Source organism: Gossypium hirsutum, chromosome D09 (genome assembly GCF_007990345.1).
Source record: "Gossypium hirsutum isolate 1008001.06 chromosome D09, Gossypium_hirsutum_v2.1, whole genome shotgun sequence".
NCBI lineage: Eukaryota > Viridiplantae > Streptophyta > Magnoliopsida > Malvales > Malvaceae > Gossypium > Gossypium hirsutum.
Window position 1 is genome coordinate 37,761,459 of NC_053445.1, and position 72,089 is coordinate 37,833,547.

The 72,089-nt window shown below is 31.9% G+C and overlaps 5 protein-coding genes across 16 annotated transcripts in view; 4 read left to right on the top strand and 1 right to left on the bottom strand.

The window, feature by feature from the left end:
• Positions 1-2,427, top strand: part of LOC121220866 (alkaline/neutral invertase E, chloroplastic) — a 3,472-nt gene extending 1,045 nt beyond the window's left edge. The window contains exons 2-7 of the mRNA XM_041100532.1: positions 1-39; positions 159-324; positions 431-642; positions 983-1,476; positions 1,589-1,637; positions 1,853-2,427. The exon at positions 1-39 is cut by the window's left edge and continues 624 nt beyond it. Coding sequence (XP_040956466.1) covers positions 1-39; positions 159-324; positions 431-642; positions 983-1,476; positions 1,589-1,637; positions 1,853-2,179 — 1,287 coding nt within the window. The 3' untranslated portion in view covers positions 2,180-2,427. The remainder of the gene's footprint in view (positions 40-158; positions 325-430; positions 643-982; positions 1,477-1,588; positions 1,638-1,852) is intronic.
• An 8,080-nt stretch (positions 2,428-10,507) lies between these two features.
• LOC121203601 (serine/threonine-protein kinase D6PKL2) lies at positions 10,508-14,585 on the top strand. The gene is made up of 2 exons (XM_041100534.1): positions 10,508-11,810; positions 13,459-14,585. Exons 1-2 carry the CDS (start codon positions 11,236-11,238, stop codon positions 14,252-14,254), a joined length of 1,371 nt encoding a protein of 456 aa, XP_040956468.1. The 5' UTR covers positions 10,508-11,235; the 3' UTR covers positions 14,255-14,585.
• A 3,958-nt stretch (positions 14,586-18,543) lies between these two features.
• On the top strand, positions 18,544-21,402 carry LOC121203602 (ethylene-insensitive protein 2). Of its 8 annotated transcripts, XM_041100538.1 has the most exons (9): positions 18,567-18,745; positions 18,877-18,943; positions 19,123-19,190; positions 19,658-19,702; positions 19,794-19,879; positions 19,998-20,277; positions 20,623-20,709; positions 20,819-20,929; positions 21,008-21,402. In XM_041100538.1, exons 6-9 carry the CDS (start codon positions 20,080-20,082, stop codon positions 21,341-21,343), a joined length of 732 nt encoding a protein of 243 aa, XP_040956472.1. In that variant the 5' UTR covers positions 18,567-18,745; positions 18,877-18,943; positions 19,123-19,190; positions 19,658-19,702; positions 19,794-19,879; positions 19,998-20,079; the 3' UTR covers positions 21,344-21,402. The 8 variants fall into 8 exon arrangements, with proteins under 8 accessions (XP_040956476.1, XP_040956472.1, XP_040956470.1 ...); XM_041100536.1 differs by having other exon boundaries at positions 18,567-18,943; XM_041100539.1 differs by lacking the exon at positions 19,123-19,190 and having other exon boundaries at positions 18,570-18,745; positions 20,006-20,277.
• A 12,904-nt stretch (positions 21,403-34,306) lies between these two features.
• On the top strand, positions 34,307-36,047 carry LOC107891585 (cytochrome P450 94C1). The gene has a single exon (XM_016816430.2). The coding sequence runs from the start codon at positions 34,380-34,382 to the stop codon at positions 35,877-35,879; it is 1,500 nt and encodes a 499-aa protein (XP_016671919.2). The 5' UTR covers positions 34,307-34,379; the 3' UTR covers positions 35,880-36,047.
• An 8,549-nt stretch (positions 36,048-44,596) lies between these two features.
• On the bottom strand, positions 44,597-49,851 carry LOC107891584 (probable fatty acyl-CoA reductase 5). 5 transcript variants are annotated; one of them, XM_016816428.2, is made up of 11 exons: positions 49,721-49,851; positions 48,059-48,145; positions 47,865-47,968; positions 47,317-47,519; positions 46,979-47,079; positions 46,686-46,866; positions 46,362-46,523; positions 45,921-46,002; positions 45,530-45,805; positions 45,297-45,424; positions 44,597-44,874 (listed from the first exon to the last, which is right to left on the bottom strand). In XM_016816428.2, exons 2-11 carry the CDS (start codon positions 48,135-48,137, stop codon positions 44,721-44,723), a joined length of 1,470 nt encoding a protein of 489 aa, XP_016671917.1. In that variant the 5' UTR covers positions 48,138-48,145; positions 49,721-49,851; the 3' UTR covers positions 44,597-44,720. The 5 variants fall into 5 exon arrangements, with proteins under 5 accessions (XP_016671917.1, XP_040956479.1, XP_016671918.1 ...); XM_041100545.1 differs by lacking the exon at positions 45,297-45,424 and having other exon boundaries at positions 45,733-45,805; XM_016816429.2 differs by lacking the exon at positions 45,297-45,424.
• Positions 49,852-72,089: the final 22,238 nt, after the last annotated feature.

Genomic DNA, 72,089 nt, shown 5'->3' on the forward strand with positions numbered 1-72,089 from the left:
ATTGTTCGGAATTTCATTCTGCACACTCTTCAGTTGCAGGTAATATAATGCCCATCTTATTTCTCTGATCAAGCATTACAATTGGATTACTAGTTTGGAGCATGAATTGACGCGTTTCAATTGATTTACTGTTTTTCTTTTTAATTCTTTATTGACAGAGCTGGGAGAAAACCATGGATTGTCATAGTCCTGGTCAAGGGCTGATGCCTGCCAGTTTCAAAGTGCGTACTGTTCCACTTGATGGTGACAATTCTGTGACTGAAGATGTATTAGACCCTGATTTTGGTGAAGCTGCAATCGGCCGTGTTGCTCCGGTTGATTCTGGTAAGAGAATGTTGCGTTGTATTCTCTCTCTGGCATACATCTTGGTATACATCAATTTGTAGTTAACCCAAGAGATTAATGATTCAAATTTTTATCTCACGTCCAGGACTATGGTGGATTATACTTTTACGAGCTTATGGAAAATGCACCGGAGATCTTTCAGTGCAAGAGAGGGTTGATGTGCAAACTGGGATTAAAATGATCTTAAAGCTCTGTCTCGCTGATGGCTTTGACATGTTTCCAACTTTGTTAGTGACAGATGGTTCTTGCATGATAGATCGTCGCATGGGAATTCATGGTCATCCTCTGGAAATTCAGGTTTAGTACTTTTTAAAATGTTTGATGTGGACCTTTGATTAAGTTGCTCTTTTGAGGAATATGTTCTTGGTAGCTTCAAAATTGCCAAGAGGCAAATCTGTACCCTCTATGTAGTGCAACATTGTTAATCTTGAGGCAACATTGTTTTAAACCGGGGACCTCCTCCTCTCCTCCTTTAAGTGAGAAGAAACATCTTTATCCTTTAGTGCTCTATAATATTTTTCAGGTTTATAGTTGCTTTTATCTTATAGAAACTGAAGTTTAATGATTGTTGGCATGTTCATTGTTAAGTAGAGATATAAAGGTATCCATTTGCATAAAATGATTTGTGTTCTTGCAGGCACTCTTTTATTCGGCATTACTCTGTGCACGTGAGATGCTTGCTCCTGAAGATGGTTCAGCTGACCTTATAAGAGCTCTTAACAATCGTTTAGTTGCATTATCATTTCACATCAGAGAATATTACTGGATTGACATGAAAAAGCTTAATGAAATTTACCGTTACAAGACAGAGGAGTATTCATATGATGCAGTTAATAAGTTCAACATCTACCCTGATCAAATCCCTTCCTGGTTAGTGGAATTTATGCCTTCTAGGGGAGGTTATTTGATTGGAAACCTGCAGCCAGCTCACATGGATTTCCGTTTCTTTTCACTTGGAAACTTATGGTCTATTGTTGGCGGCCTTGCAACGGTTGATCAATCACATGCCATATTGGATCTTGTTGAAGAAAAATGGTCGGAGTTGGTGGCTGATATTCCATTGAAAATATGTTATCCTGCTCTTGAGGGCCAGGAATGGCGAATTATCACAGGAAGTGACCCCAAGAACACGTATTGCCTTCAACCATATGATTACGCTTTTTCTTGCTTCTCAGTAATCAACTATGGCAATACGTTCCTAGTTCTTCCAGCCATACTTAAAGATTATTCTTTTTTATTGCAGTGCCTGGTCATACCACAATGGAGGTTCTTGGCCAACTTTGCTTTGGCAGGTTAGTTTATTCTTTCCTAACTAAGAAAACTTTACTAGCTGATTAAACAGCTCGACACATTTACTGATTTACGTTCATATCTTTCATTGTACTTTCATCTTGAGTTGTGAAAAGTTTAACACCCATACAGTTGCGAATTGATTGAGATGCCTTCCGATCTTAATTCTCCATTAGAGTTGTTTCTTGTAATTAACATAACCATGGTGCTGTTCCAGCTCACTGTGGCATGCATGAAGATGAACAGACCAGAGATTGCTGAAAAAGCTGTAATGCTTGCTGAGAGACGCTTATCTAGAGACAAGTGGCCAGAATACTATGACACTAGAAGAGCGAGGTTTATCGGAAAGCAGTCACGGTTGTTTCAAACATGGTCTATTGCTGGATACCTTGTGGCAAAGCTTCTCCTTGCTAACCCTAGTGCAGCAAAGGTTCTTATAACTGAGGAGGACTCTGAACTTGTAAATGCGTTTTCTTGCATGCTCAGCGCCAACCCAAGGAGGAAACGCGGCCGTAAAGGGTTTAAACAGCCCTTCATCATATGAGCTAAGCTTATATTAAAGATTCTACAAAGGTTCCTATGAAGTATTCAGCTTTTTGCATGTGTTGAAAGAAAACCGAGTACGACCACAGGGTTGCTGTTTTGGCACTACCTAGCAAGCTATGTTCATACCTTGGATTATATACTATATAGTCACTATACGTAACATAGCTGTGTTTTGGCAGCTAGGTCTGCTGTCAGCTTGTTATATCCGCTTTCTAGTTTAATACATACAAACTCCAATTATATCTATATTGATATATATTTCCATTGAGAAAAAATGATGTATATATTTTCAACCCTTGGAAGAGAGAGTAGAAAAGTGAAAATAAAATAAAATTTGAGTGTGTTTGATAGAAAAGATCAAATAGAGGAAAGACAACACTCTTTTCAAATTGGAATAATAATAGTAGAGAAAACAGGAGAGTTATAAGTAAATTCAAATCATGTATCTTTGAAGATTTTATTTTCTTTCCTCTTATTTTTTAAACTCTACCAAAGAATGAATGGAAAGATAATTCTTTTTTTTCTTTCAATTTTTCCATCTATCTATTATGCACATCAATGAAAAGAAAACATATATTTTCGATCTTTCTATTTTTGTTCTTTCAATTTTTTACCCTTCCAATTTTATTTTCATCCTACCAAACAAAAATAAGAATAAATTAGATTTTTTTTACAAATAAAGGCAAACTAGATTTTTCATCTTTTTAAATAAATAGTTACTTATATTTTTATATAAATAGGTAAAAGTTAGACCTATCAAGCAAATTAGACCTTTCATTTTCCTTTAAAATAAATAGTTATTTTCATTTTTATATAATACTTTTTTATTATATATTTAATTTAATATCTAAATCTAAAATGCTATTAAATTATATTTTACTTTGTATCAGTTCTTAGTTCGTAGTTCGTGATGGTATAATTTGATTCGACTGTGTAATTATTTGGATAATCCATTTGTTAAATAAATGCAATTTGGAAACATGTGAATAGTGAACATTGAAATTGAGGGAAACCATGTTTGTGGGGAAGTAATTCAGTGGTGGAAACCATAAAAGGCGATTCAGGAACATGTCAATGGTTAACATTGAAATCAAAGAAAATTCTGTTTATGGGGAAGTAACACAACTGTAGAAACAATAGAAAGGCAATTCAGGAACATATCAATGGTGAACATTAAAACTGAGGGGAAACATGTTTGTGGGTTAACTCAGTTGATGAGTTACATTATCCATGTTTTAAAACTAATTTTAAATACAATGTTAAACTAAAAAGCTTAAAAATAGATTAAAATTTTAATTATGTATTAAAACCACATTTTCCTATAACAATATATAAAGATACATAGGAGGATAAGGACTGCGATTGTATGTTAGATGGGCATTTTTTAAGGTATGGTATAAACTATATATATATTTATCTTGTATGTGTATATATATAATGATTTAATTTCAATATTTTAATTAATAAATAAAAAGAAGAAAGAAGTTAAAATTGCATAGAAAAGGGGAAGGGACAGACTTGCATGAAAAGCAATTACAATAATATGGTGAAATTAATTAGTGAAGTTAAGAAAGCTACCCAACTTTTGCTACATTAATTGTTGATTGATACAATAATCATATGCCAGCTGGTTGCTGGCATTTGGGTAACATTCACCTTCTCATACTTAATGTTTTCACCCAACAACAACAAATATTAATGTATCAGGATACATATTTGTAAATAATAAGGGAAGCTCTATTCCTGCTAATCAAACCATTCAAGCTTTTCAACTCCCAAACTTGATGGGCATGTCCCCAAGGGTCCCACTATCTATTTGTGTGCCCTACATATATATATACACAAGTGTGGGCCAGCAACTTTTCCTATGGTGAAAAGTGTGTTGCAAGTCAAAAGAGAAAGACATCACGGCAAATTACACATAAAAGTCTTATTTTTTTTTAAAATTTATCGATTGGAATGGGCCCATTTTCTCGAAAGTGCGTCCACGTTAGCACGATGTCAAGGTACGTGATAGGAAAACGCTCCCTCAGGGACGCGTTTTGTCTGTTTTTGAGTTTTAAGGTTTAGGGTTTAGGGTTAAAAATTAAATAAATAAGGGATTAGAGTTTAGGGTAGAGGTGTTCATGGGCCAGGCTCAAAAAATTTTTGGACCGCTTCTTAGGCCCGGGGCCGACCTAGCCTGAAATATGGGTCTAAAATTTTGTCCAGGCCTGACGTGGGAAAAAAATTCTAAGCTCGAGCCCGGCCCGCCCCGACCCATTTTTTAATAAACACCAAAAAAATATTTTAAAAATAAAAAGAATAAAAAAAGTATTTTAAAAATATTTTAAAATTAAAGAATAAAAATATTTATTTATTATATATTCGGTTGGGCCGTGCCGGGCTCGAGCCAAAAAAGTAGTGCCCGAAGCCCGGCCCGTTTTCTAAACGGGCCTCGCTTTTTTGCCCAAACCCATATTTCGAGCCTATATTTTTACCCGAACCCTCCCATATTTTTTGCTCGGCCCATGAACACCTCTAGTTTAGGGTTTGTCAATTAAATTATTTAAAATCTTTTCAAAATTGGATTAGTTTTCATGTTTATTATTTTTTAAGAAAAAATCAATTAAATTAGAGTTTAAGATTACTTGAATAATTTAATTAAAAAAATTTAAAAATCAGATTAGGGTTAGGGTTTTTGTTAGGGTTTTGGTATTTTTAAGTTAAGGGTTTTTAAGGAAAAATTAAATAAGTTAGGGTTTAGAGTTTAGGGTTTGTCAATTAAATTATTTAAAAAATTTTCAAAATTGGATTAGTTTTCGTGTTTATTATTTTTAAGAAAAAATCAATTAAATTAAGGTTTAGGGATACTTGAGTAATTTAATTAAAAAAATTTTAAAAATCAGATTAGGGTTAGGGTTAGGGTTTTTGTTAGGGTTTTTAAGGAAAAACCAACATATTGCCTTATTTAAAAGAATTTCTATTATATTAAAACTGTAAAAGTAAATTTCTATTTTAGTACATGAAATAATATAGAAGAATTTCTATTTTATTACATCAAATAATATCAAAATATTCAAAATGTTTGTACAAATATATTAAAATAAAAATTAATCTCTGTGCCCGCCGGATTCAATGCCACATGGCGGCCGTCGACGGTTACGCGCTGGATTCCTCATTTGTCAAGCTTCCGGCAGGGGTTGTGGTTGCTCCGGCGGAGATTCTGGTTCCTCCGGTAGGGTATCTGGTTGTCGGTGTTATGACGATGAGCCACCTTGATAGAATAGTGACTATGGAGGTGTTTGCATCACCAACGGCGAAGCTGTTTGAAACCCATACGATGATGGGGATTGGTAAAAAGAAGAGCTCCCCGACGGCCCCTCTTGTGATCCCTCGTGCGATGCTGGCCTATACATCGATGGTTCACTCGGCGTAATAGAAAATAGAGATGAACCGGGCCTGTGTCATGGATACGCACAGGTGAAAAGGAAACATATAAGAGCTAAGATACATAAAGGGCTAGGATATGCACCTGGCATCATCTGAAAAGGCTGTGTCGTGGGTATCGTCGGTTGAATTGCTGGGTCGGGTGACTGTGTCAGTGTTCTCGTTGGGCCTGGTGATTGAATGGCTGCTGATGATGGGCCGGGTGAATGTCTAGGCCTCGTTGATGGGCCTGCATCGTCGTCCCTTCATCTTGGATTTAAAAGCCCACGTCGTTCCTTTTGGACACGTAATTGCCGCTGCCTCTCCTCTGCCGACAGTAAATACGACTTGCCATAGATCCTAAACCATAGCATGTATTCCGGCACGCACGCTAACTCCGAAACGATAATCGATTCTCGAGTAGGTATATAATCATACCGATCTTCCCACATTTGGATGTAGTACGACCAGAATCTCGGCCAATCCGTATGCAATTGCCGTAGGTCAATTTTGTGCTGATCATCAAACACCTCAGGTGCCACGGGAATCGGTTGTCTATATCCAAATTGCCGTAATACTCTGTCTGACTGGTGCATCTCCACGGTCGCATAGTTGACCAATGGTACTTTCGCATGACAAGCGTTCGGATTTTGGAGGTACTCATCCGGAATTACTGCCCGAATTGCCGGATCCTCGTATGGTGTCCATTGAAACTATATGAACATGTGGAAATATTAGTTATATACAAAATACATAATAATAAATACTAAATACCAATCGACTAGCTCAACAAATAAATATCAATTTTATATAATACTTACTTGTGCTTCTGACTGTTGGTCTAATAGAAGCTGCATATCTTCAAAAGAGGTAGGTAATCGAGCATAACTTGCCGAATGGTTCCACCTAATTAAATAAAATTTTAGCATACTATTATTTTTAAAATCTACGTAATAATTGTAAAATCTAATATAAAATTTACATCGTTATGAGTGGGAATGTATATGGGTGGTCCACTCGAGGACGTAAAAATGGAAAGCGAAATTGTGCTCATGACTGCAGTAGTGACAGGCAACCTCCGGTTTTCGCTTTACTCAGTCACGTCGCCCCCCACATCTCCCGATATAATGTTGCCAACACGGCAGACCCTCAACTCAATTCACCAGCTACTTTAAAATCAACGAGTTTCAGCAGTCATCTTAGATGTACGAGGTTCCGTGACAAGTCTGACATTAGATAACCTCCAATTATTTGAAGAATGTATGCCCGAGCATATCAGATTCTTTCTACTTCGGTTGAATCATCATCCAGATTCGGGAATGTGTCTCATAACCAGCCCATCTCGATCTGACATCCGTTAATTTTCTCCGGAATAGCGCCCAAAAGCTCGTAGTATACCACTCCCCAATCGTCAGATTGAACAGACCCGGTGACTGGGTACCTGTCCACCGGCAATCCCAATTGCAGATTGACATCTTCCAAAGTAATAGTGCACTCTCCACATGGAAGATGCAATGTGTGCGTCTCGAGTCTCCACCTCTCAATCAACGCACTGATAAGTTTCGAGTCCAACTTGCATCCCCTACCTACCATCGCCACGTGCCAAAAATCAGCTTCCCGCATGTAATTCTCTACCAACGGTGATGGAGGACCATGCATATTACGGATATAGCATTCCAATATCCGATCTACAGACTTTTATAACAAATTATAAATTAATAATTATTTAAAAATGCATAAATAAAAAAATCTTAAATAATATTTAAAAAATAAATTCAACACTTACCATTTTCATTTGTTCTAGGGATATGTGCTTGTTATCAAGACGAATCAAATCTCCGGCCATTGCTAAATTCGTACAAATTTTTACGATTTAAAAAAAAATTCAAAAATTTTTTAAAAATAATTAAAAAATAGGGATTTAAGAGAAATTTGAGAGGAAATTGAGAGTAAATTGTGATTAAATAGGGATTTGAGAGAAATTTGGAAGGAAATTAAGAGCAAATTGAGAGGAAATTGAGAGAATAATAGAAAAAGGATTAATTTGTGAAAAAAATGAAGGGGTGGGGGGTTTTTATAGTTTTTTTTACCGTTGGGGGCTTCACCAGCGGTCAAAAAATAGTCGTTGCACTGTTCACGCGCGGGGAAAACGCATCCCTAGGGACGCACTGATGTGGCAAGAAAACGCGTCCACGTCAGTGCGCTTTCTATCCACGTGGACAAAGAGCGCCCTTGAGGACGCGTTTTCCTGTCACGTACTCTGACATCACGCTAACGTGGACGCGCTTTTTCGATATGGGCCCATTTCGGTAAATAATTATTTATCGGGCCCATTTCGGTAAGTTTTTTTAAAAAAGGGCTTTTTTATGTAATTTTCCCAAGAGATGATATATATATATTTATATTTACATTGATAAGTTTTTCGTATTTTCTTGGATAGGGGTTCATTTGGTGTTCAACGGAGTTGATTTTTAACGGTATATAGTAGATTTGAAATTTTTTTAATGTGTACAGTTTGATTTACGTTTCGGGTACTGTAGGTTTGAGTTTTCGATTTTTAAAGTTATCCCCTTTTTAGTGATATTCTCAACTTAAAGTTTGTTTGAGATTACTTGGAGATAGCTCTGTTTGAGTTTTATACTCTTTATTATGGTTTGTTTGTGATCTTGTAGCAAGACTTTGATTTTTTTGTGGACTTTCAAAGTCCCAAGATTTTTACCCTTTACTTTAAAAGGGCTTTCCAAGTAAAAATTGTGTTTCGATTTATTATTTTTCTTTGTGATATTGTGGTTTGATTTGCATCGATTGTTGATTTATTTTATTATTGGGTTTGCCATAATTACTGAATTGATTTATTGGGATTGAAATTGTGCAGCTTGGTTCTCGTGTTCAATAATCATGAAAATTATCAATTTTGGCGGAACAAGATGAAAGATCTTCTATTTGTGAAGGCTTTACACCTACTTGTTTTTGCTACTAAAAAACCCAAGTCGAAAACTAATGAAGAGTGGGAATTTGAGCATCAGCAAATGTGCGATTTTATTCGGCAATTTGTTGAATAGAATGTTTATAACCACATTGATCAAGAGACACATGCGGGTAAATTGTGGAACAAGCTTGAAAACTTGTATGTTTCAAAGTTCGACAATAACAAGTTGTTAATGCTTAAGAGAATGATGACATTGAGTTACAAGGAAGGGACTTCTATAGCCGAACATTTGAATGAGTTTCAAGTTTTTTTACTAAACTACTTGGTATGAGAATTAAATTTGATGATGAGTAAAACACACCATACCTAACTCGATTACCTGGTCCGAGCTATAAGGTGTCGCATTCGTTGCCGAAGCAACTACGATCAAATTAAATACGATTTATATCATTAATCATGCCAACATAAGAGTTATAAGCAAACAATACAATAAATAATCATTTCTGGGTCCTATATGAGCTTACGAAAGCTCTAAAGTTAACCTGAGATCAAACCAGGACTAAATTGTAAAAGTTTTAAAAAATAGGGTTGATGTCATGACATTGTCTTTTGCACATCGTGACGTTTCCAAATAGTTTGTCACATCACGACATCAGGTCACTCGACGTCGTGACGTTATTGTATTGGACTCATCGAGACGACGGGGTTCGTCATATCGCCGTGTCATTATAGGTCATTTCTTGTCACAACGTGGTACGTCTGACGTCGCGACGTCATATATTATTTCTGTAATTTCTCCTTATTTAACAACCTGTAATTTTCCAAATTAATTCTAAACACATTCATATTATGTTCAACCAATAAATCCAACAAATAACATCAATTTATACACACCAAAACCTCAACCAAAAACTAAGCTAACACCTTATCAACTATAAGCTAACTACTTGCCAAATCATGCACATTTCTAGCTATTTCATCAAGATCATTAGCATTATAACATATCACACCAATTCAACTAGATTTGAAACCAAATCTAATTCTCTTTACAAGCCATATTCAATTAACCAGACTTATATATTAATCTTTTAAACCATAAGTACATATAAACATAGTTAAATACCAAAATGACTCAATTTAAGTACATGCCAAACTTGGGAACATAATAGAAATTGTATGAACTTTGATGAGTCGGGGATTGTTGCTTGGATGTTGAACCTATTGCTAGCACTCTCACAAGTCAACTATAACTGTGCACGGAGAAAATAAATTGTACGCTGAGTGAAGTCGTTGAATAATAAATCCATGAATTAAAACATAATAACATATGCATTAGTAATTGTCACGAGGTATATAACGTCAATGATAAATCAGTTCAACTTATTTATTAACTATCTTTAAATCATTTACAAGACTCTTTCGTAATCGTTCAGCCCTTAGGGCTTGTTATCAACTAATTCATATGGAAGTTTGTTCATCTTATCTATCGTAACACACATACAAACACAATATACCAATTCATCAATTCCTTATCATCGTATACTTTTCTTGTCATCCCAAGTAACTCGATAATAATGACTTTCATTACCTATATTCACTATACCATCCCGAGTGGCTCGGCAACGATAATTTACTCTATTTCAATGCTCTACCATCCTGGATGACCCGACAACGATGGTTTTTCAATCCAAAATTCTATCATCCCAAATGCCCCAACAACAATGACTTTCATTATTCTTACAATTTTACTATCCCGAGTGACTTGACAACTATGATTCTCAACTTAAGGCATGCCAACTAATTTGACGATATTCAGAATTGTTATTAGGGTAACATCAAGTTAATATACATTATAACCATGTATCACATTTCAATCTCATCATCAATACATTTCAGCATACCATTCACTGTATTCAACATAGTCCTATAACCAATGCTCCTGCCCAACAACCTAATCACCAGCGTGTTGGCCATATTGCGACCAATCTATTCGTGCATCTTCTCAGAAAAGTTGATTGATGGGTATCGAGCCTCGTAAGATATTTTGTAATCTCCTTCCTGTATCACAATATCCACTTCCTCAAAATCGGTTCTTGACCTTACGCCACTCCTCCATCCTCATTAACACTTGTCTAAAGTTTTCTGTTTTTCCGATTCTCCGGTTTCCATCAATTCGGAATCTGAGAGGTCACCTTGCTCCCTGTTTCTCACCTTCTTCGTAGCTCTCTCCAACTCCAGTGAGATAGGAGACCCTGGCCGTTCATGGCTTTAAAATTAAATTAAATTCTTTCTACCCAGTTTTAATATCCTGTGAAGTTTTATTTATTTATTTATTTAAATTTTTGTGCAACAAATAATACCGCAATAGAACGTTTTGCTTGTTAAATTGTTCATTCTTTAATATAATTTCCCTGAAGCAAACTAAAAATTATTTTATAACTATATATATAATAACCCATTAATTAGGGGAAAAAATAGAAAATGCCATTTTTCTTTGCTTAATTTCTAATTCACGAACAAATCTATAAAATCATAGAATGGACTTTGACCAATTCCTTGATTTAATCCGTAACGCAAAATCCAATTCATCTGGGGCCCGACCCGACCCGACCCATCTACCCTTTTATCAAACATTCAAACGCAGCTCTCTCTTCCCCTCTGCCCCTTTATCTCCTGCCCTCCCTCCATCTCTTTTTTGCTTCTCACCGTAAAAAGCAATGGAGCCGTGGCTCGACGACTTAGCCGACGATCTCCAAAGCGTAAGCTTCACCTCATGTTCCAGCGCCACTGTAAACCGCAGCACCAGCTCAGGCTCCGCCTCCAACTCCGGTTCTTCCTCTCTCGCTCCCTCCGCTCACGGTTCATTCTCTTCCAAGTCCCTACGCTCATGCACGCTCTCCCTCGCCGACCTCCGCTTCTCCCTTCGCCTCGGGTCCGGCGATATCGGCTCTGTCTACTTAGCCGAACTCAAGTCTCATGCACCACCTTCCAGCTCCAATGCCGCTGACACAAACAAAAACAACAGCAACAGTAAAAGCAGCAGCAAGACCGAAGTCCTTTTTGCAGCAAAGGTGATGGACAAGAAAGAGCTAGCGTCCAGGAGTAAAGAAGGGCGAGCAAGGACTGAGGTGGAAATACTCAAATTGTTGGACCATCCTTTCTTACCCTCGCTTTACGCCGCTATCGATTCCCCTAAATGGCTCTGTTTGTTAACAGAGTTTTGTCCAGGCGGCGACCTTCACGTCCTCCGCCAACATCAACCTCTCAAACGTTTCCCAGAATCCGCCGTCAGGTATATCCTCCCTGCCAACCGTTAACGTCTCTTTTTTTTTTAACTCTGCTTTATATTTGACGTGATGTATCGAGAGAAAGGCTCAGAATCTGGTAGGATTGTCAGGGCGGGGAGGGCCCAGTAGACTATTTCTCGCTGTAAATCAGGTCATATATAGCGATGATAAAGTTTGGTCCGGTTTAAGGAAAATTACGGTTTTGATTTTTTTAATATACATAATAGAATTTAACTCAATTTTGATAATTACTATGATTTTTAATCCATCGACCAAGAATTAAAACAAAACTAAAATTAATCACAGCGTCACGGTTGACATCAATTTCAAATTTTTTTTATCATTTCGTAAATTTGTTTGATGGAGGGGTAGATCCGCTATTGTGGTCAGAACGTAGTAGAGATTTGACCTCTTTAGCAGCTATGTGCCTAAGGCTTTATTTATCTTTCAACGATTTGATTTTAACTGAAAGCTTTTGAAAGTTACTTTTTCTATTTTCTCCATTAAACCTTTCCTCTTATAACATCGTGTTTTGAAATTGATATATATATTTTTTAAAGTATCTTTTCAAAATCACTTTTTCAAATTTGCCTTAAAATATTGCATCAATGCTCGCCACACCCTTTTAGTTTTTGGGTACAAGAGCCACTAAATGCACTTCTTGTTCCTTTCTTTTTGTTATTTAATGAATTCCACTGCTCATTGGTGGACTTTTTAAAGAGTTGGAAGTACTTGAGATTCTGATTACCCAGCAGAGGAGTGGAATGATGATGATCCCATCATATGATGCATTCTCAAGCTTGTACTACTACTACCACTACTACCACCACTACCACGGATCCACTATTATCTTTCTAGACTTTGACTTAATTCCCTTTTAACAATGTACTAATCACATTTTCTTTTATTTTACTGCAAAACTTAATCAAATGATTCGAATGGGCATATCGCTAAGTTTTAAGGAAAAATGGTTGCATGAATGATAATGCCATGTTGGGTCTGAGAAATTAATGAGAATAAAATCACCACTAGAGCAAGTTGCGCATCTTATACTAGTATTATACGTCTTTTTATATGATCTTCATGATCAAAAGTTCCACTTTCGGCAGATACGATACTGGTAGTGATTACTGAGTAGTTAGGCTCTATATGTTTGTCATCAGTAGTGAACAAAGGGGAAGGTTTGTTTTTTTTTTCTTCTCTTTGGTTTGAATCCGTAAAAATCTGAATTCTATGTTTAAGCTGTGATGATGGTAGACCCTGTTTTCTTTTTTTTTTTTTTGCTTCTTTTTAGGTCTCTCTCCTTGTTACTTGATATTTATCGGCTATATTTTTACTAGTATTCCACTGTAAACGCATCAGATACAGATATGTTTCATACTTTTTTTTTTAAAAAAAATTATCTCCATCTAAGACAACCAGGGAACATCTAGGTGCATGATAAGATTCTGAGGGGAGCTAGAAAATGAGACACGCTGGCCTCTTATACATAGCATGCATAATGTTGGAGAGGTGGAAGCAAGGTAGTTGGGACCCTTGCTTGAGATTGTAGTGTTAGGAGATAATGATGAAGCTGATTAAATTATAAGTAGTTGATTGCTTCGTTGGTTGGTTGTTGATCTTAATACAAGCTTTTATTATTGGTGTCTGCAGGTTCTATGCATCAGAAATGGTGGTAGCGTTAGAGTACCTTCATATGTTAGGGATTGTTTATCGCGATCTAAAGCCTGAAAATGTGCTTGTTCGATCAGATGGTCACATTATGCTCACGGACTTTGACCTCTCATTAAAGTGCGATGAATCTACGTCAACACCCCAGATTATTTCTAATAAAAAACCACTGCTTCCAGCTCCCCAAAACGTCTATCCTATACATCAACTTCCTTTTATATCCTCTTCATGCATTATACCTAATTGCATAGTATCTGCAGTGTCATGTTTCCACCCAAAACGCAAACGCAAAAAGAAGTCTAGCCACCGTGGTGGGCCTGAGTTTGTGGCTGAACCAATGGATGTCCGTTCCATGTCTTTTGTTGGGACTCATGAGTATTTGGCACCAGAAATTGTATCCGGGGAGGGCCATGGTAGCCCTGTGGACTGGTGGACACTGGGGATTTTTATGTATGAACTGTTTTATGGGGTAACACCATTTAAGGGCGTCGATCATGAGCTAACCCTAGCTAATATTGTGGCTCGAGCCCTTGAGTTCCCCAAAGAACCAACAATTCCCACGGCGGCTAAGGATCTAATTCACCAGCTACTGGTCAAGGATCCTGCAAGGCGGTTAGGGTCCACAATGGGTGCATCAGCCATCAAGCACCATCCGTTCTTCCACGGGGTCAATTGGGCATTGCTAAGATGCACAACCCCACCATATGTACCTCCACCATTTCGTAGACAAGTTGTAGCAGATGGAAGCTGTCCGGAGACCCCAGTGGAGTATTATTAAGGGAAGTAAAAAAATAACAAGTAAACAAGAAAATTCCAAGATTCCGCAGCAGCTCATGCCGCCATTTGGGGCATGCCCATATTTTAGAGCTCAATGCATTTGTATATGCGCTTTAATTATACGAGATTCTACTAACATGCAAGATGTTGTTGGCTAGGGTACAATTGAGGTTTTCGAGATTTGTTGTCTTGACGATGATCCTAATATATCGGCTAAAAACATTATGCATTAATTACTGAATCGAGTGTATATTTTTTATAGAGTTCATGACAGTAAATGTAGATGTATACATACAAGTATTATGCGTTCAATGTAAATCCATTTTACGTTATATAAGTTTTAGGTCAATGCCAGAGCATTGGGTCCCGACAATCCATAATATTGACTTGAGGTTGAGGGCGGTGAAGTCTTGTGGCGTGTGATAAGCTGTCAACCGATCAAGGAGGGGCCGGAAGGAGGGCTAACCACCAGGGTGGGACTTGCACCTTTCTGTAAGTTTGGTTGGGAAGGATCGTGTTCATGCCAGAGAGTGAGGCTCACATGATCCCTGCTTACTAGTTACTACTATTATGATCGGTTTAATTTTTGCTTTTTTATTTATTTTTCTGTTCGCATTTAGTGCAACCCATCCCATCCCAGGTAGACCTGTCCATGGGTCGGGCCGGGCCGGGTTTGGGCCGGGCTCACAAAAAATTCAGCCTATTTACTAGGCTCGGGTCCGGCCCAAAATATGGGCTTGAGATTTTGCCCAAGCCCGGACCAAAGAAAAAATATGAGGCCCGAGCCCGGCCCGGCCCGGCCCGTTTTTAATTAAAATTAAAATTAAAATTATTTTTTTAATAAAATTAAAACTAATTGTTATTAAAATTAATTGTTAGTAAAATTATCAAATTATTAATTGTTAATTGTATTAATTGTTGTAATAAAATCTAACATTTGATTAGTAAATTTATCAAATTATTAATTGTATTAATTGTTGTAATAAAATCTAACATTTGATTAGTAAATTTATCAAATTATTAATTGTATTAATTGTATTAATTGTTGTAACAAAATCTAACATTTCATTAGTAAAACAAACTTGATGTTTTATTATTATTATTTTGTAACACTAGTCAAGGAAATAAAAGTAAATAAACTTAAAATAAAAAACTATTATATTTTAAAAATAAAAAATATATATTTAATATTTTTCGGGCAGGGCCGGGCCGGGCCCGGGCCAAAAAATCTTGCCCGAGGCCCGGCCCATTTTTTAAACGGGCCTAAAATTTTGCCCAAGCCCATATTTCGGGCCTATATTTTTACCCAAACCCTCCCATATTTCGGGCGGGCCGTCGGGCCGGGCCGGGCCGCCCGGCCCATGAATAGGTCTAATCCCAGGTGAATGTATATGAGAGGTATCTCTATTATAGAGATTAGCTCAAATTAGTCCCTTTACTATTAAATGGTTTAATTTAATAAGAATTGGCATTTAATGTTTTAAAAAATATTCTTTACTATTTAACAAAGTTCATATTTTTAAAGTTTTTATGGTTCTCTAAATGAAATCTTTTGTTTAGAATTGAACTACAATTGAAAAAAAAATATATTCAATACATTTTTTACAGTAAATGTTAACTCTATTACAATTTAGATGTATATGATTTTTCTAATAATATATGGACTCAATTGATTCACTTAATAATAGAGGGGCTAATTCTATCTAATCCCTATAATCTAAAGACCTCCCAAGTACTTTAACCATATTATATATGTCTTCAAACATTCTGTACAAGCCCATTTTGCCTGTGGCCCAACTAACCCAATACCCAATTGAAACCCAAGCCTAAACCCCTACCCATTACAACCAAACCAGGCCCAAAATAAAAACAAACCCTAGCCCAACAACCTAAAAAAATTTTCAGTCGAAGGGAAACCCTAAAGTGCCGCCGCTCTTCTAACCCCTGACAGCCTCTGCTACCGCCGTTCGTCACGTCCCATCTGCACCTGCTCTCTGCCTCTGTAGCCCGCCACAGTCACCTGCAAACACGCAACCAAGCAGAAGAAACAGCACAAAAATAGACAAAAAATATAAGATAACAGTCTGTAAATCAGCTATAAGAGCCCGAACGGTCTCATGTAGTTTTTTCCTCTCTTGGTTTTTTTTCGAACACTGATTCTAAATACAAAAAAGAAATTTGAGCAGATCAAGGCTTTTCTTATTTTCTTTTATCTTTTTATATACTTTAAAATAAATAAATAAATATTATTTAATAAATCGAAAGGTGTAGATCTTGTTACCTTTGTAGCCGTAGTCGGAGGTTTTCTCCGGTCTTGAGGGTGGTTGAGCCAGTGGGTTCACCAAAAGCCCCACTGACGGTAGTGGGAAGTCAGAAAGTTCCTAACTTTTTCTTTTTTCTTCGTTGTTTTTTTGAGTTTAAAGGGTATTTGGACTTTTTTAACACCAAGTTAGGGCTTTACTCAGAAAAAGGAGCAAAATGGGTTTTTTCTTTCTTTTTCGACCACCGTGCACGGCGGCGCCATTGTCAGTGGCCGTCGGTTGGGGGTGAGACAAAGGAGAGAGGGTTTGAGAGAGAACCCACAGTTTTTTTTAAAAAAAAGGGAGAGGAATGAATTTTTTTTCAAAAAAAAATTTGATTTATAAAGGCCGACTAAACGGCGTTGTTTAGGGCTGGATACAATAGCCCTAAAACGACGTCGTTTAGCCCCTTAGATCTGCGTGTTGACCCGACCTGTAAGGAGGATTCGCGCGTTTTCGTTAAAGGGGATATTTGCACAATAAATCCCTCCGTTTTTTAGACGCGTTCAATGTAATTTTTTTTATTTTTTGATTTCGACCTTAAATTTTGCTTATGTTTCAAATTGGTCCTTAGACCATGCACAGATGCTGTCCCCTGAAACGGCATCGTTCGAATGACAGGGAAATATTTCCATTTTGGTCCTCAACCTTTGCGCGCCTTTTGACTTTGGTCCTATTAGTTTATTTTATTGCAGTTTTTACTTTAACAGCGCGTTTGGTTGGGGGGAATGCATGCGTATTCCCCCTATGCAGCGAGCCCACTAGGAAACGGCCGTTTGGTTCATTGTAACTAGGGGTGAGCAAAATTCGATTCGAATCGAAAAAATCGAAAAAAAATTCAAATTTCGAGTTAAACGAATCGAGTTATTCGAGTTAATCGAGTTATTCGAATCAACTCGAATTTTTTTTAAATTTCGAGTTCGAATCGAGTTGAGTTTTCGAATTCGAATAACTCGAATAATTCGAATAATTCAAATATCAAACTATAATATTTTATATTTTTACCCCAAACTCCCAAACCTTTTTACTTTTCCTTCAAAACTTTTATTCCTTCCACTTTCCCTCCAAAACTTTTACTCCCCTCCCAACCCCCCAATCTACCCAAAATCCATTTCCCACCAAAATTTTACTCTCCCATTTATTTTTTCTCAAAATTTTACTCCCCAAAACCCTCAAAACCTTTTATTTTCCCCCAAAAATTTTTACTCCCTCCCACTTTTCCCCTAAAACTTTTATTCCCTTCCCATCTTACCTCTCATCTATCCCAAACCCCCCCTCCAATTTTTTTTTTAAATATTTTCCCTCCAAAATTTTACTCCCCTATTTACTTTTCCTCAAACTTTTATTCCCAAAACTTTTTTATTTTTCCCCTAAACTTTTACTTCACACCCTTTACTCTCAAATAAAAAATCAAAATTATCCAAAAAGAATCACTAAACATAAATAGTAATAATTTTTTTATATCTACTATTTACATTATTAAATTAAATTTCACATTTTATATTATTTATATTATTGAATTGTTTAGTCATATTGAATATTTATATTAAAATTGAATTATTAATTATGCCATAAAATATTCGTATTAAAATTTTATATTGATATCAATTTCACATTTTATTTTTAAAATAACTTTTATTAAAAAATCATATTTTTACATTTAATATATTTTTTAATTCTAAAATACATAGTGACAAGAATCTGAAGATAATTGAAACAACTAAGCAAGCAAAGAAGCTAACCAATATATAAAAAATTAATAAATAAATTATGAAGTGATGAAAGTTAATAAAAAATTTGATTAAGGTAGACAAATTTTATTGCGATGGGTGACAATGGTTACAAGGACCCAAAATTATTTTTTAAAATTTAACTCGAACAAATATTCGAGAAAATTTTAAATAAAATTAGGATGATAAAATGAGATTCAAAAACTCGATTAACTCGGAAATTTTCGATTCGATTCGATTCGATCGAATGCTGACCCAATTCTAACCCCATTCCCCCGGAATCGATTACTCCCCTATTACCTTGATTGAGCGTAATAGGCATTACGCCCCCTCAGCGCCGATTACCTATTCCGCGTTTTTTTCTTTTTTGCTATTCCGTTTTCTGCCTTCCACTCACTCTGATTGTTCATCGTTTCTTTGATTTTTTTCATTTTATCAAGAACAAGAAACCGATTTCCAGAGGTATTTTCATTGTTCCCTTAAAATCGATTTCCCTTTTCTCATTACAGGTTCTTGTTCATCGCACCCATCAGTGATTTTCGTTATTTCTTTGATCCTTTTGCCAATATCCAACGCCATCTCTGCATTTTCAGTCACGATCGAAATCTGTTGGGGCCTGGGGGTTTTGTTTCTCCTTACAAATCGACACAGTGAAATCAGGTTATTCTTCACATTCTCTTTTTACTTTTTCTTAGATAAATTTATTTGATTTTCTCTGTTGAATTTTATATAAGTTTTTTTCATTTTTATATCCCATGTTTGCTTTGGAGAAAATGAAGAATCCGGGTAATATAGATCATACTATTGTAAGTAGAAAGTGAATGTGAGCCTTTTTGTAGGCAATCGTTGTAGCGGAATGGCTCTCTGTGTTCTACTTCTCTGTTACATTCAGATGCCACAAGTTTTGGTATTTGTCTGCTTCTTTCTTTCTCTACAGAGAAATAAATAAAAGAAAAGAAAGAAAATGAAATATTGATTCTTGCTTATTTGATTTATTTATTCAATTTTTCTCATCAATATATTTGAAATGCTTAGCATATCTTTATGCATGTTTTCAATGTCTTCATCAATACCTTTGCTGTTCTTCCCAGAGATTTTATGTGGTTTTGTTTGTGCCTTGAAACATGAAGATCTGAATAGTGTAGGCCAATTCACTTTAGATGGAAATATGACACTATATTTTGTAGCACACAAATTGGAAAATAGATGGCTGATGTGAAAACCATGGAAGTATAGGTTTTGGAAGTAGCTATTTCTTATCACAAAAAGGTCAACTATGCATATTTCGTATCCATATACCAGATGCATATATGCGATTTTCTTTGCTCTTAATGCTCAAATCTCAAATACTTCGCCCTATACATGTATTTGTAGGTATTTTATCAAGGCTGGATATAAGGTTATCTTTTTATATTGGAGGTGAAATTTATTTTTGTTGATTGTTTATTTGTATGGTTGATTATTTTTTGTTTGTGTTCTGTGGATATGATTCTGCAACTTGTGTGTGTAGGGGAACCTACTAGTCGTATTGCAGGTCTCTTCGTGAGGATCCTTTGCTGGAATGCTTTGAGCTCGTTGATGATTTCAATTTTCAAGGTTTGTGGATTATCTTTCTCTATGTTTTAGAATTTGACATTGGTCATAGCTCGAATGCATTAAATTGGCTTTGGATAGGTTATTTTGTATGGTATGAGTTATTGAATTACTTTATTAGCTCTTCAGGAAATTCGCCAAACTCAAATTTTAAAGGATGAATAAATGGAAATGCTAACCACCAACGAGGTGCCCTTCATCAGATGTTCCCTGTTGTTTTACCTGTTCTTCTAATATCAATTGGATATGTTGACCCTGGGAAGTGGGTTGCCATTGTTGAAGGAGGTGCACGGTTTGGTTTTGACCTAGTAGTTCCCATGCTTCTTTTTAATTGTGCTGCCATTTTGTGTCAATATCTGTCAGCTAGAATTGGTGTGGTGACTGGGCGTGGTCTTGCTCAGGTATTCTTTTCATGCTTGTGCATTTTACAAGAATAAAAAGATTAGGAATTGTTCTGTTTGTAAGACAATTTCTTTGACAACTATTATACTGATCTGTGTACTTGTAGAACTCTATAAAAAGTAACAACATGATTTAGTTAAATTCTCCAATGTTGTTTAATTATTTTTCTGCCGAGATTAAAAAGCATAAGAACTCCTTTTATATAAATGCATGCTTATTAATCTTTAATTAAGTGCTTATATATAACCATAATGTCATGTGCGAAGGTGCTTGGGCTTATTTGTGGACTTGTGTTGTACTCTTTTCATGATACATATTTATTTCTTAATTTATGGTGATGATAGATTTGCAGCAATGAGTATGACAAGTCCACTCGTTTATTCCTTGGAGTTCAAGCAGAGCTTTCTGTGGTTGCGTTGGACCTTACCATGGTAGCTTTCTTTTCTAAACTATAATGAAAGGCAGCTATAATTCTTTTTATTTGCACTTAATATAGTGATATTTGTTCTATTCTCATGAAAAATGTCTATATTTTCCCAGGTCCTGGGTGTCGCACATGGGATTAATCTTCTCTTCGGGATGGATCTATCCACTGGTGTTTTTCTAGCTGCTCTTGATGCTGTTTTATTCCCAGTTTTTGCCTCCACCTTGGTATGATAAACTTCTTTGTTTTATTACACAATCTCTCCCTTGCAACGTCATAGCAGTCTAAACAATTTTCAACATTAGGATCACTGCAGGGCAAGTTTCCTATGCATCTATGCAGCAGGTTTCATATTGCTTTCTTATGTTTTTGGAGTGCTCCTCAGTCAACCAGAAATTTCTATTTCCATGCTTGGGATGCCAACAAAGTTGAATGGGGAGAGTGCATTTGCCCTGACGAGTCTTCTTGGAGCAAGCATCATGCCTTACAAATTTTATCTACATTCTTCTATTGTTCAGGTATCTGCGATTGGACTCGTATATGCATGTATGTACATGAGTCTTGTATATGGGCCTTTATATTTCAGTTTTAATGGATTGGAGACTCCTGTATTATGTGTAAATTTATTTTGTACTTTTTGATTTGTTGTCTTGCATGAAGTGATCTACTACACCTTCAATGGAGAGAATATTTGCTTAAAGTATGTACACAAATGATTAAATTGTAAAGTTTGAATATTGACTAATTTTAATTTACCAAATTATATCATAACCTGCTTTCTTTTTTCGTTTTAAAAGAAGCACAGTTTACTAAGTTGAACTTATGGAATTTAATAAAATAAGTTTGTTTTATTTTATTATTAAAACATGTTATTTTTATAAGATTTAAGCTTAAATTTAATCAAAATGATATAGAAGAATGGTATAAGATTGATATAAAATTAATATTCCAAAAAGAATATAGGCGATAAAATGTTAAGTTAGTTGAAATATAAAATTAAAATAACTTTACTCGGATGTAAATGAAAAACTCTCATTACATAAATATATATATTGATGTATTTTATGGGTAAACAAAATTAGTCCATTGATTAGTCAAACAATTAGTTCGTTTCGTATCCTGTATCTCCAAATAACGTGGGGGAAATTATATATTTTTATTAAATTATATTTAATAATAATTATTTTAAATTATATTTTATAGTATTATATATTATGATTTTAGTAAATTCATATAAGAATATTTAATATTAAGAATTTTATTAAATTATATATTTTTATTAAATTATATTTAATAATAATTATGTTAAAATATGATTAAATTATTTATTATTTATATTAATAATCTTACTAAAATTTAATAACAATAACAATAATCATCTACCTAACAAAAATTCTGCTAAGGGTATTCTAGTCATTTTAGTTTTTTTCCTTATGCTATTGCACCTCTATTCCCGTTCAACCAAACACAAGAATACCATTTTTTGTCCCGATTTAATCCCTAACATGTTTAATATTAACCCTAAAATTTTCTTCTCCATATATCATCATTTTTAACAGTTTTTATTTTTTTATTTGTTTTTAATTTTAAGTATATTATTTATGATAAATTGTTTTATATTATTTTAGATAGTAAGTGTTTTAAATTATTCCATATATTATTTATGTTGAATTGCTATAAAATGTTTCATAGATTATCCACATTAGGTTATATATTATTTCTTTTGAATTGTTTAGATATTGTTTATTTTAAATTGCTTAAAATTATTCATTTCAAACTATATTTACGTTTTATTTATGTCAAATTTATTTGTCTATTTTGAAACTTCTTATATCCTACGTTTTAAATGTTTCATTTATATACTTTAAGTTGTTCATGCATATTATTTTATCGTTGATCTTCAATTATTAAAAATGATGTAAGTTGTGTGATTATTGTTATTGTGTGAACTATAACTAGTTTGTTCATATTTCCATGTTATTGTCATTCATTGATGCATGTTTTATTCATAAATTAATCGTATGTTTTATATTATCATCTCATTTCATTTCATCACTTCGAAGGTTGCGTTCGATTTGCATATGCCCATAATAAACCGTTTCATTTTATCACGAATGAAACCAATACACCTCGTTCAAATGTTGTACTCGCCATTATTCAAAAAAGAGAAGAGTTTTAAAATAAGACAATGTTTTGCGTATTTTGAGATTTGAGAAAGTCGTGTCCTAACTTACGGGGTTTTGATTTTCCTCGATAAATCCAAATACATGAATTTGTTCAAACAAAAGTTTTTAAATTTTCTCGGTAATTAACAAAATATCGTGTTCTAACTTATGGAATATGGTTTTTTCTAAAATCGAGGTAATCAAATGTCTTTCAAATTAGTAAATTTTTCGGCATATATTCTCATATTGGGAATTCGATACGTTGTGTCCTAACGCATTGGATATGACATGTTTTTTTTCTCGATATGAGGTTTTTTCCAAAAAATAATAAAGGCAATATTTTTCATTTGGAAATTCGAGAAAGCGTGCCCTAACGTGCTGGGTTTCGATTTCTCGTTTGACCAAATAGCCAAATATCCCCTTTAAACTTCAAAGTATGGGTTTTTGAAACCATAAGATGATCTTGGTTTTGATGGTTTAAAGTATCGTGTCCTAACGTGTGCTGGATGTGATATTCCTTCAGAACAAGAGAATATTAAATTTCAATCTATGTTATTCGAGTTTTTTAGGATCGTATTTTTAAAACTCTTCAAAGTTTTTAATCTTCGACACTAAGACACTAATTAATCAACTAGGTACCAATTTTGGGCGCATCGAGGGTGCTAATCCTTCCTCGTGCGTAACCAACTCCCGAACCTGTTTTCTGGATTTTTGTAGACCGAAAAATAACGTTTTAATAAATCAAACTATCTATTAAAACAATCATTTTTTTAGGTGACTCGATCACACCTCATAAAAAAAATTGGTGGCGACTCCCATGTTCGTTTTTGTTTTCAAAATTCAAGTAAACTTCGTTTTATCAAAAAAATGGTGTCAACACATTGCACTTTGCGTCAATATCGAAAAAAGAGAGTAACATTTAGTCTTTGAACTAGATAATTTTTCTTCCCTTCGTCATTAAACTTTTTTTTTTAACATCAATTTCAAAATTGACAGCTTTTCCCAAAACTTTGATTTTATTGAGATTGTCCCACATCATCATCCATTTTTTTTAAATATATACTTTTATAAATTTTGTCATCTTTTTATATTTTATATATATTTTAAAATTTTAAATAATAATGTGATATAATCTTAAAATGCCGTATCATCACATATTAACAAATCAAAATTCAAAAACTATGAGAGTATAAAAAAATAGGTAGAAAAAGTTGCCAATATTCCCCCCGAAAAGAAACACCTCTACAAGCATTAACCTAAGCAGTATTCTGAAATAAATTTTGATACTTAATTTTGAGGGCTCAATTACAATACTAAATTATCTATAAAATTTAATTCCATGAAACATGTTCTTGTTATAACATATTAGCTAATTTACTCTCGAACCAATATGCTCTGTTATAACATATTAAATTGTTAATAGAAAGCTAACTTGATAGTTTTTAAAATTGGCATAATAACTAATTTAATCTTCAACATTTTACATATTGTGTAATTTGATATTTTTTGCAGTTTTTTTTGTGACATTAAAGATTAATTTTAAAATAATAAGAAAAGATAAAAATTATTATATAGTATTTTTGGGTGCTTTCATTTTTGGCATATTTTTATCAAATTTAGAAAATAAATTAATTTTTTTAGCTTTTTAAGTGAAAGGGTCACAAAGAAAAATAAAATTGTAAAAAAAACCAAAGTACATAATGTGTAAATGTTGAGTGCTAAAATTTTCAGAAACAAGATGGAATTGACACAATGTATGAATATCGAGGGTTAAAGCTGTTATTATGTTAACTTTGAAAGTTGTCATATCATCTTTTTATTAGCCATTTAATAGTTAGTAACAAAAAAAAAGAGTAAAAATTGTGATAGTTAAGTGGCTAAAAAAGAAACTCACCAATAATTAAATGACTAATAATATAATTAACCCTAAAATTTCTAAAAATTTCATGTTTTTTTTAAGAAAAATAAATTACTACATATGCAAACCAAAGAAAAGCTAGCATATGTGTTTAAGTCATACAAAAACAAAGAGATTGGAAATTTAAACTTGAGTAAAGGTAGGAAGTTAAACAAATAAAAGACATCAAGTATAAATGTGGAAAAGTTATTAAAAAACAAACGATTTTGGTTGAATTCTTGCAAATGAATTAAATTTATAAAAAGTTTGTTTAGGTTGACATGATTATAACGGGATATAATATCTAAATTTTAAAAATAATAATCAATTACTGATTGAGTCTTAACTTAATTGACATTGGTATTGTTACTAATATAAGAGGATATATGTTCGAGCGCATTGAAGCTCATTATCCTCTTATTTATGGGTTGAGAATGAGTTATGAATAGTTTTAGGTATATATATATATGATCAGAACCTATAAAAGATTATTAAAAAAAATCAATTAGTAAAATGAAAAAGATAAATAACAAAAGGATTTTTTTAAATTCATAACACATAAAATTAAGTTATAAATAAAAGAAGATAAAAAATATTTTGAGGGGTAAATTTAATTTAACATATAAATTATAAAAAAATCTAAAGGGATTTCATAATAAAATTTCAAGAGTCTTTTCATAATAAATCTTAAAATTTAATTTGAATGGATTATGACATTGCAAATCCAAATTGGTGACTTTTATTCCTAGAAGGACAGGTTCATCCATTTAGGGAGCCATGGCCTCATTTCCTCCATAAAGTCCTCACTACGGAAATTCTAAAGCAAGAAGAAATGATTTGGGCCCTGAATTCCCATGTAAATTTTGGTGGGTGTAGCAGTCAATGTAGAAAACACCAAATCCTATGAACATCTTGGGGTAAAGGAATGTTTCAATAACATCAACACAAATCCAAGCTTTGTTGATGGAAAAGGGAAGGCAATGTAGCAACCTGAATGAGATTTATAGTAACGTCCCAAAATTTTTAGTATCATAGAATGTGCTATATTAGGAATAGAGTTAGTTAAATTCCCGAGATAAGGTGTTGAAACCCTTTTTTTGAAATTGATTTTTTTTAAAATTAAAAATGGAGTTGCCACTGATCCTTTTTATTAGGTGTAATCGGGTCATCTTAAATTTTAACTATATTAATAAAAGATTAGGTTTTTTCTAAAACGATAATTTTTAGCCTACGAAATCCAAAAAAGGGTTCGGGAGTCGGTTATGCCCGAGGAAGGATTAGCACCCTCATGACGCCAAAAATTGATACCTAGTTGATTAATTGATATCTTAATGTCAAGAATTAAAAATTTGAAGAGAATTTAAAACACAATCCCTCTTTGCATAATGTTATTAAGATATGACTTAACGAAATTAAATTAAATGGAAAATGCCTTATTTCAAGTTAATCGAGAGGAAAGACCATGCCCCATGAGTTAGGACACGATACCTTAAATTCTCAAAAACCAGAATAGTCGTCATTCAATCGCTACCTAAATCTTGCTTTTCGTTGTTTTAAATAGGATATTCGATATTTCGGTTTTAGGAAGAGGCCATACTCCGTAAGTTAAGAGCACAACTCCTTAAATTCCAAAAATAATGAACATTGCCTCGGTTTTAAGTATTTTCTATACGTTAGATAAAACGACGATATTTTTTAAAATGATATACATTTAATTTATTTAGGTATAGTGTAAAAATGAATAAATATATTTTAACATGACAGCATGGTAATTAATAAGATAAAACAAAATAGTGATGGGTAAGATAAAATGATATTAGAATGATAAATAAATAAATAAAAAAAACACGAATGAAAGGTAAAATAAAAATGTCATGCTAGAATAATGATAATGCACCATCAATTTATAGTAATAATAGCCATAATCACGTCGTAACCATTATCATAATAATAATAATAATAAAGTACATAAAAAGGGAATATAAATAATATAAATTCTAAACGTTTAAAAAGGTAAAGAAAGTAATAAAAAAGGTAGAAAAATAATAATAATAAATAATAATAAAGTTCAGAAAGGGGTAAAATTACATAAACGAGGGATTGAATTAAAATTTAAATGAAATTAAAAGCACAAATTGTATATAAAAATAAACTAATAAATAAAGGACTAGAATAAAATGCGCAAATAAGAACAGGGATCAACTGGAAAATTACCCCAAACCCACTAAACGCACAGTTCTAAGAAGGACCAAACGGAGAAAAAACAAAATTACATGGTAAAAATTTTAAAAAGGAAAAAAAAAGAAATAGGACTGGATTGAAAAACAATTAAAAAGCGAAAGGACCAAGGAAATAAATAGACCCCCATATCAAAACACGCGGATCTTGTGCGGTTCGGGTTGGGTTGTCGAGCTAAACGTCAAAACGACGCCGTTTTAGGTATCTATTTCCCAAAAATGGCCCATGGACCAAAATGGAAATAAAATTAAATTAAATGGTAAAATAGAAAAAGTAAAACAGGATTGTATTGGAAATCGTTTAAAAAGCGGAAGGACTAGGGTCGCAATTATACCCTAGCCGCAAAAACACGCGGATCCTGATGTACTCAGGTTGGGTATTCGGGTTGCATCAAAACGATGCCGCTTTGAGACCTATGAACATCGGCCAAAACGGCACTGTTTAGTCCTGCCTATATAAACCAATTTTTTTTTTAAAATTTCATTTCTGCTTAAGTTTAAAAAAGAAATTGAAATCCTTTTTTCTTCAAGCCACCCTTAGGTCGGCCCTAAGTTTGGTGAGCCCCCCACGACGGCCACCGGTCACTGGCGACGGGCTCTGTCGTTTCCGGTGGTTGGAATTCACAACACAACCCCCTTTTTGAGCGTTTCGGCTCCCAAAATCTAAATCCGCCAAAGGCCGCAAAAATCCCAAAAAATCCTTCGGTTTTTGGGTTTTGAAAACCTTTTCATCAGAAAAGGAGTCACCTTTCATTGGAGGGGACGACCTCGGCCACTCACAATGGCAGAACACAAAGCGCCTGGTAAGTTTTTCAACCTTTTCCCTTTTTTATTTTATGTTTTTATAAAAAATAACAGATTCAAAAAATAAATAAAATAAAGGAATCACCTTTGAAATTTTTCTTTATATTCTGTTTTTTTATTGCCTCATGAGTAAAAAAAATACATGGTTGCCATGGCTTTTATAGCCGAATATGTTATACTAAACTATTTTTTTTACTGTTTTTCTACTGTTCTTTGCTTGTTTGTATTTATGTCCTTGTGTTTTCTTTTTATAGGTGTCCATGGTCAACGGTGACGACAGAAGGTGCTCCTTTGCCGTTTTGGTGAAAGAGGCAGACGAGGCATCAGACCTCGGGCGAAGAAATCATTGGCGAGGTGGAGGCGGCGGCGTGCAGAAACCTTAGGGTTTCTGGCTTTCTGAAAAAGTTTAAGTTTTTAGGCCATTGGGCCCCTCTTTGTTATTGGGCTTGTAATAAAATTTTTTTGGACTCTCGGGCCTTGTAAATGGACTGTTATTATTATTATTTGCTGTTATTTTATTATTGGGCCCAAGCAAAATTGGGGTCTTACATAAGACATATTTTATTTTATTGATTTATTAAATAGGATATTGTGAACACACCAAAATGTAATCGAAATGTGAACTGGTAAAGAAAAATGATGAGATGTAGATTAAATTGTAAAGGGAAGCAAATTGAAATAACATATGTGTGGAGGAGTTGAATTAACTGGAAATCATAAAGGACCAAAGGAGAGATTAGTTGAGGCCTATTTAAAGTAATTAATCCATGATACGGGAAAGTGGTGAACAAGTCTCATCATCACCATCCATAACCATTTAATTTTACTTAATCAATTGCTTGCCAAGAGAATGATTTAGCATTAAAGTGGAAAGAAAGAGAAATGGAAGGGATTAAAAATATGATTAATCAAGGGCTTATAAGTGTAGTTATACCAAAGCAAAAGTTAAGAGTCATGAGCGTCCTTGGCCATTTATTTTGCCATTATATCCCCTCACCGTTGGATTAAAACATAAAGTATAGGATTTAGTTTAATATTAAGCATAGTGGAAGAGAGAGAACGAATGAGTTTCTTCCCCATTCTCTCTTATTGTTCGGTGAAAGAAGGAACGAGAAGAGCTCCCCCAAACCGTTAGTATTCTAAGTTCTAGAATTGAAATTTCAATGTTTCAAGTTAAGTGATAGGTTGTTCACCCCTGTCTAGGTGAGCTTGATTCAAGGAAGAAGGAGAGGTGGGCTTAAATTAAAGTTAGGTTTTAGTTGGTTTATGTAGATTTTATAGTAACTATTAGCTTGGGTTTTGTTAATGGTGTGATTTCAAAGCGAGAGAAAGTGGTGAAAGGCCTAGCATAAAGCCGAAGTTAATGTGGTTGAAGAATTGGAGTCTGGACACTTAAATTTAAGATGTATAACTCTATGATTTTTTTAATATAATTATTTGTATTTAGTTGATAAAAGTCATATGTATAAATCATGAATTGAACGAAATAATTTAAGCTAGATAAACTAATGTTTTATAGGATACTACATAGATATTATAACTAAGAATCAAGTGATTGAATATAGAACTTTAAAAGCATGGAAATATTGACAATGAAAAAAACCTTACATTATTAACATTGATGATGATCATCAGGGACAGAGTCAATGGGGCTGGTACTGAACTCACTCCCCAAAATAGAAACTTTTATCTTTAGTTCTTTTATAATTTTTAAAAATTTAAATTGGTATATCTCAAAAATAGAAAAAATTAATTTAATCTTTTAAAAATTATAAAGATATAGATTATTAAAATGGTAAAATTTCTTCAAAAAATTTTCCGACTTTACCATCATAATCATATAAGAATTTTCTTGTCAAATAAGGCTTGTAAGCCTTCAACAAGATCCATGGAAAACTTAACCTAAAGTAAAAACTTAACCTTAAATGAAGGAATCGAAGTAATTAGAATTTATATTTGGGAAGAACTTTTAGATTTGGTTGCATACATTTACAGCATTAACCGAATATGTAAAGGAAGAACTATCCAATTTGGATTCCTTTATTCGATTCTCCCCAATAAATTGTATGCAAACTTACAGTCACACAGATGCATGAATTATTTATATCCACCATTAAATGTTATCTAGATAATACTAAAATAAAAGCAATTGCATGCACCACCTTTGACCTCTTGTTTTTAAAAATAGCAGAAATGGGAGGTCTCTAAAAAGCTAAAATTGGTGAAACTCTACTCCATAATTAACATGAAAAGCATGTGAAAATTTAACATTCAAACTATTATTATTTGACCTAGTCTTCTATGTCACTTTTTTCTTTTTCTTTTGTTTTTTTATATCTTAGATACTTAAAACAATAGTTATCAAATTTTCTTACTTCAGTATTTGAAATGTATGTATGTATAAATATATTATTTATTATATACATCTTGAATTTTATGTATCTAATTCAATTTCAGGTAAAAATTATGAGTCGAGTGATTGATTTATTAGTTACTTAATTTGATTTTTTTTGTATAAATGAAATATTTAATTTTGATTATAGTTTCTCTACATATTAATTATTTATCAAATAATTTAATTTTATGCTTATAATTTATATCATGTACAATATTTTTTTATCAGCAAAATACCGTAAAAAGAATATGAAAAGAAGAATTGAAGATTGAAATGGACTTTGTGAAGATAAGGATCTCAATTTCAAGGGTCTGAGTTTTGTATTCTTTGTTGATTTTAGGGTCTGTTTGTTTTATTAAAAATGACTTCCGGAAAATGATTTCTGAAAAATGATTTATATTTCTAAAAAAGTTAATATTTTCTGGTGTTTGGATGAATTTGTGTAAAATATTTTCTGGTAGCTTTCTTAAAAATATTTCATAAAAAATATTTTCAATGAAACAAACATACATTTCAGATTTACTTGTTCATTGTTTAATTGAATTTATTTTTATCTATAATTTTATATTTTGCATTGTTTTTGAATATATTAAAAATATTATGTTAAATTCAGGTTCATTACAACTTCATTTTCTAATTACATAACTACCAAGTGAGTATTTTTTATTTAAAAATGTGACATCAACAAAATTGACAAAAAAATTTAACAATGTTAACAATTGGACTTGATTTTCAAATTTGAAAAGTAAATGGACTAAATTCTTGAAAATAAAAGTACACAAAGACTAAATTGTAAATCTGTTAAGTGTACATAAACTTATGGCATATTTTAACCTTTACACTACAAAAGATTTATTATTAATAAATTTATAATTATAATAAATATTTATTATTAAAATAAAATTGAAATATTAAATAAATTATTAAAATGATAAATTATCTTTATTATATTAATAATTTATTATATGACTAAATATAAATAATTAAATAAAATATATTTTAAAACTAAAAATAAAATTTATTATCAATATAATAATATTAAACTTGATTTAAGTTAAATTTTATATAAAAATAAAATTATCTATAAATGAACTCTTTTCTGAAAGATAACTTATGCTTTTCAAAAAGATAAGTTATTTTACAAGAACAGGAAGAGTGGTTTATTTTACGTTGACTAATAAATCATTTTCTATTGATCAAATTATTTTCTGTACAGTAAATACAGAAAAATATAAAAAATATTTTTTGTAAAATATTTTATATGTAAATAAATTGACCGGAGTTTACAAATTAGTTGGAAGTGGTTAAATAAATGAAATCTTGATTGGTTTGATTTGAAATCACATGTAGAAATAAGGGGAAATTGAGGTTGACAGCACTACAGTATTATAAGCAACCTATGTCATAGTCAATAAAATGTGTGATCCCCAGTTTATAACATAGGAAGGTAGGGTAGGTGTGGACCAGACCAGCTGTAAGGAGTTCCACATAAGAGGGTAGAACGTGGGAGAAGACTGGAGAAGGGCCATGCATGCAGCATTATTGCCTTTTAAAAAACGTGGATAACATGTTTAAACATAAAACACAAATACCGGCTTTGGTATGGAGACAGCCTTCTGTTTTAAGTCGGCCGCTAAGGGACAACCCACAATGTTAACATCACAACGCTCGAAGATTTATGCAACTAGTTTTTCAATGGATAAGCTCTTCTTTTATTGGTTCCGCTGTAGGCGATTTATTGTGCTCTTACATTATAGACACAAAGGCTATATTTTTAAACATAAATAATTTGATGTATTTTACATATATATATATATATAAAGCATATTATAAAATTAAAATAAGTTGGACCGAGTCAAACTGAGGTGTTATAAACGAATTTAATCTTTTTATCGAAACTTTATATAATAATTTTATTCAAAATATTTCCAACAAAATTTTAAGAAATAGTAAAATATAAAGGTGAAACGGTGGGCGGGGAGCGAGAGTTGGTTTTGCGTCTCCTTCTGCGCTGCGGCCCATTCATGGCCGACATAGCCCTCTTTCAGCATCACCGTTTCTTTTTAATTATTTAAAGAAGAAATCATTCAGCCTACAAAAACTTGTCCTGTTCCTACGTTAGGATCAGTATCACAATTAATTAAAAAAAATCATATGGGTCCAATAATTAATGCTAAACCAACAAGAAGTTAAAAATCGTCCTTCCGAAGGTCACGTCGGCATGATTCAAAACAACCCAAACCCCACCTCTCTGGTCTCTCCCTCATCACCAAACTCAATTTGGCTATTTAGTTCTCAGTTTCCCGCTCTTATCGACTTTCTAAGTTGGACGCCCATGGTTTCATCTTTTATAGTAAAATTTCTTTTGATGTTTTTAATTTTGAAATTAACTAAATTGCATTATTTTAAAAGAAATATTTTGTCAATTTAAAGGTAAGTAATTACCAACAATTAAGCATGTTATTAATGATTTTCATCCGTCCTACATAATTTTGGTTGATACAATAAAAAAATTTAGCCTTAAATGTTTCCATCTTTTATCAATTTGATCATGATTCAATAAACTTTACCCTCAACATTTGTGTAAATTTGTAAATGTTGGGGCTAAATTTGTTAAGTTTTTTTAGAATAAATATAAAATTGATAAAATATGTAAACATCGAGGGCTAATTTTGTTATTATACCAATCAAAATTATGTACAAGTGATGGGAGACATTAACTTCGTGATTAATTATCCATAGTTACTACTTTCAAAATTGATAAAAATTAAATTACTCCGTTTGTTTAAAAGAAAAAATTTATTCAATTTCGATATTGAGAATTATGTACAATGTTCTACAATTTTCATAAATAATATTACTATGATAATATATTTTTAAAAATGTATTAAAATAAAATATATGATTTTTAGTTTATTTACGAAATTAAAAAACCTTATTATTAAAATATATAAAAATAACTTATATTAATAAATGATCAAAGTATGCTGTTAGCCCCTGCATTATGCCTTAAGTTGAAAATTTAGTCATTATATTTTAATTTGATTAATTTTAGTCAATATATTTAAAATTTAAAATTTCACTCCTACCCAAACAATAGCATTTAAATCTAGTAATTTGAATTCTACAATTAGTCTCGTACTATGCGTAACTTACAGATTTAGTCGATGTTTTTCAATTTAATTATTTTTAATTATTAAAAATTTAATATTTTAAAATTTCAATCTTAACTCAAACTCAAACGATAATCATTAAACCATTAATTAAAATGACTTGACTTTTTTTGTGAGTATTAACTAAAATAGACGAACTAACATGATTCTACGCATATGATAATATGTTTTTCACATAAACTTTTGGAAATAATAAAAGTTAACTTAATAAATTTAACGATTAGCATTTGGGTCAAAACTAAAATTTAAAAATTAAAAAAGATTAAAAATTATCAAATTAAAATATAATGATTAAATTTTCTAGAAAAATATCACATGCAATAAAAATTAATTATAGAATTTGACTTTAATAAGATAGTTGTGTAAAAAGAAATTAAAAATTTAGTAAAAAAAGGAATAATTTAATCCATGTTAATTTTGAAAGTGAATAATTAAGGACAATTAATTATATGGTTAATGTATTTGGTCAATTATACATAAATTTTATTAAAATAATAATATATTTAACTCTGATTCTAAAAAAACTGAAGAATTAATAAAATATTTAAACTTTAAAAATTAAATTTATTAACATACTAATTAACAAAAACATTAATATAAAGTATATAGTTAAAATTTCAATTTGTAGGCACACGCGGTTGAATGGACAGCAACTTAGAAGAAAATACTAATATAAAAGCCGACATGAGAAAACGAGATAGGGAAAGGTTGGAATGAGACACCCCAATTTGGCAACTGTCCTTCTAAGAGGACCGTCGTTATTTTATTTTGCGCACGCGTTATTCATGCCACAATTATATTTTTCCTTCGCGTACCGAACAGCTAGAAAATACCAATTAATCAACATCACTACTTCTAGTAGTACTTGACTTCCACTTTCTTTTCACTAAAAAGAAAGGGGGAATACTATATAAAGGCATGATTTCTCTTCAATTCCTTCATCTCCTCATTACCCTTGTTAAAACTTTCCTTCTTTGAATCTCCCTTTAGCTTTTGCTTATTGTCAATGGATTCACAACTTTCCTTGTGGTTTTGCTCCATGTCCACTGCTTTCTGCTTCGTCTTCTTCTCTTTCACCCTCTTGTTTTCTTTGTTTTCATTATTGATCTTCGTTTTGAGGTTGAAGCTCTGGTGTACTTGTAAAACCTGCCAGGCTTATCTTACTTCCAGTTGGACCAAAGATTTCGATAATCTTTGTGATTGGTATACTCACCTCCTTAAAAATTCTGCCACCGGAACCATCCATATCCATGTTCTTGGCAATATCATCACTGCAAATCCTGCCAACGTCGAGCACATGCTTAAAACCAGGTTTGAAAACTACCCAAAAGGGAAACCTTTCTCCACTCTCCTGGGTGATCTTCTTGGTAGAGGTATTTTCAATGTTGATGGTGATTCATGGAAGTTTCAAAGGAAGATGGCCAGCCTTGAGCTTGGTGGCGTCTCCGTAAGAACGCACGCTTTTGATATCGTCGGGTCAGAGATTCAATCTCGTCTTCTCCCTCTATTATCATCAGTAGCTGGTAAAGAACAAGTTTTAGATTTACAAGATATATTTAGAAGATTTTCATTCGATAATATCTGCAAATTCTCCTTCGGGTTAGACCCTGGTTGCCTCGAATTATCACTGCCAGTATCAGACCTTGCTGAAGCTTTTGATTTAGCATCAAAATTTTCGGCACAAAGAGCGCTGGCATCTTCATCTTTGATATGGAAGGTCAAAAGGCTATTGAACTTGGGCACGGAAAAGCAGCTTAAAGAAGCCATTAAAGTAGTGGATGAATTTGCTGAAGAGATGATTAAGCAACGGCGGGAAGAGGGCTTTTCAGACAGACATGATCTCTTGTCGAGATTCATGGGGACAATCAACGATCACAAGTATCTTAGAGACATCGTGGTAAGTTTCCTCTTGGCTGGTCGGGACACGGTGGCGTCTGGGTTGACCAGCTTCTTTTGGTTGTTATCTCAGCATCCAGAAGTTGAGTCAGCCATCCGAGAGGAGGTGGAAAGGGTGATGGGGTCGAGTGAGCAATTTGCAAGTTTTAATCAAATGCGAGAAATGCACTATTTACACGCGGCATTGTATGAAAGCTTGAGACTTTTTCCACCTGTCCAATTTGACTCCAAGTTTGCTCAAGAGGATGACATATTGCCTGATGATACCTTTGTGAGGAAAGGGACCAGGGTCACCTACCATCCATATGCAATGGGTCGGATGGAGCGGATCTGGGGCCCCGATTGCCTTCATTACAAGCCAGAAAGATGGTTGCAAAATGGGAGATATGTTCCTGAAAACCTGTACAAGTTCCCAGTTTTCCAAGCTGGGAAAAGGGTTTGTTTAGGGAAGGAAATAGCATTGGTGGAGATGAAATGTGTGGTTCTAGCCGTAGTTAGGCGGTTCAATATCCGGGTTCCCCATTCGAATCAAGCACCAAGGTTTGCCGCTGGTCTTACCGCCACCTTGAGAGGTGGCTTACCCATTCTAGTCCAAGAAAGGGAAGCTTAATTAATTGAGACAAGAGCTTGTTTAGGTAGTAAAGTTACATATAAGCAGACCCATATGGATTGAATATGAAAATGTTTTCAACACAGAAATCTAATGGCTCAAAGGGGACATCCTTCTTGTATATATATTTTGGTCAGATTAATAGATGTTACAGCACATTTTTGTAAATATCATCAGTCTTTCTCTTCCTGATAAATGTTTAATTTTTTCCTTTTCTCTTCGCAATACGGGCATTTAAACTAAATCTGATAAGGGCTGGTCTATAAGATATTTATCAACTTACGCTAATGGAGGATTGATGAAGGTGATGTCAGTGACATTGTTGGTGATAATCCTAAATTTTAAGGTCCATCCGAATCATTATGCTGAGATTAAATAGAGTATGACTTAGGCCAGTTTAGCGAATTGAAGTTTTAATTCTTCACTTGTTCTTTCTTGTAGTTGTAAATTACCATTTTTACCCAAATCATATTTTATTTTCATGTTAAACTAATAGGTTTAATATATACTAATTTAATTAATGTGGGTGGAAGTTAGTTTGGTTATGACAGTAGATGTCTTTCCTCGTAAATTGGTCCTCCCATGAAATTATTTCTTAACCACACAATAACATACACATGCAATTATTGAAAGAATAGTGAATAAATTTGATTGTTTTTAAATTACATTCACTGATCAATAATCAACCAAAAAGCTAATTGAGTTTGTAGGAAAAGATGTTAAATTGTATATTTTTACGATAGTAAAAATATAATTTTATTATTTTAATATTTTTAAAGGGATAAATTAAAATTTTTTATTATTTTTAGGAGGTAAAGTATAATTTTACTATTACTAATTTGAAATTTTATAAATTATAAAAAGCCTAAACTAAAAATTTACCGCCATGGCCCCTTGGATCTTCACTACACTCCACTACTCAACGGGTCTTCTACTCAAGATAAAAGATTATTTTCTTATCTCTATACATGATATCTAACCAAAACATTGTCAATCCCTTAATTCAACACTTGGATTTGAATTATCAACTGTCAAAAGCTAGAAATTCATAAAATCCCAAAGGAAAAAAATCATCTTGTAACCTTGAAATTGCAGAGCGACAATGGTGGCATGCAAAGGAAACGAAAGTTCTCTCTTTCATTCTCCTTAGCCGATTGTAGAAGAAGAGAAAATGAGTTTTCTCTTTCATTCCACCACCATTTATCCATATAAATCTTAATAAACTAAAATTAATAATACAAATCAATGGGCATTATGTGCTCATACTAACATTAGTGGAAACCAACGGCAATGATCAAAGCTTGCCACGAACCTTAAGCTTACCCGCTCATTTGTTCCATGATTTATTAACTTTCTCAATCTTCAACCGAAGTTTTCAACACCGAAGAATATATATTGGATCGTTACATGCATTCAATTTGCATTTATCATATTTTCTTTAATTTTTCATTGCATTTAAAGTGTTTTTTTAAGTAATTAGAACTTAATAAGTGTTGTATTGATTTTTCATAGTTTTAATTAGGCTGGAGATGTAGGTTTCAGCACAAAAGAAGGTGAAACACAAAAATTGAAAACAAGGAAAATTCGAGAGGCAATTGGAATGACATGGGAACCACAACACCTAGGCTAAATGAAAGGGCCAAATTTGTCCCGATTTTGCCTCTTTTAGATTCTTTGCAACCAATTACAAGATGTAACCCTAAAAGGGCCATATAAATACCTATAAATAACCTACTTTAAGCTAGGTTAAAGAGAGTGGATGTTATGCTAAGTTAGTATTGTTTATTGCTTAGCTTTTCTAGTTTCATAGCTACTTAGAGTTTTAATTATTTTCTCTCTTTTTTTAGAGTGATTGTTGAGGTTCATAGGATATCCATGATTCCTTTAAGGTAAATTCATTTACATAATTGGATTGATTTTATCTTATGGTCACCATTGTATCTTTCATTTTAATGAAAATTATTATTAATCAAATTAACGATGATGAAATCATTTATCCCAAACAAATGACTTTTGGCCAGATTCCATTTTCATAATACATACAATGTCAATGAGAATATATCATTTACTATTTTACCGAGGTATGATTCTACTATTGTGAGTGAAGTTATATCATGCATAAGTCATGTACCCAACATGTAACACCCTTCGCCCGACCTGATTGCCGGGTCCGAGTTACAAAATGTTACACTCATTGTCCGAGCAACTACAGTCAAATATACAATAAATAATCCTTTGCACCTACAATCTAATGTCAAACACATGCAATTTATGTATAGTAATTAAATTCGAGTCTTAATCGAGCTTAGAAAAGCTCTTATCAACCAGAGCACGAAATAGGACCAAATTGCAAAGCTTTAAAACTTTAGTTTGTCACGTCATGACATTAGGCCACTCGACGTGAGGAAATATGGTCGTCGGGACGAAGACTTTGTTTTTGGTAAAATTTGAGTAATTTGGTATCCATTTCAAGTTTCCAAACAAACCAACCACAATGTTCATTAGTATCCAATTCATTAGAATCAAAATCTTACTAAAACGTAACAAGCAAGCTCAACATCTATATTCAACACTTTATCAAACCATTATTCACCTAAACATCAATCAAACCTTAACATTTCATGCTATGAATCAATCACCAACCAAGTCATTCATTTACCAATGTTTGACTATACTAAAAATCATTAAAACATAGCAATTCATTCTCATTTCAAGCCCTTATGTACATATATACACATCTAAAGCTTATAAGCATTAAACATAACATTATTTATTAAGATTTGGCCACATTTTGCAAACATATTTCAAGTTACCATTGTTCAAATGCATTTAATCTTATACCTATCAACAAGCTATCAAATCTTCCTCAATTTATACCATTCCTTAGCCAAACATATAGATATACATCATCACAAGTTACCAAAACACTTACATACATCAAAATAACTTCAAGCCACCTTATATATACATGTTACAACCCAAGACTCAAAATGACCAAATAACTACAGATTCAGTGATAGGATAGTGTGAGTTTTAGAACGATCTGAGTTGACACGTTCTGTGAGGTGGTGATCTATAAGGAAAAGGAAAAACAAGCGGGGTAAGCATATAGAATGCTTAGTAAGTTCGTAGACATTAAACAAGACTTACCTTAGCTTAAAATCAATATGCTACTAAAATTTGTCATAGTTGGCTAGACATGGCAAAACACAACATAAACAAGGTGAGTTTAACATGTAATCAAACCATATGATATCTCAACCATATGTCAATCCAATTTATTTTAAAGTCACAATTTCAATACCATGTTCATGCTCAATTCAACATTTATCCATTTGAACATCAAACTCATATAATTTCATTTCAATTTTCATTTTATAGTAACCACTTATCCTAATGAACTCTAGTAAACGAACTCGATACATAGGTAACTACACCCCACCAGTTGATCGTCCGAGCTATATATATATATTTGTGTTAGGTTATCAGCCTATGCTAAACCTTTATAATGTAGGTTATCAGCCTATGCTAAACCTTTATAAAAACACATTTGATTGCTTGTCGAAGCTGAAAATATACAAGTCAGGTTACCCGTCCATGCTAAACCTTTAAAATGACATTAGGTTACCAGTTTAGGCTAAACCTGTGTCACATGTATCTTCGAGTCTGCAACAAATGCTGGATCTCAGTAACATATATAATCAATCCCATAAAAGCACACACAAAACCTTATTGACATGACAATCATATCCTAACCTTTACTAAGCTCACACGAGCCTTATTTTCACTTATACCATCATTTTATAATTTAGTCTAATTCTTACCTTTCAAACCAAATTGCCACAAATCAACCCACAATCTCACATACATACACAGATCAATTGCATAACTTAAACACATTTATATCATATGAACTTACCTAGATAAAACAATAAACAAGTTGAACCTCCAAGGACTAATCTACAATTTTGGTTTTTCCTCGATTATCTTCGATTTGACCAAAATCTTGATTTATTCAATTATTTAGACAAATCATCAATATCAAACATTTTCATATTATGCCATGATATATATGAACCTATTAAATTTCATTTTTCAAATGCCTCTAAAATTTTACATTTTATTTAATTTTGTCCCTAAAATTGAAATAATTATATCTTTCAATTTTGAGCTTTGGTTTGAAAATTGATCGCAATCACATCCATTAGGGACTCCTTACTATCTATTATTAATGAAATTTCACATCAATTTCACAATTTATTCACTTTACTCCTTTTGTACAAAACTAACAATTAAATATTACAATATAGTCCTTTTTCACATCTAACCTTAAAATCTATCAATTTAACACCAATTTCTTCAAGAAATCAATAATGACAACTTTCAAAAACTTTAATAGTTTTACAGATTGGTATATGGGCTATCTAAATCAAGCTTCCATGACCTTAAAAACATAAAAATTTTAAAAAAAGACTTAATTTCATTAACCAAATTATACCCAAAAGCTTGATGCTTTAAAAAAGGTTTTCTTCTTATTTGGGACGACAAAAGGAATAAGATGAATAGGATGCTTAAGTTTTTCCACTAACTTTAGTATATATAGCATAATTAAGTTTTAATTAAGTTAGTTTAATTAACTTTACTTAAATAACAAAAACCACCATTAACAAATTTAAGTGGAATCTTCCTTCAATATCCATTGACATATATTATAAAATGGTTTAATTATCATTTTGGACCCTTGGCTAATTGCAATTTAAGTCCCTAAGCTATTGGCCAACTAAAAACTTATAGCAATAAAATTTTACAATTTAGCCCCTATACCTTAATTAAGCAATTAATAGACAAAATTAAAGGGCCAAACTTTAATATTATATCACACTAACTTCGTAAATGTTATTTACGGACTCAATTTACAAAAATATTGGGGATCCGAAATCACCTTTTCTAACACCACTAAAAATCGGGCTGTTACATAACATACCAACTTTTAGCCTACTACCATAAGAACACATGTATTCAATATTTTAAAGAACGATTTATACATACATGGTCATTCACTTATTCAGGATTTAGTTAAGTCACACCATGAAGGTCACAAGTGAATAAATCCATAAACGCATCTAGGATAAATTCAACTTGGGTCTTGTATATTGTTAGTCTGGACAATCACATCTATCCATTTGTAGGAGTCAATCTATCTTTGAAATCCAAGACAAACTATCTCCTCAGTTGGTCTTACATACGACATCATAGTCCCTTATTATTTGCATTATTTGTTGAATATAGCTTTACAAATTATGGACAATTCGTTCGTATAATGCAACTTAATATTAGTTAAACCTTAGGTAATCAAGGAGCCAATATTTTCTTATTCATTTTGCTTTGTACAAAAAAATCATTAAGGAAAATCTAATATAGAGATAATGAATAACATTTGTTTATTTCCATGAATAATTAGTTTGACCATTTTAATAATTTATCAAATATGATACAATTACTAAACTAAGGGGTAGGGGGCAAAAATCGTAACAATTTTGAGGTTGTTTTTTGGGCTGCCCTACAACTAGGTATTGATACTCAGAACAAAGGTACCAATACGTACAAGTCAATACCTATTTTAGGATTCTAGAGGGCTTTGGTATCAATACCTAGCAATGTGGTATCGATACCACAAAGCTTAGGTACTAATACATGCAAGGAGGGTATTGAACCCTCCAAAGCAGTACCTAACATGACTTTTGATAAGGGTATCGTATCGATACCTTAAGCAATGGTATCAACATCACTATTTAGGCACCGATACATAGCTAGGAGGTATCAATATCTACTTAGTCAATGTTTTGAATTAGATGTTCAAAGTTCAAAACTGTTTACTAGGTTGTGATTACTTGTATGATAAGGTTCATAGTTCAGAATTGAGAAACCGGTGATGCCACCAAGCATCGAATGTAACATCACTTATCTAGAATCATTGATGGTTTGGGTAAGGGGCGATACATTTTTATTACTTAGAGGTGTTTTATATTTAGTTATTAAAAATATATTGTAAAAAAAACTCCTTAATTATGGTTGATTAGGATAGTTTAGATAGAATTTTATGTTACTTGGACATTTTTTTATTTAGAGATACAATTATATGAGATAAGTAAAAATTAAATTTGTAATTAATTTTTATGATTTTATATTTCTTTTAAACTTTAGCATATTCAAAGCCTAAAAATACTTGGCTTAACAAAAAATTGTAAAGAATGGATATTTGAGTTTAGTAAACTTGGTCGTGAGCCTTTCTTTTCAATGTTGAGATATATATTCACCTTATTTATTTCTTTTCAAAGTTGAGAATTCACGTACAAGTTATTTAGGGGTGTGGTAGGGAGCTATCTGATTATCGTTGTTGCTAATCATAAGTTGATTAGAGGTGGCATAAGATAAATTATCTTCTTATTTTACATAAAAAATGTTCTCTTATTGTTTTACTAAATATGATGATTTGGTGTTTTCTCGAGTCTTGAATTCAACATAGATATATATATTTGTTGAGACTTTAAATGTCCAATACATTCATGTTACACTCTCTGTTCGAACATCTCTTTGGACAGTAAATTCAGACAACATGTTTCATTCCTTGTTCGAACATCAGTTGGGACAACAAGTTAGAACAATACTTGGGACAACATGTTGGGACAATTAAATTGCAGTAAGTTTGTTGGCATTTTTGAATTGGTTCATCTTGGTTAGTTTTCTATTAGCAAATGGTTCTTGGATTGAAGCTGCAATTATCTTTCTCTTGGCTGGTAAATTTAATTTTGAATGGAAGAAGAGAAGACAGGTTGATTGAATGCAAACATATCCTTATCATTTGGCTTATCTTATGTGGAGGCTAAGCTTATTTGAATTTGCTTAGATATGAATGAATTTATGAGATAATTATTGGAGATCATTTAAGAGATGAATTTACATTTTAATTAAGAGTTTTAAACTTATCAAAATATTGCTAAAGAGCTCTTATATCAGCCTATAAATAGGCTACTTGCTTCGCACATTAGGAGGTGATTTTAGAGTGTCTCCTTTGATTGTTGTGTTGAGATTTCTTGCTCTTTTGTTCAACACTCTTAAAGAAATTTTATTGGAGAGTAAACTTTGATTGTAAACGAGGTTTTTGGGGTGAGTGACTGTGATACATGCACGGATGGGATGAAATTTATTAAATTCCATTCACCAAATCTACAAATTTTCAAGTTTGAAAAATTAGTCGATTTGGGACGACTTTTTGGATAGGATCCAGACATTTTTGGATTAAGATGACTTCATAGAGTTTGAAAATCTATCTCTTATCTTCACAATGCACTTTGAATCACTCGATTTCGAGTTTGGGAGCTCAAGTTATGACCATTTTAGTGAAGACTGTGCGAGCAAAATTTCTAGACGGGATATTTATTATGAAAATTATGAGTCTCAGGCTTTTAATTCGAGTTTAAATCATATTGGATTCGATTTTTAGGCTTAATTTTTATTATATAAGAGCTCAATATTTTATTTATTAGTTTTTATTATTTTATTATTTATTTATTTATTCATTCCGAATTTTGGATATTGTTTAAGTATTTTATGTTGTTTAGGAGTTAGCTTAAGTATTTTAAGTTGTTTCTTAGTCAAACAATAAAGTTTTGTTTAAAACTACTTCTTATTTAGATTAATTAGGGTTTCATTATAATTTAGATTTTTATTTGGATGTACTTAATTAGTCTATATAAAAACCTCTTCATTGTTCATTAGATACATAATTGTTTTCATTAATAAAGGTTTCAATTCTGGGAGTTAGTTTCTTTGTACAAGATTTCTTTCTTCAAAGATTCATGAAAATTCATTCTTCATCATTCAATTTGCTAAGAATTATTTCTTGGAGAGTTGATTAAAGTCATTAATTGAGTTTGTTGGAGTTTATAACTCAAAGATTTCAATTGAACACTTATTCATCTATCCATTATATTTATCGATTTACCCGCTCCATCTTCCACTTTGTTTTTTTTCTTCTAATTTTCATTTATTTATTTAATTTTAAATTTCTTCTTTTAGTGTTTTCGTTTTCTTTATTTCTTCTTTACAGGTCAGATCTAAATTTTTCTTTTTTGAGTTGAACAACTTGAACATGATCTTGGTCCGTTGTTTCTTATCAAATTGTAATAATTGGGGTTCATTGTTGGGGATGTAATTATCATTGTTGTAAGGGTAGATTGAGTTTTAGTCAATAGGTGATCAGAATAATTGTTGAATAAAATCATTTATTGAGTTAAGCTTTGTAGAGTAGAATTGATGAATTTGAACTGTTATGTCATTTACTCTTTACTTTACTCTCTTTTAAGTACTGTTGTTACATTATTTTGTTTTTAGTTGTGTCGAATTGAGAAAAAAAACAAAACCCGAGTTGTGACATTTCAGTATTTATATGGAAGTAGAAGTATATAGATATGATTTGAAATATGAATGCATACAATGAAGAAAGTAATAAATTTGGGTGGATTTAACTTTAATGTTGTTTATAAAACCATCTTTGCAATCGAGACATCTTGGAGTTCATGATGAATACGGATCTAAAAAGTTATTTATTAAGTAGGGGATAATAGATATATTTTATCATTCTACTTGTGGCTCAGTCAACATGATTATTAAAGATTAAATAAATAAAATGATAATAGTTTGGTACATGCATCTGGTAACCCCATAACAGATTTTATTTTACTATTGTTCCTTGAAATACAGGAAGCAAAGTTTATTCACCAGAAACTACTCTTCAAAAGGTAATAGAATATGACCATGATGACATTCACTTGTATGAAATTACAATAACCCTTGATTAAGCAGGCCAGGAATATGACTATTCATTATATAATCTTCCCAATCAATACTCCTGGAATCAAAGTTAAATTCAGCTAAATCAACGCCCCTCTCTTCAGCCACCCTTTGCAATCTCTCTAAATTTCGGTCATCGAAGCTGTTTGGAGAGAAGAAAACAAATAAACAATTAATTTTATAGCATACATAAAAATGAAAATTGGTTAATAGTTAGTTGCTTCTCTGATTTATTTCACTTTCCAACTTCATAAAAAAATTATATTAATTTTTTATTAAAATTTTCGTCTTTTTTAATTCTTGAACTTACATTGTTTGTCAAATAATTTCCAAAATGGATGGAAAAATTAACTGATATCCACATGACAATCCACGTATATGTCACACCAACAAAGTTAACAAACATTAATTCTATCATCCATTTTGGGGTGATTTGACAAAAAATACATGTTCAAACACTAAAAAAAATGATTAAATGAATGATTAAAATAATTTTGTTCTTGTAAAATTGGAAGACCAAAAAAATTATTGCACCTTTTCTTTTCTAGTTAAAGTACAACTTACATCCCTGTGAAGAATGAATAAGGCTTGTAAAATTCTGCTAATCGAAGTATAAACTTGACTCTACGATTAAGATTAGTATAAATTTTCTCGAAGCGTTGACAACAAAGTATGTTGATCAAATAAAATACCTAAAGTTTAAGAATAAGAACATGGAAAGAGAGTTAAAAAGCCTAGTGAGGAAGAGAATAATTTGATGCAAAAATACTTGATAAAAGTAAAAACTAAGAACATACCTTCAGTGGGAGCACATATTTGATTTTCATGTATAGGAAAAATCTATTAATTGTGCTAACCACTATCAATTTACCAACTTCTACTTTCTGCCCATTTGTATCGATCCATGGGTTTTTAGTGAAATAATAATGCACAAGATTTCGAAGATCTGATAATTTTAAAGGATTTTTGGATGAGGTTCCAACATGGTAAATGGTCTCACAAGAATATTGATGCTGTGCATAATGAACTTCCATGGCCACAACCATGGCATTCACCACCATATCTACTGGTATCTACAAATATAAATTAGAAATAGAAGTTCAGCAGCATGTTTTTCATGTCCAGTTCTAATTAATTATGCCTAGTTAAAGGAAGACGTTATCGAAAAATTGAAACTAGAATTCTCACCACATCAAGAGCAGAGTTAAGATTGCCAGGAAAACATGTTAGCTTCCCTTTTCCATAATTCACGAGGACAACATCCATGGTTCTGTAAATAAGAAACCATCCATAAATTTTTGTAAGTTGTCGATTTAGTGCATTTACGTGACACCTTTAAACCAACGCTAAATAATCTATAATATATTATTCTTTAAATATTTGGCGAGTTCATGTCCTAAATTAATTTGTATCACTTGAGTTATATTTAGCGAATTCATGTCATCCATTAATCCATAACAATTGAGTTGGAAAATTATAAAGAAAAATTATTGTCTTATAAAGTAAATTATTTACTATAAAAGTATTTTTATTTAAAATTTTTATGTGTTAAATTCACTTATAACTACATGAAGTACTGAACCAGCAACTTAAATATAATAATAATAAATTGAATTATAGTGTTAGTACCTGACACCTTCAATCCAACCAGGGAAAGGTTGTTTGTAAGTGCTTGCAATGATTGTGGGGCGTATTATAACAAGAGGCAAATCTCCTTTGAACTTCCCTAAAAGCATCTCTCCCATTGCCTTTGTAAATACATACGTATTTGGCCACCCATTCATTTTTGCCCTGTATTAAAATAAACAAAAACTTGTAATTCATTATTCTTAATCGTTATGATTGAGTGTATCATTATTTTATTCTAGATTTTGTACTTAAGCAATATGTTATCATTTTTAGTTTGTGATCTTAGGTTTAACTTATATTGTCATACATGTAATAGAATGAAACCTTTCAAGGCCGAATTCCTTCATTGACGATGTTATTGCTTTATCTGGGATGCACTGATTTTGTAGTTGGCTTAGCAGTTCCTCGGCAAGTCTCTTTTCTTCAAAAATGTTGATGTCATTTCTTCTTTTCAAATTCTCACCCTTCTCTAATATTATTCCCGTCTCTTCACCGCCTACATAAGCTAAAACAACAACAAAGAAATTAATAAAATTAGTAATCAAATATATTTAATATTACGCTACTAATTTGCAAAAGACTTTCCCTTGAAATACATTAAGAAGGATATAGCATACCAGTTGAAATGTGGAGAAACAATTTTACTTCATCACATTTCTTTCCAAAATTTAGAACATTGAGAGCTCCAAATGTATTGATGCCTAGCGCATCATCATACCTTCAAAATCAAAGAATAAATCAAGTTGATAAATTAATAGCATCATTTATATGGTATTTTGTTGTAAATTGATTCATAACTTTAACGCCCTCTAATATTTAAAAGAAAATTTTGAGAACTATTAACCAAATGCATGTTTAAAATTAGATGAGATAAAACTTAGCATAAAAACATATGAGATACAATTCAAATATGAGAATGGTTAGCTCCTTTAATTACAACATAGTTCTAATTTACCTTTCACCGAAGTTTGTTGAGGCAGCTACATTTACTATAATTTGGATTTTCTTCAGCATTTCTTCTCTTAATTCTGAATCATTCAATCCCAAGTTTTCAAAAGAAATATCACCTGCTACTGCTTTCACCCTACTTGATATCAAATCATCAAATTTCGAACCCCAATTATTGCGAAGAATCTTAAACAATTCTGTGCTTATGATCTACATACAAATTTTAATACATGTCAGTTTTATTTTCATCGAATATTTGGTATATAAAACCACGTCAAACTATGTATCTTACATATTTCAAACATTGGTTGTAGGGGCGAAATCAGGCCCCGCCCCTAAAATGGAAAATTTTTTATTTAGGATCTTTAAAATTTTAAATTAGTAAAGATAAAATTGCACTTTACTCCCTAAAAATGATAAAATTTTGATTTAATATTTTAAAAATGACATTTTTACTATCGTAAAAATTATAATTTAATTTCGCCCCCTAAAGAATTTTTTTGACTTCGCCCCTGGTTGTTTGAATAGGTAAAAGTAGGTATATGTTTTATATACCTCATCATATAACCGTTGTGTGGCCGATTTGTTATTTGAAGCCCTCACAAGAAGATAAAGCTTATTCACATTCGGTTGAAGTCTTAGTATCTTCTCGACAAAAACTAATAACCATGATAAACATTAAATCATTTATCAATTTTGTTTTCAATAAAATCACATTTGGCTTTGTAAAGAGAAAGTAAGAGTAGTACCCTTGGCCAAAAATCCAGTTGCACCTGTGATTAATATGGTCTTGCCTTGAAGGAACTTGACTGCATTATTCAACTCCATTTCTGAGTCTGACAACCATAAAATTTAAGAAAATATATTACGATGGAGAGAATATATATACTGGTTTCAATGTAACTACATTTGTGATTATTGTAATATTTTAATATAATTAATTGAATAAGTTACATACAAATATTGATCAAGACAATAATATAAGGAAAATTTTAAAGCTGAATTAAAAATATAAATAAATAAAAATATAATTTAAGAGAAATTTAAAGTTAAATTCAAAATGTGAACATATAATTTTGAAATAAAAATAAATGTAAATGTAGTAATATAGTAAACAATAAAATACTAATAGAAAATAAAATCTAAACAATGTATATCTTAATTTTTCTATTTAGATATATATATTTTTAAAATCGTCTAGTGTTAAATCATTGTTACATCAAATTTTAATCTATTTTTTTATATTTTAATATCCCACGTATTTTATACATTATTATTAATTAGTTTCAAATCATACATCTCATTATTTATTGTATGTTATTTTTAAACATGCAACAGTATTCTAAATATGTAATTTCCACGTACATATACATGTGATCCAATCAAGAAATTAAGATCGGAATATGAACATTTCTATAATGTCAAGTTAAAATAGCAATCATTTTCACAAATATTTTTTTAATCAAATTTCAAAAATTTTAAAATTTGAGTGAACTAAATACTTTTCTTACCAAAAGTAAAAATAAATTAATTTTAAAATTATTCATAATGTCATGTGTACATTGTTATCTGACATGTTAAATATTGTGATAATTGATATACGCTATTTTGTTACGTAATCTAATCATTAGTGAATAACAATTGTGTGATCAAAATTTTCAACGTCATTAACTTTGGTACCTAAATTGACATTTTGATAGTTATATGGTCAAATCAAAACTTTCAAATAGTGGAATGGTCGTATTTGTAATTCACCTTTTTGTTATCAATGGTTACTACTATTATTATTTTATAATTATTAATATTTAATTATAAAATTTACTACCCGTATTTGTTCTTATTTTTTTTCTATTAATTGCTAATTACAAAAAGAAGTATAGTGATAAATTTAGTTCTTAATGTTTACATTTTTGTCAGTTTGATTCTTATTCTATTTTTTTTAGCTAATTTTGACCCTCAACATTTTAAAAAGAGACGAATTTGATCATCAACTTTTCAAAAAGAGTTGAATTTGACTAACAACAAAAGAAATAATGATGTATACTTGTGAGTTAAAAACTTTTTAAATGCATGCAACTTTTTATTCTTGGTAACCACTTAAGCAAATATTGAAAATTTAGTGATGAAATTTATATCTATAATAGTTTACTAATTTGCAAATGTAAAAGTCTATTTTTTATTAATAACATATGTAATTATGCAATTTATACAATATATTTGAAATAATTAATGAAGTTGTTTTTATAGCAAACCCATTTATGCTTATAATCTCTCTCCTCCCTTCAATCGAAAGAAAACATATGATTAAGCATAACGAAATTATGACGGATTAAAAAAATAAAATTTTTGAGAGTTACGTACGTAATAGTAAGTAGGCGTAAGAAGAGTATGAAATGTGGAGAATCACATACCTTGATTGACAATAAGCTGTGGAGTTATGTTGGTTTGGAAAGCCTAGTCGCTCCTCACTCTATCACAAGTACCGTGGGAGAGTTTCTAATTTATAGAAGATGGCACGAAATTTATTGGGTGGCGGCTACATCTATGCAATCTATACCTATATACGGAAATGAAAGGGTAAACAAATTCTCTGGGAATCATAAATATAAAATTTGTAAATTTCGCAATACCATTACCAATTATTCTCATTTTCATTTTAACCACTCAATTTTAATAAATTTTTATTTTGGTTACCGTCGTTAATTTTAGTCACTCAACTTTAATAAATTTTCATTTTGGTCACTCATTTTATATTTTTAAAAATTAATTTTATTTTTTTATCTTTTTAGAATTAATTTTAGTTTTTTTCCTAGTAAAAGGGAAAACTATGAAGTTTTATAAGGAATTACTTGAGGTTTTATAAGAAAAACTTGGATTTTTACAAGAAAAATCTTTTTAATTTTCTTTATTCCTTCCTTTTCTAGAATTAATTTTAGTTTTTTTTAAAAAAGAAAAGAGATAAATATATGCTATTCTTAATATTTTTCCATTTTTTATAATTTTTAAAAATCCTATTTTTATTTTTTTTAATATTTTATAATTTATAAAAATTCTAATTTTTATAATTTTATAATTTTTATGATATTTTAAAATAAAATTGATAGAAATGATCAGATTTCGTCACATAGCATACATAAACCTAGTGTGCCATATGACAAAATTAACTGCATTAAAGAGCTTCCACAAAATGTTAGGATTCGAAAGCTTGGTTTATCAATTAAATTCGTTTTCAATTAAGAGTTGAATTAATTATTGAATTATTTTGAAAGAGATATATTTAAAGGGGTAGTGTATATGGTTGATTGGAATATATATTAGACGCACACGAAAAAGAATTAAAACATTATTTTATTCGTATAATCCATAATAGACCCATGTTAACTTTTTTTTTTTTTATCGTTAAGACTATTGTATTTAAAATAGTTTATTAATGTAATAGCTTGCAAGCTAATTTAAATTCTGTATCTTAAATGATAAAAAAGTATTATGTGTGAAAAAAGTTTTTAAGAAAATGTAAAAATTTAATTTATTTTTTATATTAAATTTGTATTTAATTAAGTCTCTCATATCTTTGACCACATTAATCATTAAAATAAATTGACTGGCTAATTAGATAGTGATATGTGACTTTTGGTTTAATCTAATATTTCTCATAAAAATAGTTAAAAATAAAAAAATAGAAATTATTAAAAACTAAAAATACTTATAAATATTATAAAAATCTAATAAATCTAATAAATTATAAAATTAATAAAACATATTTAATAATTTATATATATTTTAAAATTTTATATCAATTTTGTAGTCAATAAATTTCTTAATTTTTTAACTTTTATAATTATATTAATACTACTATCATTAAAATAAAAAATAAGTGTTTAATTAAAATTTGGGGCAACAATTATATTTTATGAGCAGTGATTAATAAAGTTATAGGTAAGTTTAAGAGTATAAATGAGATTATTGCACTCAGCAACATATTCGAGTTTAATTTAAGAAAAAATCAAAATTGATTTGATAATTATGCAGTTAAATTAGATGTAAAATGATTCAAGTTAACATTTTAATATTTGATTTGATGTATTTTAAATATTTTATATTTCAACATTATCTTTTTACCTTTCGAATATATTAGGTACATCATAGTCTTAATTATCGAATCAAAGTTTAGTTAGTAAAGAGACACCTCTATCTTTGTTTATTAATTGTTAACCAGGAAGATTAATGGAAAATGATGGTTACATGGTGGACGTATGGAAAGGAGATCTTTTGGTGCGAGAGTTGTTTGTATGGTATAATCTAGATTTAATTTTTAATTTTAAGTGTCAAAAGTGGACTAAAAAAAATAAAAATATCGAAACAAACTTAGTTATCAATTTCAGAGGTTAAAAATTTTATTATCCCACTATTTTACATGGAAAGTGGTTGGTATATGTTTATCTTTTTCGGTAGGGAAGAATGATATTTGTAAGATAATTTAGACAAATAATTAATTACAATCTTGGTAGTTAAACAAAATTATGAATTTTTAAAATTTTTAATTTTCTATAATTTTAAAGATTTTATGATATGAAGATAAAATAATTAAAACACCAAATGGTACAAACAATAATATAAATACAATATAATTGCATAAATACATACAAATAATGATTAACATGTTAAAATTTATATAAATATATAACATCTTAAATACGTTTAAAGAAATGATGCATGATATAAAATAGAAAATTAAAACGTTAAGTAGGCTTGAAAATTCTAGAACAATATGACCATGAGAAATAAATAAAATATTAAAAAATAACTAAAAGTAATGCTAAAAATATCAACATAGTAAAAAAAAAAAACTCATATAAGTATATAATAACTGTTATTACAAACAATCGAATTTTTAATTGATTTAATTCTTAAATAAATGAACAAAAATAAAAATTATGGAATGACTTGAAGCATGAGACAGAAGATATTTAAAATATTAAAATAGGTCATGTGAAGGAAAATAAAATGAACAGAACAAAAAACATATGCTAAAATTGATGTAAAATGAGTGATTAACATATAAAAAATTATATAAATTTATAAGACTTTACACACTAAAAAAAAAAACATGATACAAACAAGCATTTTTTTTTAAAATTGAATCATAATGAAATATTATACGCCAGAACATGAATACAACATGAACTATGAAAAATATATAAAGAAAACTAAAAATAATATAAATATGAAATAAATTGCATGACACGAAAATTATATGAAAAATAATTAAACGAAATTTGACAAAATATATACAATTGTGTCAAAACTATGAAAGTGTAAAAGTTTATTTAAATTCATTACATTTTAATATATAAACACGCAAAACTAACATAAATATAAATATGATATAAGATAACATAAGTACACAAATATATTGAAATTGACATAAAATAAATTATTAGTATGTATCAATAAAAATTATATATAATATTATAATACCCAATATACATCAAACACATCATTTTTTATCCCAACATCTTTTTCTCCAAAAAAAATACTCATTACTATTCCATAATTAACTCTCAAATTAATTTTTGTCCTTCATATTATGTGTCTCAAAATCAGCAAAGCATATCCTTAAATTGAGCTTTCTCATGACTTTTATGTATTCTTATACATATTAACTTAAAAATTCTTTATATATAAAGTTTATTTTATATAAAATTTTATATACAAGTTTTATTGAAGTTCGTACTTAAATTGACTTATTGAGCATAATCAAGTGAGCTTAAATTATTTTATTACATCGTGAGTTAAATTCGGACTTAAAAAATGATATTTGAGCTCAAGTAAAATATTAAACTTTGTTTTTTTAATTCAATTTGAGTTCGAACTTGTTACTATTTGATTTCAACTTAATTTCATTACATCCCTAATGAATTCTATGTCCATATTAGAATAAATTCAAACCTAAAAATATATTTCAAAAACATGAACAAAATCGAATTTAATGCACAAAATTTACATATCAATAGGAAAGTGAGAGGCTAGACTGATGCAATCGGGTTCATATTTTCTACAGTTTTTAAAGAGTTTGTCCATGCAAGTAAATGAGACTTTAATTATTTTACCTACCCAACTACTCATAATAATATTTGTTTTTTTTTTCTCTTGTCATGAGTTTTCTTTTTCTCTTGCATGAGTAAATAGTACTATCGATCTAGATCGTAGTTTTCTAAGTTTTTTTTTTTATCTGTTTATCTATTTGATTCGTAGGGATAATCTTTGCGCATAGGTTTATGTTGCTGATTTTGTTTGTGGACTTGTATTTCTAAGGTGATCTAAATCTTTAAGGTTGTTTTTTTTAGGTTTTGGAGTTGACAATTTTTTCTCTCGAATGAATTACTGTGTGTGGATATGCTCCTTCATAGAGAGATAGAAGGTAAGCTCTATGTAAATCCTTTATATGTTTGTTTCATCTTGATTCGATCTCTTGAGTATTGCTATTAGTTCGAAATTGGGGATAAGACAAAAGGGAGTGATGAAACATGAATGTTGATTGGAAAACTGATTGCTGAGAAACAAATTAATAGGAGAGTAGTTGTTAGTGTCATTCAAAATACATGGCCGACGAAGAGTATAGTAGATGTGAAGGATTTAGGATGGAATATGTTTGGAATTTTGTTTGGGAGTGAAAAGGGAATGATGGATATTTTGAATAAAGGTCCTTAGTTTGTAGTGGGATACATTTTAAGCCTAAAAATTTGGAAGAAGCATATGATTTTAGGGGAGATTGATTTCTCGAGAATTGCTTTCTGGACTCAAGTGCACAAGCTTCCTTTGGAATTGCAGACTGAATAGATGTAAAAGATCTTATAAAGGGGAAAGGAATGGATAGGTTTTTTTTAGAATATTGGTGGAGTATGATGTAACAAGACCTTTGATTGCTGGATTTTGGTTTCCTAAGAAAAAATGTGATAGGTTATGGGCTGAAGTGAGGTATGACAGGTTGTTTGACATGTGCTATTATTGTGAGAGGTTAGGGCACATTAATAGAAATTGTTCTTTTAAGGAATGTGGGGATGGAGGATTCAAGTAGGGGTAGGTTGGATAGGAAAAGGTTTAGACCATGGATGAGGGCAGGGTTAGTGAGAGAGTGGTAGGGGATTTATAGTAATAATGGGAAATGATGAGGCTAAGAAGTCAAAGAGAGGTGATGAGTGTGAGGAGAGAGGGCTGGTATTAATAATAAGGTGAAGAGGGTGGAAACAAAGATTTTTGAGGAAAAGTTAATGTTATGTGTAGAGAAGGGTGAAGACAATATAAGAAGGGAGGGTTGTAGTAAGGAGGGGTAAGAGATAAGAGAGAAATGGAAGGGGAAGAGTTTTGTAGAGTTATTAGTTGGGGAAATAGATAAATGGGTTGAAGGAATAATCATCGGAGATTAAGGGGTAAATGGAGGGGATAAGCTAAAAGATTTAGGTATTAGGGAAGGTAAGGCTATGAGGGATGAATGTTGAGAGGGGGAAGGGTAATAAGAGAAAAAGTGAATGGATTAATTCAATTATAGTGACTGGAGTTGAGAGCAGTTGGGAAATGGATATTATGCGAAAGAGATTAGAGATATCATATGAGGGTAACACACTTATGATAAGGTCATTAGACGAGCATTGAGTAGTTACTTTCGTAATAGCATGCCGTTGGGGAAAGCTTACTCACGATACTATAGTGAATGAAATCGTGACTAAATGAGTTTATAATTAATAGGCGAAAAGCCAGAACTTAATTATAAATCATTTGAGCCTCAACTACATATGTCGAATCGGTCCTTCTGCTAGCTCGTTGAAACCAGAAATGAATTGCGTGTTTGAATAGAAATGAACGGAATGAATAGGGAAAGAGAAATGAGAAACATTCAAGAATGATTAAGGTTTTCTTCGAAATGGAGAAATAGAACCATTTGGAAATGAATGTAGGTTTTCAAAAATGGAAATGGAAATGATCCATTTGCAATCCTATATGGATTACTTAAAAAATTATTGGAAGAATGAGTTTATATTTTTGGACTGTTTTGAAGCTCGAAAATGAAAATAAACCATTCGATCATAGTGACCATGTTGAGTTGTGAAATATTGAACATATTTTCTCAAAATTTTACTAGGGGAAAAATCATCAAAATTTTACCAAGGGTAAAATCATCAAAAGTTTATTGGGATAAAATAGGGAAGAGAAATTTGTTTTATATATAAATATTAAAGTTTATTTGGGGAAATAGAAAAACTGAATCGGGTTGGATCACATTACAGGGTATTGGTCAAAAAGGCCCAAGAAGTACTCGTAATTGGACACGATGTAGGAGAGGTCTAAAAACCCCTCATGGACATGAAAGGGGCGCAACCCTAGTAGGAATACTAGGGTGTGTCGTCCACCTTAGTCTTATTCTAAATAGGACGTTTTTTCTTTTTGAAATAAACCACTACAACTTAACAAAGGTTCTACCTTCTCTTCCAATAAATAGATGGTACCGGTAGAGCTATTAACACAACTTTGAGTGATTGTTATTCTGCCAAAAAATATGGAGAATTTATTCTCAACTATTACATATATATATTTTTAGAATAACAATTCTACTAGTTTCTATTAATAAGAGAGAATTTTTGTTTTCACTCTAAAAGGAGAGAAAACTTTTTCTAGTTCTGTGTTTCAATTCAATTGGTTCGAGCCCACACTTGAAGCAATTCATGTTATGAGAATATCGGAGAAGATCGTTTGGTTGAAAGTCGAGAACAATGAATTTTCGCTAAGCCGAAAAGATAGGTACGAATTTGGTTAAGGTTTATTGTTATAAATATCACAAACTAGGTCAGTTTTCAAAATTTTAATTTTTCTCTGTGCAAGAAAATCATTTTCAAACCAAAATTTCTCCAACATTTAGAGGGTGAAGAAATGACGATTTGTTGGTGAGGTGAGAGTTTAAATGAGAATAAAGGGTTTGTAATGAATATAAGGGTGATTAATGGTCACACCTCGAAATTGGGGTTAGAATGATTAAGGTTTGCAGGTTTAGTCAGAGGTTACAGTTAGATGTTTAAGTTTAACCTTGTGTTTTGGAGATAAAATGAGTCTGCTGATTCAGTGGTAAGGAGTGAGCTTTTCCTTAGGTCTCGTGTTCGAATCCTTATGTGCGTTAAGTGGAAATTATTTTATTTTTGGTTTCAACTTTTAAAAAAAAGTCTGATAGGTTAAAGTTTTCTTAAATTTTATCTTATCATTTTTATTTTTAATTTTTGAAAAAGAAAGTGCCCACATTTTTCTCTCATGTTTTACCACTTCTCTATATGTCAGTTTCATTTTCTTTTTCCCAATTTTAAGATTTTTGATCCTTTTGCCACTATACTTTCTTTTTCCCACCATTTTTCTTTGAAGTTCTTATTTGATTCATTAGTTTTTCTTTTGTTCGTTGTTGGTATATGCGTACATTTAAGAAAAACTTGTGTTGTTTTTATTTTGCACTTAAATTTTTGCCTTTCTCGTTTCTTTAGAATCTTGAGTGCTTTTCCGTATTTTCACTCAACAAGGATACGAAACAGGTTTAGTGTAAGTGTTGCTTTCTTGAGTTTTTAATTGTTTCTTTGATTCTCTTGTATGGATTAGACCAAAATTCTTATAGGTTTAGTATGTGAAAATTGAGTTTTCAAGTCGGTAGGGTAAAGGCGAATTAGTTGATTTCTGGTGCTTGGAATCGCGTTTTAAGGTGTGTTTCTTAAACACTAGTAATTATGGGTGTTTTTAGGCTAATTTTCCTGATTTTCAGCAGGATTTGGTATGGTTTTTGGACCACACGGTTGTGTGTCGTTTCAAAAGCTAGGGTAATTTTCGAGTCACAGGGCCTGAAGTGAGTTACACGGGCTGGCCACAAGCTGTGTGACCACTGTTGGAGGTTTTGTTGATTGCACACGACCTTGGAGGCTTCCACACGGCCTGAGACTCGACCGTGTCTCCCTCGCTCCTTATTGTAAAATTTTGTCACGGGCTCAAAGAGTTATACGGTCAACCCACAAGACCATGTCTCTCAGCCACATGACCATGTACCCTTGTCACACAGTCTGAACCTTCCTACACGACCATGTGGTCTTTTTTTTAAAGTTTTTTTTCTCTATTTTGCAAATTGATTTGTTTTAGTCCCTGAGTGATTTCTTACATGTTTAAGCCTCTGTAGAAGGGTTTGAGACACTAATTCTGATTGTAGGAAGTCCATAAAAGGTGTATTATTGTTGGATTATGTTATATATGTATTAATTAGATTTAATTTTGATATTTGTTTGTGTTCTTAATATAACTTTGCTATGATATTTTTTTATTTATGAGATGGTACTCTGTATGTGAATCAGTATCTGCATACGCTGTTGACTTTGATAATTTATGTCAATTGTATCTTGTGGAGTACTGGAAATTGAATATGAGTATGTCTATCTCGATATATCTGTATGTTTTGAGAGTAGTGTATATGCATTATGGTTGGGATTGATATTGAAGAGAAGGAAGTTCATTTTGGCAGTTAAATTTCATTTTTATAAGTTGGTGGTAAAACTGCAATAGTGATTAGCAACTTGACTGCTTTACATTTAAGTGGCTTGACCACCTCAAGGTGTGATTTGGTTGGATGGGTCCACCATAACCCAATATTGGTGTGTAGAGGTTGGAAAGGGTCTAGCATACCCTTATTAGTGTGAGATGGATGATGGAGTTGGTGTGTAGCGGTTGGATAGGTAGGACTTTGCACCATATTACTTATGAATACGTTTTGCATATCTGTTTAGTGATAAAATAATATGATTCGCTAATCTGGTATAATCTCTGTTTCTGGTTTGATTATGGTAATTGTAAATTTGATTGATTGTTTGTTGTTACGTCGTTACTTTTGTTTAAGACTCACACTAAGTTTCGTAGCTCACCTTCTTAGTTTACTCTTTTCAGGTAATCAACGAGGTTAGATTTTGGACTCAACGAATTGGAGGTCTCAAAGTTTCTCGTTTCGGCTTGGTTTTTAATTAAGTCCTCATAAAGTTTGATAATATGTTTTCGGCCAGATTTGTAAATAATTTTTATATGAACAGTAGTATGGTTTTCTTTGGTTTTGAACTAAATTCGTGATTTCATGCATGGGTTTAAGTTAACTGAAATGTTATCTTCATTAATAATAACTCAATTTTTAGGTAACTGTTTATGGTTTTCAAACAAGATAAAATGTTATAATATTACGTTGCAAATTATGGTTTGAAGCTTCAGTTAACAAAATTACTAATCCGTTTTGGTCGCAAAATTAAAACTTGATGTAATCCCGATTTTGGGCCTAGTCGAAACAGTGGTTTTGGGACCAAAAATTCAATGTGATAAAATTTATTTTTATTATATTTTTATGGTGTACAATTTCACGGAATGATTTTGTGAAAATTTCGTTCAAAATTTCGACGTTTGGGCACTCAATTTAGTAAAAAGGACTAAATTATAAAAAGTGCAAAAGTTGAGTTCTACATGTTAGGGGTGTCCAATTGTTATGAAATTTTAAATTGGAGATACTTATATGGTAATTAGACCATTGGTTAAGTTGGTAGACAAAAATGGACATGGTTAGGCATGTTTCCAAAGATTTTCAATAAGAGCATTTTGGTCATTTAGTTATTAAAATGAATTAAAAAATTAAAAGCCAATTTTCGAATTTTACTTTACAAGTGGGAAGCCATAGTTAGGGTTTTAAAGCTTCCAAGCTCCATAGTAAGTGATTCCAAGTGATTTAATTTTAAAAGCAAATTTTCATTTCCATTACATGTTTTAGGGTCTCGAGGGTCATTTTTAGGGACATATTAATTGAACGTGAGCGAATTAATTTTAAAAGCAAATTTTTATGCTCCGAACTGGTAAGTTAAATCAGATAACGCCTCGTGCTCGACTCCGACAATGGTCTCTGGTAAGGGGTGTTACACTTGAGATGTGAATTTGGTATCAAATTATTTTAAGCGATAATTAAATTTAGTGTTTGCAAAACATAAATAATGCTCACTGCCGGTTTCAGAAAATACAAGTAAAAATATATGTAAAAGAGGTTTTCGAAATGAAATCGAGGAATTTGATCAATATTTTGTTGTAGGCCATTTCGGTGGCCAATGTGACCTCCAGAATCCGGTCTAAACTTCTAGGCTAGGTTTTGGGGTATTACATTAATAGAAGGAAATGACTTTGGAAAAAGATTAAAGGTGTTATTGATGAAATTGGAGAAAGGGAACTATGGGAGGTGCTTGTTGCTAAAAGTAGAGATGTGTAGGAGAAAATGTACATACTCGAATAAGAGGTTTGGTTAGTGTCCTTTAACAATCACCAGGGGGCCATGGAACTATTAGCTTGGAACTGTCAAGGCATTAGATCAACCTTGACAATTAGGGCACAAATAAGGGTGAGGAATAACTATGATCCAGAGGTGATTTTTTTTATGGTGCAAAAGCAAAGAAAATGTAAGAGGTTGTTGAACGAATGGAGTAAAAATGCTTACCCCAACGATAGAAATCTTATTGAGGAAATTATAGAAAAAAAATATAATCTATTCAAAAGGAGGAGAGGTGTCAACAAAATTTTATAGTGATGAATGAGTTGGTGACTGAGTTGAATAAGCTTTGGGGAAAAGAGAAAATTTATTGGTGGCAGTTATCTTGAATCAAGTGGCTCAAGTGTGGGGATAAGAATCCTCGATTTTTTCATGAAAATACTACTCAAAGGAGAAGAAAGAATAAAATTCTTAGTTTGAGAATGGATGACAAGTAGTTAAGTCACCTTCAGGTTTTCTTATTCCAAGAAAGTATGTAGTTGCAAAAATAAAAAAAGTAGTTCTAAAATAAAATGTTGGCCCTATTAGTTGTTGTGGGTCATGAATATGTAACTTGTTTTGAATTTATCTTTATTTTATATAAGCCCTTTCCTTAAGGTGATTTTTTATTTTGTCTACTACAGTAGTCTAACTCTCTTATAGTGTACTACATTACATGAAACATAGTTCATGATTTCCTCTTCGCTCTCTTTAGCATTTTGGTTTATCACTACACAAGGAGTTGATACCTTCCCAGCTTCTTAATTAGGTAAGGAATCCCATCCTCAGTGAAACTAGTAAACAAGCCCAAGTCCGTGCAAGAAGGCTCGCTGGATCTATCAAAATTCAAAGCCCATTAAAGACTCTCCTACATGAAAGGATCTAAGTCCATCCAAATGATATTAAACAAAATCTTATTCTGGAAAGAATGGCAAAGTAAAGGATTTAAGTCTGCTCAGAGATTTCATATCTCTCCCACATGTGATTCATCCTAACAACTATATATTAGGTTTTTCTACTTAATTAAGTTGGTTATGCAAAGTTTTTTTAATTTGTTCATAGTGTGATTCATCCTAACAACTATAAATTAGGTTTTTCTACTTAATTAAGCTGGCTATGCAAAGTTTTTTTAATTTGTTCACAGTGTGATTCATCCTAACAACTATAAATTAGGTTTTTCTACTTAATTAAGCTAGTTATGCAAAGTTTTTTTAATTTGTTCACATAGGCAGCGTGATTGGGGAGGCATATTTGTTGCTGCCTAAGGTAGTTAGTTCACCATACAAGCATGTTAGTACGAAATTGTAGAAAACTATTAAGTCATCCAATTCATGCTGTATTGCGAGATTACTTTACCACTCTATAAATGGAGGCTTGAGAAGTGTAACACCCTATACCTGGTTCGGCCGCTAAACCCGAGCTATAAGGTGTTACAAGCAAATATGGAACATTTGATTACATTTCATAGTCCAAATATAAGTTCAATATCGCTTTGTTCATATAGTATCAAGTACAACATGCAATTCAATCAATTTCAGGTTTATATCGAGCTTACAAAAGCTTTAAACCAACCTAGTATCAATTAGTGATCAAAATCGCAACAAGAACAAAAATATAAGAAAATTCTACAAATAGGGGTCAGACAGTCGTTTACCCTGACCGTGTGAAAGGCTGAGGCTGTTTGGGTGTCACACGGCCGTGTCTATAACAGCCTAATTTTCAGTGGTGTCAGAAACGGTGATTCGAGATCACTAAATCCGACCAGTGAGTCTTAAAATTTAATAAATTAATAATTATGGGTCAAGTGTGAATTTAGAAGAATTTTTGAATTAGTGAATTTTGTGATTTAGTGAATTTTGCGATTTAAAAAGAATTTAATAGGTAAATTGGATCTAAAACGAGGTTTTGAGACCTTGAATTCATAAACCGAGCCATAAATATTTCTACAAATATTTATGGAGTTTCATTGAGTTAGTATAAAAGTTTCGTTAGAAAATTTTAACATTTGGATAGTCAATTAATTAAAATGGACTAAATTGAAAATATTACAAAATTTGTTAAATTGTGATTAAATAGCTTAAGTGACTAATAAGAAGGGATTAAAAAGGAAATTAGGCCTAAAGTATATGGGCTTGACGGTTGGGCAAGAAAAATCAGCAAGAAAGTAAGGAGAAACAAGGGCAAAATTGGAAATTTTACAAATTAAATATATAAAACAAAGATAAAAGTGAAAAATCTAGAGATTTCTTCATAATTTATCAGCAAAAACGCCATATGAGGTCTGAAACAAGCTTTTTTCTCATATTTTTATACCATGTGAGTTCAATTCTTGCTTTTTCTTTGAAATTTTTATGTTTTGTGACTTTTACAACTAGGTCCAACTATTGAATTCATTAGTTTTTGATTCCATGGGTGATTTTGTAAGTTAATATGAATAATTTCTGGTATTTTATGATGAATTAATATATATTTTAAGTTTTAATTTCATTATATTATGATTTTATTAAGTGATTTTAGTATAAAATGATTTTTAGGACCTAATTTTGAAAGAGTTAGTTATTGGGGTTTTGTACTGAAATTATGAATATAAAGGGCTGTATAGTAGTCTAAAATGGTTGGATAAGGTGTTAATTGAGAAAAATTAGATCAATTGAAGGGTTAATTGAGTAGGGACCAAATTGTAAAAATTGTAAATTTTAGGGGTAAAAGTGTAATTTTGAAAATTGAAAGGCATAAATTGTGAAGTAAATTAGTATTGAATTAGATGCTAATGAATGGAAAAATTTATATTATAGATCGGGAATCCGAAGATAAACGCGGAAAAGAGAAAGTATGGAACTAGTTTCTGAAGTTTTACAACTTCAACGAATTGACCCAGGTAAGTTCATACAGCTGAACTTTTCTGATTAATTTTTAATTTGAGAATGATATAATGTATCAATCTGTATATTGTTGTTGAATTATGATTATGGTAAAAATGAGAATAAAATGAGATTGTTAGTTCAAATTAAAGGATATGCAGGATTGAGTACATACGTTCGGTAACCAGTGATGAATTGATGAATAAGTCCATGGTGGATCCATGGCCAAGTGTGAAACATAGGTATGGTATTCCAGTGAAGAAAACCATACTGAGTTGTGAAAAGTAGGTATGGTATTTCAATGAAGAAAACCATATTGAGTTGTGAAAAGTAGGTATGGTATTTCGGTAAAGAAAACCATACTGAGTTATAGCCTTGTGAAATATTCAAGCAAATCGTGGCACCGGGCAAACGATGTACTCAATTCCATAAGACGATCATTAATTTGACAGGTATTTGTAAGTTCAATTGAAGCTAAATGTCAGAATAGAAGTTGACATATGATATTGAGCTCGATTGGATAGATTCATTGTTTGAGATTGTGGTTGGCAGGAAATGTTGAATTTTTATTTGTTTATTAATTTTTTTAGTGAAATATTGGTAAGTTTTTATTATGAGCCTATGAACTTACTAAGCTTTCCGTAAGCTTACTTGTGTGTGTTTATTGTTTCTTGTAGATTGACGTATATATATTTTCGGAGGATCGGATCTACATCAACGATCACACTATCCAGATTTATTTCGGTAGATTTTGTTAAACAACTTTTTGATTTATATGGCATGTATAGGGAGTTGGTCAGTTTGTGTGTATTTTTATGATATGGCTAAGAAGTAGCAAGTAAATATTCGATAATGATTAACTATTGAATTGGCTATATAAGAACGTGTTTTGGTATTGTGTATGCTTAAATGATAGTTAATACAAAGATGGTGGAAATTGAATTAAAAGTTGAGTGAGATATGAAATTAAATATGAATGAGTCTATTTTCACGTGAAAGAAATATAGTAAGCAAGAGAGTTGTATATTTTTATATATTTTAATTTTAGTGAGACAGGGTCAAAATAGTTTTTGAAATCCCTTGTTCTGATTGTAGAAAATAATTAAAAGTTGTACAGAAAGAATTGGGAGTTATAATTTATATGTCTATATTCCTTATTGAGTCTATTTTCAATAGAAACAAACAAGAATGTTATCCGAATTCTGTACAATGAAATAATTAATTTTTAGTGAAGAGGGATCAAAGCTATTGAATAGTGAAATAGGGGAGACTTTAAAGAATAAACTGTACTAATTGGCTAAACCAAAAATTCTGAAAATTTTATGGTAAGAAGATATATGAGTCTAGTTTCAGGAAAAGTTTACGAATCTAAATTTTGAGTTTCTTAACTTGAGTTATAATTAAATTAGTGACTGTTGCATAGGTGGACAGTTTTATTGTGAATAATGAAATGAATTTATTTTGTTTTAGTATTTGAAAAATTATTAATGTTCCCGGTTTGGACTCGAACTGTTTCTATTGCATGATTTAAGGTCTCGAGATTCTTTTTTAAGGAATATTGAATGAGCGTATCTGAATTAATTTTTTTTAAAAGTAAATTTTTATGCTCCGAACTAGTATGTTAAGTTAGGTAATGCCTCGTGCTCGACTCCGGCAATGGTCTCGGGTAAGGGGTGTTACATTTGTTGGTATCAGAGCTTCGGTTTAGTCGATTCTCAAAATGAATGTAATGAGTAAAGTGTTTAGAAATACATGCCATATAAATTTGTGATAGTGTGATGTGTATGATCTGATCTGATTCTTGTTATTTTATAGATTATAAAGATGTCAGATAGACCTGAACGTGCTGGACAGGAAGAAGCTAACAGTAGAGTACAGACCTTTGAATAAGGAACAAGCAGTAATATTCCAATCTCTCTGGTTCAAGAACAAGATCTTAAAAATATGATATATGGAGTGATGAATCAGTGGTTTACTGATCTAATGCAAGGAAGAACTCAAACTTAACAACCTCCTCCATCTACTGCACCACCTGTGGCATCCCGGTTGCTTCTCCACCTCCTTCGACAACTGAACCTAGTAAATGTTCTCCGATTGAAAAGCTTAGGAAGTTTGGAGCTGAATAATTTCGAGGTAGATCGGATGATGACCCTGTAAAAGCTGAGTATTGGCTACAAAGTCTGTTAAGAGTTTTTAAACAAATGGCTTGTTCTCCAGATATTATCTGAGATGCGCTGTCTCTTTATTAAAGGAAGAAGCATATAATTGGTAGGAAACTGTGGAAGCAATAGTATCTAAAGAGAAGCTTACTTGGGAATTTTTCCAGAGTTAGTTTAAAAAGAAATATGTCGGTAAGAGATATCTGGACAAGAGGAAGAGGGAATTTATTGACTTGCGACAGGGAAATCGAATGGTGGCTAAATATGAAAGAGAATTTGTATACCTCAGTAAATATGTTCAAGATATTATGCCGAATGAAGAAGAAATGTGTATTAGATTTGAAGAAGGGTTAAATGATGAGATTAGAATGATTATTGGAGGCACAGAAATTCGAGAATTTGTTACTCTGTCAGATCGAGTCCAGAAGATGGAAGAAGTATATAACAGAAAGAAGCAAAGAGAGAGTCGGAATAAATAATCTTTCAAGAGGAGTTGTCGAAACCATTTTTTTCATGTTTAAAAAAATGGGGATCGACTTTGAAAATAAAAATGGGAGTCGCCACTGATCTTTTGTTGAGGTGTGATCGGATCACCTTGAAAATAATTTTAGGTCTGCGAATTGTGAGAAAACAAGTTCGGGAGTCGGTTACGCACGAGGAAGGGTTAGCACCCTTGTAATGCTCAAAATTGGTACCAAATTGATTGTTCTATGTCTTAGGGTGGAAGTTTTTGAAAAGATTTTTTTAAAAAAAAATACGATCCTTTTAAATTTTAAATTTGAATAAACCAAATTGAATAACAAGACGTACTTATTTTGAATAAACAAATTGCCACACTCAGTAAGTTAGAGTGCAACAATTCAATCATCAAAATTAAGTACGTTCCTTTTTTTTTAAAATGAGTTTAAAGAAGGTTATTTGATTATTTAAGTCAATCGAGAAATCAAAATCCAGTGAGTTAGGGTTCAATTTCTCGAAATTCTTAAACCTCAAAAATTTCCTTTTATTTTTTTAAAATCGAGATAACAAAATGCCACATGCAGTAAGTTAGGATCCTAATAACGGTATGGTTTTAATAAAATGGAAACTTGATAATATAAATCCATCGAAGAGAATTGAAGTCCAGTAAGTTAGGGCACAATTCTCTCGAGAATTATTAAACACCAAGCCCTTTTTTGGAGTTTTGAAATAGAACAATTATAATGTTTTAATAGAATGCAATTCTTACAAACAATATAATTGAATAACAATATACGAAGCGAATGATGAATAGCAAGTTAATTCTACAATTTGGAGCAACCATATATATAATACATCGACATTAATAATCAAATAAACTAGTAAACAATCTTACAAATAACAAAATGAGAATAATTAATACAAAAATAATTTAATCACAAGTAAACCAATCAACATAATCGAAATGAATAAGAATTTTAAAGCGTAGAATAAAATTTTAGAAATTACAAGTTACAATTCATTTTATACACATATATTAAAATAATTCCATATCATGAAAATCTAAAAATGATGCCAATGAATTTAGAACATATTAATAATAATTTAAGAGGGTAAAGTATTATATTTTAGAAATCATATCAATAATAATTTTGAAAAATGTTAAGCCAATATTACAATACTTTTAAAAAAAACAATGAATTGGTATAAAACTTGATTTTTTAAAACTTTTGAAATCAAAATTTAATATGCAAAACATTCTCTCTTTTTTTTGAAATTGAGAACAATAATCAACAAATTTCAAATCGAGACTTAAATAAAATTTGAATGATGATAAATTAGAACAAAATTAAAATGCAATTGACTCAAAATATTGGTGTATAATGAATAAAAAAATAAACAAAAATAATTCATTACATTTTGAACTATAATAATAAATTTAAACACTATTAAAAATAAATATCACAAATAATATTAAATATTACAATATACGAAAGTATGATTTAATTAATTAAAAATATTGTGGAATTTAAAAAAAGAAAACTAAATTTGTATTAAATCGAAATCAGTTTCAACATTGAAGGACTAAACTAGCAATTAAACGCAAGCATTAAAATAATTACAATCAACCACATAAAACGGTACCGTTTCAAGTTGGACCTGAATGAAAACAAGTTAGATGCACCGTACAAATTGCAAACAATTAAAGAAATCAAATCGTAAACACAGTAAACACACAGGGACCTATTTAGCAAATAGACCAATTAGTCCAGCATGCGCAGATCCTACCCCGGGTCGGGTCACCGCCTGGATCTGGTCGTCAAACGATGCCGTTTTGAAGCTATTATGTTAGCAGTAAACGGTGACGTTTTAGTCCCGTGTTTAAAAAACTAAAAGCCCTAAACGTTTTCATTTCAGAGAACCGAAATAGAACTAATGTTCTCTGCGCCGTTCTGCGCACTGAGGGGGCTCAAGTGATCTCCGATCCGAACCTGTTCTCTGATGGCAACGGAGGAGGCCTGAATCTCGTCACAAGGTACCTTTTTCCCCTTCTTACTGCTATTTCTACCTTTAATGAAAAACAATAGATGCCTCAACGAAAAAAGAAACGAAATACGAATGGAAAGAAGAAAAGAAAATCGAAAATCACCGTTTTGATCTCTTTTTGTATTTTTTGAATACGAGTGTGGTTTTTTTTTTGTGTATTACAAAGGCCTTTTTTGCTCTTTTTTATAGGCCGAAAATCTAGAACAAATATAAATAAAAAAGAATACGATTTTCCTTTTCTTCGCTGCTTTCTTTTTCGTTTGCGTTTGTTGCAGGTACAGCCGTACAGTGTCAGGGACGCGGCCAACTTGGAGAAGGCGAGCGTGGACCTGGCATGGAGGTGCAGCACTCGTGGGGTCTGACTCTGTTGCGCTGTTCATCTCTCATTTGTTGCAGGAATGGCTGTACAATGTCGTGGCGCCTGAGAGGCGTGGTGGTGCATTCGTGAAAGGAGCCTGACTTGCCTACGGCGCAAATTGTTCCAGAAACCCTAGGGTTTCTGGATGTTTCAACCAAATGGGCCACTTCGAGTTGGGCTAGGGTTTGGGTCTGTTGTATTGGGTCAGGGTAGAATTTGGCTAGTGTTAGGCTATACATTGGGTTAGTTTGTATTGGGCCTAAAGTCCGTAAATGGACATGTAAAATGGACTGCTTATTGGTTTTTTATTTTATTTGGTTTATCTGTGTTTGTGCTTTTGGGCCTGGGCAAATTGGGTCTATTACAGGAGTTGTTCTAGATCAATATCAGCAGTTCCAGCCAAAAAGTTCAAAAATGATTCAAGCCGACCTACTTCAACTTCGGAAAGATTGAATAAAAGTAAGACAATTCAACGAAATGTTGGAGTTACTATTAAACCTGCAGCTAGTGTTAGCAGTGTACAGAATTTTTCCAAGCCTAGATGTAAAAATTGTGGAAGGTTTCATATTGGTGAATGTTGGGGCAGAATTGGAGCTTGTTATAGGTGTGGGGGTACTGATCATTTTATTCGAAGCTGCCCCAAACTGTCAAAGGAAGAAGAAGAACAAAAAGAAAAACAAACAGTTACCACTCAGAAAGGCAAACGTTCAGGTCAAATTAGTGCAGCGGGAACTACTCACTCAGGAATAAGAGATTTTGCTATTCCATTCGAAGCTCGAGCACCTACACGTACATATGCAATTCGAGCAAGGGAAGAGGCTGCAGCTCCAGATGTGGTAGTTGGTATTTTCTATCTTTTTGATGATTCTATGTATGCATTAATTGATCCTGGATCTATACATTCTTATGTTTGCACTGCATTAGCATCAGAAAAGAAATTGTTTGTTGAATCTACTAATTATGATGTGCAAGTCACAAATCCCTTAGGACAAAGTGTATTAGTTAATTTAATATGTCGAAATTGTCCACTAAAAATACAAGGCTGTGAATTCCCTGTTGATTTGATGTTGTTACCTTTTCAGGAATTTGATGTTATTTTGGGAATGAATTGGTTAATAAAACATGATGCTGTAGTGAACTGTCGAGAGAAACAGATTGATTTGAAAAACCAGGCAGGAGAAGTAATTTCAACTGAGTTTGGAAACATAAAAGATGATGTCAGAATTATTTCAGCCTTTTCAGCTCAGAAACTGGTTGAGAAAGGTAATAAAGCATATTTAGCTTATATTCTTGATACTCAGGGTTCTGGATCAAAGTTAGAATAGTTGTCAGTTGTCAATGAATTTGCTGATGTGTTTCCTGAGGAATTGCCGGTTTACCACCAGATCGTGAAGTTGAGTTTGTGATTGATGTGATCCCAGGAACAGCTTCGATATCCATAACACCGTATAGAATGGCACTGGCGGAATTAAAAGAGTTGAAAATTCAGCTGCAAGAATTATTAGACAAAGGGTTTATCAGACCAAGTACATCTCCTTGGGGTGCACCTGTATTGTTCGTAAAAAAGAAAGATGGCTCATTAAGACTGTGTATAGATTACAGACAGTTGAACAAGGTTACAATCAAGAATAAATATCCATTTCCTCGTATAGATGATTTGTTTGATCAACTCAAAGGTGCTGCAGTGTTTTCAAAGGTAGACTTTAGATCTGGGTATTATCAATTAAAAGTTAAAGAATGCGATGTGCCAAAAACTGCTTTTAGAACCCGGTATGGTCATTACGAATTTTTGGTTATGCCATTTGGGTTGACAAATGCTCCTGCTACTTTTATAGATCTGATGAATCGTATTTTTCAACCTTATTTGGATAGATTTGTGGTTGTATTTATTGATGATATACTGATCTATTCAAAGACAGAATCCGAGCATGCTCAACACTTGAAAATTGTGTTGCAGACCTAGAGACAGAAACAGTTGTATGCAAAATTTAGCAAGTGTGAATTTTGGCTACATGAGGTCGGATTTCTGGGTCATATTGTGTCAGCTGAAGGGATTCCAGTAGATCCGAGTAAAGTGTCTGCAGTTGTGAATTGGAAAATTCCAAAGAACATAACAGAAGTGTTAAGTTTCTTGGGATTAGCCGGTTATTACCGTCGATTTGTGAAAGACTTTTCAATGATTGCCTCACCGATGACCTGATTACTACAGAAGAATGTTGAATTTGTTTGGTCTGATGAGTGTCAACAGAGTTTTGATTAATTGAAGAAAATGTTAACAGAAGCTCCGATCTTAACTCAACCAGAATCGGGTATACCGTATGTTGTTTACAGTGATATGTCTTTAAATGGATTGGGTTGTGTACTGATGCAGTTGGGAAAAGTAGTGGCCTATGCTTCTCGGCAGTTAAAACTACATGAGAAGAATTATCCTACACATGACCTTGAATTGGCTACAATTGTATTTGCTTTGAAAATTTGGGGGCACTATTTATATGGTGAGAAATGCTATGTGTATACAAATCATAAAAGTCTAACGTATTTAATGACTTAGAAGGAGTTGAATTTAAGACAGAGACAGTGGTTCGAGTTGTTAAAAGATTATGATCTTGTTATTGATTAACACCCGGGACTATTTATACGGTGAGAAAGGCTATGTGTATACAGATCATAAAAGTCTGAAGTATTTAATGACTTAGAAGAAGTTGAATTTAAGACAGAGACGGTGGTTCGAGTTGTTAAAAGATTATGATCTTGTTATTGATTACCACCCGGAGAAAGCTAATGTAGTGGCATATGCATTCAGTCGAAAGTCGTCTTTGTTTGCACTTCGAGCTATGAATACTCATTTATCTATTGCTGAAGATGGTCCTGTGTTAGCAGAGCTGAAAGTGAAACCTGTATTCTTTCAGCGGATTCAAGAGTTGTAAAAAGATGATCCAAAATTTTTACTGAAGAAACAGATGGTTCGAGATAAATTGAGTTGAGAATATAGTATTGATGATGGAGGTATGTTGTATTTTCGCAATAGAATTTGTGTTCCGAATAATTCAGATTTGAAGAATGATATTCTTTTTTAAGCCCATAACAGCATGTATTCTATTCACCCGGGCAGTACGAAAATGTATTGTGATTTGAAAGGAACTTATTGGTGGCCTGGTATGAAGCGGGAAATATGTGAATTCGTTGCAAAGTGTTTGATTTGTCAGCAAGTAAAAGCGGAACACCAAGTGCCCACAGGTTTGTTACAACCCGTAATGATTCCTGAATGGAAATTGGAGCATGTCACGATGGATTTTATATTTGGATTACCTGTTACTCCGAAAAAGAAAGATTTAGTCTGGGTTATTGTTGATAAATTGACTAAGTCAGCATATTTTATTCCGGTCAGAACAGATTTTTCGCTTGAAAAGTTAGCAGAATTATATGTGTCAGAAATTGTGAAATTACATGGAGTGCCGACGTCTATTATTTCTGATCGAGATTCGAGGTTTACCTCAATATTTTGGAGTAAATTACAGGAAGCTTTAGGTACTAAGTTAAAATTTAGTACATCTTTTCATCCTCAGACCGACGGGCAATCTGAGCGAGTGATTCAGATTTTAGAAGATATGTTGAGGTGTTGTAAACTCGAGTTCGGTGGTAGTTGGGAAAGGTATTTACCTTTAGCTGAATTTGCTTATAATAATAGCTACCAAACTAGTATCAAAATGACACCGTTTGAAACTTTGTATGGAAGGAAATGTAAAACCTCATTGTATTGGTCAGAATTAAGTGAATCGAAGTTAGTGGGAGTGGAATTGATTCGGGAAACTGAAGAGAAAGTCAAGATTATTCAAGATAGTTTGAAAGCTACTTCCGATCGTCAGAAGTCGTATGCAGATTTGAAGAGAAGAGATATAGAATTCAATGTGGGTGATCGGGTGTTCTTGAAAGTTTCTCCATGGAAGAAAGTTTTACGGTTTGGTAGAAAGGGAAAACTTAGTCGACGATTTATCGGGCCATATGAAGCCATAGAAAGAATTGGTCCGGTAGGTTATAAATTGGCTTTGCCTCCAAAACTTGAGAAGATTCATAATGTGTTTCATGTATCTATGTTGAGACGGTATAGATTAGACCCTTCACATGTGATTCCTCATACCAAGACAGAAATACAATCAGACATGACTTATTTAGAAGAACTAGTAAAAATTTTGGCTCGAGAAGTTAAAGAATTGCGGAACAAACGGGTATCGTTGGTAAAGGTGCTATAGCATCGACATGTTATGGAGGAGGCAACCTGGGAAACAGAAGAATCAATGAAATCATAGTATCCGAACCTATTTTCAGGTAACAAATTTCGAGGACGAAATTGTCTAAGGGGGGAGGGTTGTAACAGCATAATTTTCAGTGGTGTTGGAAATAGTGATTTGAGATCACTAAATCCGACCAGTGAGTCTTAAAATTTAATAAATTAATAATTATAAGTCAAGTGTGAATTTAGAAGAATTTTTGAATTAATGAATTTTGTGATTTAGTGAATTTTGCGATTTAAAAAGAATTTAATAGGTAAATTGGGTCTAA

Coding starts and splice junctions, on each gene's coding strand:
- LOC121203601 (XM_041100534.1), top strand. CDS start 11,236: ATGGAGCCGTGGCTCGACGACTTAGCCGACGATCTCCAAAGCGTAAGC. Junction 11,811..13,458: donor TTCCCAGAATCCGCCGTCAG/GTATATCCTCCC, acceptor TGGTGTCTGCAG/GTTCTATGCATCAGAAATGG.
- LOC121203602 (XM_041100536.1), top strand. CDS start 20,080: ATGTTCCCTGTTGTTTTACCTGTTCTTCTAATATCAATTGGATATGTT. Junction 20,278..20,622: donor CTGGGCGTGGTCTTGCTCAG/GTATTCTTTTCA, acceptor TGGTGATGATAG/ATTTGCAGCAATGAGTATGA. Junction 20,710..20,818: donor TTGCGTTGGACCTTACCATG/GTAGCTTTCTTT, acceptor ATATTTTCCCAG/GTCCTGGGTGTCGCACATGG.
- LOC107891585 (XM_016816430.2), top strand. CDS start 34,380: ATGGATTCACAACTTTCCTTGTGGTTTTGCTCCATGTCCACTGCTTTC.
- LOC107891584 (XM_016816428.2), bottom strand. CDS start 48,137: ATGGAGTTGAATAATGCAGTCAAGTTCCTTCAAGGCAAGACCATATTA. Junction 47,520..47,864: donor CACAACGGTTATATGATGAG/GTATATAAAACA, acceptor ATTTGTATGTAG/ATCATAAGCACAGAATTGTT. Junction 47,080..47,316: donor TCAACAAACTTCGGTGAAAG/GTAAATTAGAAC, acceptor TTGATTTTGAAG/GTATGATGATGCGCTAGGCA.